Source organism: Oreochromis niloticus, linkage group LG3 (genome assembly GCF_001858045.2).
Source record: "Oreochromis niloticus isolate F11D_XX linkage group LG3, O_niloticus_UMD_NMBU, whole genome shotgun sequence".
NCBI lineage: Eukaryota > Metazoa > Chordata > Actinopteri > Cichliformes > Cichlidae > Oreochromis > Oreochromis niloticus.
Genome location: NC_031967.2, coordinates 28,231,559 through 28,292,506, shown reverse-complemented (window position 1 = coordinate 28,292,506; position 60,948 = coordinate 28,231,559). Strand labels below are relative to the sequence as shown.

Sequence of the window (60,948 nt, the reverse complement as noted above, 5' to 3'; positions counted from 1 at the left end):
CCATTCCAGGCATAGCGGACAGTCCGGGCAGTGGTTGAGGTCGAAGGTCGAGCTGGTTGGGGCCCATGAGATCAGATTCCACAGCCACAGCAAGGACCACGAAGCTGCGAAGGATGAGAGCTGTGCCAAGGGGGCTTTCCAGAGGCCAACAGAGGAGATTGTGGACGACAGATGGGCACCTGAAGGATGAGGGGAGCGTGCCAAGCTCCATCGACAACGCGGGCGGAGTCCAAGGATGGCATCATGATTCTGTGAAAAGCACAGGAACCAGAAGCTATGGTGGTGATGACAGCAGTTTCCTATGAACATCACCTAATGCTGTGTCACTGTACTGTGCACACGATGGCACTCTGAAGACTGCTGGGATCATAACAGCAGTAAGATAACTGGATCCAGCACCCTTTCCACAGAGGGTTTTCCTGCAGAGGATGGACAATGGAGGAGTCATATGTATCCCCCACAGGACAGGCCTGAAGTGAGGTGATGGGGGTTGGCAGAGGCCATAAAACTAGAGTGCTGAAGAGGTCTGCAGCTTTCAAGATAGCTGAGACCCATGTTGACAAACGGCAAACTCAACTGGTATGTCTGAATGTCTATTCTACATACATTTGGACTCTGGTCCTATGAACAGTGATGGAAACAACTGGAAGAGACATTTATGACATCCTGCAGAACTTAAACCACTCTGCAGAGAGACGTGTGATTTACATGTCTTGCGGAGGAGCACAACCAAGCTGGGGTGATCTTGAAAATGTTAATTTCTCTTTTGACCATTAACAATTCATTTGTTTGCTCGTAGGATGCAGTTTACCATTGGGTGAGAACTTGGATAACTTCTAATACATTTGTCAGACTGTGTACGTTGACATATGCTGAGTATAAAAATGGTTGCATTGACATTGTCAGACATGAGGTGATCATAACTGGGTACTTTTCTAGCATAATTGTCAAAAGGGGGGAAATGTTCGATTTGTATTGTTTATTGCCATTTATGCTTAGAAATAGTTACTCATATATGCTTAGAAGTATATAATTGATTGTGTAGTGATAGGAGGGTTGATCCTTAATAGTCTGTAACAACTCTGTGTAGCATGAAGAGGGGAGTGTGTTCACTCCTCTTCAGAGTGTTCTGGCATAGATCACACACCTCCTAGGAGAGGTCGTATGTTCTCTTGCTGATATATGGTATAGCAAACACACGTATATCTGTTTGAGTGTAAGAGCCTTTTGTTCAGATGTACTGCTAGACTCCTGGCACCAGCTTTGGGGAGTCTTCACGGGGTCACATTTTGACCCCACACATATACATACACACACACACACACACACACACACACACACACGGTATTCTTTGTTCACATGTATACCTATGTCATATGTTAATGAACCTATGCATATTCATGTAACCACAATAAAAGAGCAGTGTTACGGGGGAGCGGACGAGAGCAACTGGGGTCAAGCGAAGGAACGGCGCCTGTCCAGTTCTCTCCCGTGCACGTGAAACATAAAGAATGTTGCCTACTCGGGTCTTGCTTGTTGTGTAATTACATTGCCTTCAACATTCCAGCGAATAGGTTCAAGCTACAAACCTATCAAGGGCCTTTAAGTAGTGGTTGCTCAAGTATGTGTGTGTCTCTTGTGACTCCAAAAGCATTTCAGTCTTGCAGCTATGAGCTATCTTAAGAAAGGGCAGACAGTACACTATAAACCTATTTACATAAAACTGTGTTTCTAAAACATTTTTGTAATTCTCACAGCTGGGAGGCTGTGAATTAGGAGGTAGAGCAGGTCAATGAATTAGAAGGTCACTAGATTGGTCTCTGGCTCCTCAAACCTGTGTGTCAACGTATCTGTGGGCAAGATGCTGACCCCTGAGTTGACTCATGTGCTCTCCCTGGAGGGTGAATGTCAGGTTTAAAGAATTTAGACATGGGAAAAAAAGCACTTGTGTCAATGAATGAATGAGGCTTATAGTAAGAAAGTGTTTTGAGTGCTCAAAGCAAGTAGAACAGCACGTTATAAGTACAAAATGGTCAAATGCCCTTTTGCGTCAAAGGTGTTAATGTGAAATTACTGTACTGCTAAAATGTCACCTTCATCTATGCATGATGATAATGGTTGACATGTGACATGGCACTCAGAGGTTTTGGCTTCAAATCTACTCATGGCGATAACAAAAGGACATTCTTCAAATTTTATCAGGGACAGGTGAGTGGGTCTCTACTTAATCCTGGAGTGTAAACACATTTTTAATTCCAAGTTGGAGAATGACCACTTGGATGAAGTAAACACAGGGATAATGCCAAGAGTTCTCAGGTGAATGAAGCACTTTTGAGAAGGTGACATTTTGTCTCATTAGGGTTGAATGGGTGAGAATTTTAAAGGATTTCCTGTAGAAATATGTGCACCAAGAACTACTGTGAGGAGTATAGACTTCTACACTGGCAACACAGTATTTATTTATCCTGACAGACGCAGGTCATCGGTTTACAGCATGTCACTTTAAATAATACATCATTATGAAAAAAGTAGTTATGTGGTTTTTGTCAAAGTTTACAATATAAATACTCTGGTTTGTCACATTAGTTTTTAATATTTATTAACCATTAAAGACTGGAAATATTATCACAAAGACCAGTTTATAAATTCATAAAGACAAAAAGATTACAAAGATAAAAAATAAACTAAAAACATAAAAACTAAAGCTGACTTTTTTTCTGACATCTATCAACAAAAGTATAATAATGAAGTAATGCAGCAATAGTGAAGAAAGTAATTATGATATTGTGGCAGACCACTAGAGGGCTCCACTCACACCCAGTGTTGTGGAAATGTGTTGCTGTGTTTTGTTGGGGCGATTTGTTCGGCTGATGTGAGAAGAGGAATAAAGCAGGAGTGAGAACTAAGAGCTCCGTGTCGTCTGTTTACCTCCACAATATCACTGAAACAGAATGTCAAGCAGAACAGGAGGAAACCATAATTAACTTAGCGAAGATCAGATTTGACCAATATTGTGTCGTTTACAGCTATATATTTGTTTTTTACTCTTAGTTGAAATTTTGCCATCACTAAAACACCCCAGTGACACACAGCAGAAAACTACAAAATCACAATTCACTCCAGGATGAAATCTGTAATAAATGGAGATAAGATAAATCTTATTTTGCTTCATGTCTAAATTCTAAAATAGCTCTGAAGTCTTATTTTTAAAAAAAAAATGTATTTCTCATTTTCTCTCTGACTGAACCACTCATACTGTCCTCCACTCTGCATACCCGTAGCCCTGCCACACTCCTCAGTTGTTCCATTTTTGCTCCGCTTCTCATAGCAGACCAGCTCGTCATTGACCCAGAACCACAGATCCAGAGTGCAGTTATTTGTAAATACAAAACAAGCTATTTGTATCCGTGAACAGAGGGTAGCTTTGTAGATTGTGATCCTTCACTGCCAAGTAACTTCTGCTTTATTATTTATATATTTTTGTTTATGGAGGAACATTAAAGTGACCTTTGCTTACCTTTTGGGGTTTTTTGTTTTTTAAATTAATTCTGTTACACTTTTAGAGATGTGTTTTAAATCCAAAACCTCGAGCAAATTCTTCCTATATGGTACAACATTGTATCTTTATTACACTGAAACATAATCAGTGTTATTTTTATATAAACCTGTAAATAATCTGAAACTCTTAGAATTTAAAAACAAACTTTTTACTCTGTGCAGATTTTCATATATTTACAGTGGAATTATTTTAACCTGCACAGTGTTTCCCTTTAACTTTACAGTAGTCAGTGTGTGCACACAGGAAACACAGACCAACTGTGTGCACTGTAACTCATTAAACATGAGAGCCCTCAGCCAATCAAGTCATTTCTTCAGATCAACTTTAAGAATGTGCTTAGTTTAAAGATTACTTTTTCAGATAAATTAAAAAACAAACACATTGACCCTCACTAAGAGTTCTGCCTTGTGGTTTGTGTGAAAAACTTCATAATGCAGCAGAATAATGAACCCGATCACACCTTACACAGCTTTACATGTTTAAAACCAAACAGTGCTGACTGTGATGGACTCATTACTGACCTCTGTCACAGTTAACTGAACTCAACCAGTCTGATTATTCACAGGCGTGCAGAGAAAGGCAGCGCCATTCTTACATAACATGACTCACAGTATCAGGTCTGCACAAACTCGTGGGGTCCATGCAGTGAGAGTGTTGCTGTCACTAAGTGGGAGTGGGGTCAGGCTGGGTGTTCGGAGTGGATATTTAATCTGACTTTATGTAATGAAAGTAACATGAACATCCCATTCATTATCCAGAGCTCTCTTCCATAAAGCACAAAGTGACACAGGATGGAGAAAGTGTGCAGCAGGAAGAAAGTCAAACACACTGGCAACATCTAGTGGACAAATAAGGAAAAAAGGTCTGAAAAAACTACAACATCAAATAAATTGTACTCTTTTATTTGTACCCACATCTTGACAAGTTTTTTTTAACCCCTAAATTACGGTTTAATTTATTTACTTTCATCTAATCTGAGTTTGTGCACCACTTCCTGTTATCAGAATATCAAATATATAATGACCATAACTGTTGGAGATTTAAAATGAAACCGAGAAGAACTCATTCATCCTTTTGTATATAAATATAATGAATAGCATTTATAGTTAAAGCTGTGGGAAGAGCCTTTAAGTAAGAGTTACTCAAGTGTGTGTGTGTGTGTCACATTATATTGTGAGTCCGAAAACATATCAATCTTGCAGCTATGAGCTCTTTAAGACAGATCAGTCAGTACATACAGTACAATATAAAACTATTGACATAAAACTTATTTTCTAAAACATTTTTTGTCAATCTAACAGCAGGGTGGCTCTGACTAAGAGGTAGAGCGGGTCTATTAATTAGAAGGTTAGTAGATCGGTCAAATCTGTGTGTCAAAGTATCTTTGGGCAAGATGCTGACCCCTGAGTTGCCCCCAGTGCTCCCCCTGGAAGCTGAATGTCAGGTTAAAAGAGCTTAGGCAAAGAAAAAAAAAACCCTTTTGACAATGAATGAATGAGGCTTGTAATAAGAAAGTGCTTTTTGTCAGTAAGTCGCACGTGTAAGGATTTTAAAGGATTTTCTGTAGAAATAAATGTACCAAGAACTAATGTTGATTGTTACACTTGCAACTGAGTATTTATTTATCTTGACACACACAGATCACTAGTTTACAGCACATCACTTTAAATAGTCAAGGAAAAAATATTTACATTGTTTTGGTGAAAGTTTACAATATAAATGCTCTGGTTTTATATTAGTTTTTAATATTTACTAACCATTAAAGATTAGAAAAATTATTACTGAGACCATTTTATAGGTGCACAAAGACAAAAAGATTACAACGATCAAAAAGAAACAAACAAATATAAAAACCAAAACTTTGTTTATGACATCCAACAACAAAAGTGTAATAATCAAAAATGCATCAGTAATGACGAAAGTAAGTATTTATGGCATCACTGAATCAGATGGTCAAGAGGAAAATGAGAAAACTATATTTACTTCAGTGAAGATCAGATTTTATCAATATTCTGCAGGTTAAAACTATAGATTTTGTTTTTCTTTTAGTTTAAATTTTCCCATCACCAAAACCTCACACAGCAGAAAACTACAGAATCAAAGAAATTCACTCCAGAATGAAGCCTGTAATGCAGTCTAAATGAAGTCTTATTTTAAACAAAAAAAATTATATGTCTCATTTTTTCTCTGACTGAACCACTCATGCTGTCCTCCACTCTGCATGCCCACAGCCACGTCACACTCTTCAGTCGTACCATTTTTGCTCCACTTCTCATAGCAGACCAGCTGGTCATTGACCCAGAACCACAGATCCAGAGTGCTGGAGTAGCGCAGGCCGAGCCAGACAAAAGGACTCGAGGCATTCTTGGCTCTCTCCTCCACCCATCTCTGTTGGTAAGGGTTAGTGATGGAGACCAGGTCTCTGTGACGCCTTCTGCAGTAATCCAAGGCCTCCTCCCAGGTCTTGTTTTCTTTGATCAGGATCAATTTATCTGCCATAAAGAAAAAAAACAACACATTCAGTTGAATCTATGTGAGTTCTAATCATGACAAACTCTCTATGCTGTTGATTTTGTTCAGATAAACCAAAAACTACAAAAAGCTTGTGTGTTACTCTGCCCTCAGTAGAAAACATTAATAAACTTTGTGCAGACAGGTCAACAACATCCTCAAATGTTTGTGTTTTTAAACTATTAGGAATTCAAAACAACTTCTCTCCATATTTACAGACAACAGATACTTTAAAACGTTGGTTGAACCTACCAATAGCTCGAAATGTTCCCACAGATATTTAAAGTCATCTGACTGTCAACTAAGTGTATTCATGTTTATGAGATTAATTCAGCATACATGCATATGTAGGTGGAGGAAAAATATACAACATGTTCAGCCGGAGCTTGTCAGTGATTCCAGTGATCCTCCTTTTAGAGAAAACTAGTCAGACACATGTGGATAAAAACTCACCATCATAACAGAAGAAGGGTTTTTCTTTGTCACATTCATCAGAGCTCCATTTTCCTGATCTGTTTAACAGAGTCATAGCACATGTCTTGTTGCTTTGTTCATCATTGAATAACTCCATATCCCAGTATCTGAAAGAGAAATCACTCCCATCTGACCACCTCCAGCTGTCTCTGAACAGACCGATCCATGCGCTAAACTGAGAGCTCTTAGACTTGATCAGGTCCTTCATTTCTCCTCCATCTACCTGATCGAGTCCACTGGCCAAGTCAGTGTAATAGGATCTGCAGTAGGTCTGAGCCTCTGTCCAGTTTAGTTTTGGTTCTTGCTGAATCAAATACAATGTTATATTGTTTTTCTTCTTTTCTGTAAAACAAACAGAAAAACACACAAAGACATCCCTCAATTATTTGTCTTTTTTCTCAATTTGCAATTATGTGATTCCATTATATTTTTATATCCTTATTTTATAATATTATTTAATATTATTCAGATCTTCTCACCATCATAGCAAATGAACCACATATAAGTCTCACAAGAAACATTTGCTAGCTTGTCTCTTTTCCTCCCACAGTTCCCAGGATATTCCCAGGATGCTCTTCCATTCAGATTCCAGCTGCTGTCATTTTGAATGTATTCCACTCCTGGCAGAGACCAATGCCACGCCTTGTTTCCATCTGTGTTGTTGTTCAGTCCAATCCAGGCTTCTCCTTGATTCTGTGTGGAGTTACGGAGTCTGCTCATGTCTGTCATGTCAAACACTTTGGCCAGGTCTGTATAATTCTCTCTGCAGTATCTCTGTGCTTCATACCAGCTCTTGTTTTCTGCAATAAAGTGGTACTCATACAGGCGGCATGTAAAGAAGCAACACTGACCTGAAATACAGAAATATGATAAAAACTTGATTAAAGAAATTAAACATTACGGGTTAAAACTGTCACATAAATGGCAGGCTTGAGTAGACTGAGTGACTCCAAATGTTGATCTGTTTGCAATGATTTCATTAGCAGAATGATCATAAGTGTTTAACTAGTATACATACTCTAGATCTGGATACATAGGAAATCTTATGCAGAGCTGAGAGTTACAGCCAAATAAATACAAATACACCCATATATATATATATGATATAAAATAAAGTGCCTGCAGAGGTATCGGGAGATTATTTAATTTGCTTTTTTATTCTTTAAAGAAAAAAAGTAAAAAGAACAAACAAGAAAACTTGTGAGGTCTTAATCTACATCAATATTAATTTGAATTAAAAACAGTATATCTGGTGAAACAATCCACTTACCCATCAGAATAAGCAGATACAGACTCCACTGCATCTTTGATCTGACAGATGAAAGTGAGATTTTATTGCTCAAGGAAACAAAGATTTGAACAGAACTTCTTCGATGCAAACTTTATGTCAGGAAAGAAAAGAGGGATTAAACAGCAAGTTAGATAAAGAAAAATAGTGTGAACATTATGAACCAGAACAGACATTAATTCATTTTTAATAATTCACCAGTTCATGAACAAGCTGATAAAATCATTAATGTTACTCATCTTGGAAGCTCTCTTTATTTTAAGCTCACAAGTCTTTTCAGTAAAAGTTGTGCAAGATAAATGTTTATTTTTTGTAACACATGACAAAATATTTTAAATATTCTCTACACATCACCTCTGTACCACATACAAAAAATATATTACAAGTTTTAAACTTACATGTGAGAATTTCTTCTCTATTCGATGTGTTCATGAAGATAGCTCTCAGGTAGATATTGATATACAGTAAAGAGAGCTCTTCTTTTCCAGGTTAGGATTTGAATATCAAAATACAAGAGAGTGACTATTTCCCCTGAATGAATGATCCACTGATGAGAGCGATTTTTATATTCCAGTTATAAAAGGTGTCATTTACATTTTGAGTAAACAGGAAAAAGGGCAGAAAGCACTGCACTACTAACTGGCCACCAAGCAGGAACATATAAACATGTCTTCCTTATTTGTGTTAATAACTTCATCCATTATCTTAAACTGGCTGTGAGGCACAGTTAGAACTTGATCTGCTCTAGGAAGTACAGGGTATCACTGCTTCAGCTGCAGCTACTCAGACATCATAGCAGGTGACTGCAACCGACAAATAAAGGCATTTATCCAATCCAATCTACTCATTTTTTCTTTCTAGGTACAATAATTTTGTATTTACAGCTACTTATGTTTTCAGTTTATTCAATTTAAGTTATTACCCCCATAGATATGAGCCCAATAAGATATAAAGCAGGTGTATGTAACAATGACTCAAACTTTACAGTTGCTCAGGTACTTGGTACAGGTAATCATCTAATGAAGTGTATAACATAAAAACATAAAGTGCTTATAATATAAAATGTTAAAATCCATCCTCTTAACCACTTATCCAGCTATTCCAGCTGTCTGTGTGAGAGGCTGGTTATGTCTACATTATCATTCATGTCCAACATTTCAGTTCTCAAGAGTGATGACTTGTTTTTATTATTATTTTGATATGTTTAATTAAAAAAGCATTGTTTGGGTGATGAAATCCTTCAGCTTGTAAAAATTTTAAAAACAAATCACAAAATTTGTTGAGCCACTATTAAGCAGATTGACTCATAGACGCGAATAAAGTCTATGAGTCAAGTTTTCAGGCACACTAGACTGAGTATCTAATTCTACTTTTGCTTTTGCTTATAAGCAAATTGGAAGCAAATATCATGCTCAGTGAAATGATGACTCTGTTTGTGTGGCACGCAGACTTTAACACATGACCGTCATGGAGGCTGAGATCTCTCGGCTCGACTCCGGCCAGAAGTGAAGTGAAACATTCAGTCTTATATTTGATCTAAAGAGACTAAACCAGTCTGTTCTTTGTGTGCTGTTGCTGGTAGGAACTTTATTCTTAATTTTAAAAAAAAGAATCAAAATATAAGTTTTATTAATATGTTAACAGAGAAATGTAGTGTGAGGAGTGAAAATGTCTGTTCTAATGTCTACAGTTTGTGTGTGCAGACGTGATCCATCATTGACTTTTTATATTCATGCCTGGGACTGAGAAGATAAGAACTGTGTCACCAGCCTGTCATTATACTTTTGAAGAAGAAAAATAGTGTTAAATGTTGTTACGGTTAAACAAGGAATTTTGATTCATATGTGATTTTTGCTGATAGTTAATTTTGCTTAATACTGAACCAAACATAATCAGTTAAATTCAAGTATGTTTAACTTTTAACCACAATATGGAATAAGGAGATATAAAATATGATAATGATTCTAAAGACAGACCTCACTCAGCCTAACTGAGAGGCTGGGTAGAGAAAAGGTATGATGGCTGTGTGTCCTCATTTACTCTCACACACAGAGCACACAGATCTCTGAACGTTTGACTTTTAGGGTGTAAGATTCAGTATAATCAAGTGTTTTACTTGCATCTATATTCAAGAGTGAGTGTAAACACACAGCATTGTTTTATTTTATATGCTGGAATATGCAGAAAATAGGTTTAAATGTTACACAAATTTCTTCAAGTCAAAGAGAGCTGCATATAATTAAATTTTTGATTAATGCAGTGTGCATAAAATTAAAAGATTAAAACTGGTAAAACAATTTTTAACACAAATCTTTTCCATTTGATGCAATTTTATATGATGGATTACGCAGAAAAAATAGAATTGGGCTGAAAGGTCTATTGCTTTATAACATATTCAGGTTGCGTATCATGTTTTTAAAAAGTAACAAAGTGATAAGTAACTAATTACTTTTCAAAATAAGTAATCAGTAATGTAACAGGATTACTTATTGAGAAGTAATTAGTCATAAGTAACTAATGGGGCGATTATGGCTCAAGAGTTTTTGTTGGCAGTTCATCTTGTAATCGGAAGGTTGGAAGGTTGCCGGTTCGAGCCCCGACTCGAACAGTCTCAGTCGTTGTGTCCTTGGGCAAGACACTTCACCCGTTACCTATTGGTGGTGGTCAGAGGGCCCGGTGGCGCCAGTGTTCGGCAGCCTCACCTCTGTCAGTGCGCCCCAGGGCAGCTGTGGCTACAATGTAGCTTGCCATCACCAGTGTGTGAATGGGTGAATGACTGAATGTAGTGTAAAGCGCTTTGGGGTCCTTAGGGACTAAGTAAAGTACTATACAAATACAGAAAATTTGCTATTTAATTACTTTTTTCAAGTAACTTGAACAACACTGCATCAGAGTGAGATTTTTTACAGTATATGTCATTTTTGGAGATCCAGTTTTGGTCCACTGATGGGGGATGTTGTTTTGTAATGCCAGGTATGTGTCTCCAGTTATCCTCTGCAGCTGAGACAAACAAATGAAGTTACTGGAGAGTGATCTGGAACAGTATGCCACAGTATGAAATGGGACTGGATTATAACAGCTGTGTGAAGGAATGCAGAGAGATCAGCAGACATCTGAAAGACACTAAAACAAAAGTGAGCAGCTGCTCAGTGGATTTCATGCAGAAATGTCCCAATTTTTCAAAAGTAGTTTGCAAAATTTGCACATCAACAAAGACTGTCGAGCAGATAGTCCTGTTCATACATACTTGCAGAAACTTCTTGTACTTTTTGTAGGAGGCTACTGATCACAACCACAAACACTTCCTCTTACAATCATCAGCTCTTTTTGTGGACTTCCTGACCAACAGACCGTAGTCTGTGAGGATCCACAACGTCTCCTCATCTTCCACAGTCCACAGCACTGGCTCTCCTCAGGGCTGTGTGCTAAGTCCCCTCCTGTTCACGCTGCTTACATATGACTGCTCACCCAACCATCCAGGCTGTCATACTGTGAAGTTTGCGGACGACATAGCTGTGGTTGATTGCATCACAAACAACAATGAGACCGGCTACAGGAAGGAGGTGGAACACTTGGAGGACTGGTGCAGGAAAAACAATCTCTGCTTAAATGAGAAGCAGACAAAGGAGATTATTGTGGACTTCAGGAGGGGAAGATACACACAACTTGTCTGATTATGTCTCATCCTTCCTGTTTTAATTTGATAGTCCTTGTCCTACCTGAGTGTATCTAGTTTTGCTTCCCCTTGTCTCTTTGTGTCTGATTAGTCCCAGCTGTGTTTCCACCTGTTCCCCATCCTCTCGTTATCTTGCCTGTGTGTTTTAGGCCTCAGTCTTCCCCTGTTTGTTGTCGTCTCATACTATCAAACCCTCAGGATGCTGTGTGCTGTTGCCGTGCTCCCCTTTTCCTAGTCTATTTCTGTAACCTATTATGGTAATACCCCTAGCACTGGCCCTTTGAAAAGTATTGTTAGGGTTCAATGTTGAGAGAGGAATCCATAAATAACCACAGATCCAGGCGTGTGCAATTAGACAGTATTTTAATAAACACATGTGTGAGTTCAACAACCCAATCAGTGTTGAACTGTCTTTATCATACTCAGACAACTGTTTTATGGGGTTAAGAATTGTACAGCCCCCTTTTCTGTTACTAGGCAGATTTACGTCACACCAAAACCACAATGACTTTTAACATAGAACATCATCTTCGTGTCGACGGCTGATGCTTCCTGTTAGCCCGCCTTCGCTGTCGCTTATCTCCCTGGAACATCAGGTGCACTTCCTGTAGAAAATGTCACTCATACAGGCACAACTTTGCAGTCTAAAACTCATTTAGTAGGTAAGAGTTTATATCTGTGTGTGTGTGCACGTGCAGGGGCGCGTGCATGCTGTGTACTGCGTACGTGTCTGGATGTGTATGTCTCGCCCTTAAATGCTCTCACATCAGCCCGTTACACTTCTGACCTTTCACCAGAACAGAGGCTCATCCCTCCCTATAATAACCTTACTGGAACTATATATTTAATCTACTGAATAAACACCCTACTCTTTGGGTTGCGCTCGCTCTGCTTTCGGTTTCACTTCTGCAAAAGCACGCCGTTTCCTGTCAGCCTGCAACTCAGTTTTCTCACCCACTGAAGACTTCAGTATAAGAATATAAAAACATTCAAAAACCTTTAAATTATAGATTCAACTGATTATAACTGAACCTGTAATAAAGACTAATATAATACCAATATATTTGAACATCTGAATGCATCTGAATGCAACATCACATGAAATGGTAATGATGATTATAAAATAGCAGCAAATAATAGCAGTAAAATATTTCTCCCCTTCACACTCCCACTCTCGACCTCTGGCACACCAGAGGTCGCCATACATTATGTTGGGTCACTCCTTGGCCCATTCAACTGCTTCCCTGTCCACCCCTGACGTCATGGACATTAGGATCACTGTTCTTAGCTCTGACCCTCTCTTGGCATCCTATGACTTAACAAATCAGACAACCTCATGTCATCTAGGTGGTCTTAGTTGTAAAATGCCCGCTCCCACTTGAGAACACTTCATGCTTAAGTGGTCTCTGCTCCTCTTCTGGGTCCCACTCTAGTGGAAATCTTCTCCTGTAAAGGATAGAAAACACTTTCTCCCTAGTACGGCTTCCCTGCCTTATGTCCCTCAGTTGTCTTCTTTATTCAAACCTAATGTTACCCAAAACATGAACCTAATTACGTATTTGGTTTTTGACTTTTATTTTTATATCTCATTCAACATTACTCAGCATTTGTAAAACTCTTACAAGCACTGCCTTTAAGAGAATCGAAGGAAGCACGTCTCTGCATGTGCTTCCTCTTTGCTCCTTATCTGATCATCAACATCCTGTGCACAAAACTGTCACTGCTGCAAGGGCCTACCTCTCCTCTAAAGTCACCTCTCACAAGAAAAATCCTAAACACTTATTCTACTAAAGGATCAAAGAAAAAACAACCACTTTAATCACTCAGTGTAAGCACATAGTTAATTGCTCCTAGATAAACTTCATCATAGCTAAAAGCTGAACTCTAACTGTATTTTGAACTCCCATTTCCTGGGTGATAACCTGTTTGAATATATCATTTTATTTCATTTTGCTGCTTTTAATGTAATGACTCCTTCTAACTTAAACTTTATCAGACTCAACCAACATATATAAGCTTTCTCCCTTTGCTTCTGTTTTGCTTCAACAAGTATTTGTTATTCTGTAACTGCTTTTTATATAAGAGGACTAAGTTAGAGCTGCATGTGTTATCTCAATATTTTATATGTCACTCAGTTTAGTTACAAGCAAAACTCCTATTCAGTTCCTCTTTCTGTCACTTGTTACCGGGCCAACTCAAATTCAGTTAAAAGCTAAAGGAATTTCAGGCCCTAGGCCTCACCTATGTTTAAACCATATGTGTTTGTAAGCGTGAATGCTGTTTATCCTTCTGTTGCTCCAAGTCCCCTACAATATATCGACTGAGACATAACGCTCATCGAAGCTTATGACCTTTAAATGGACCGAACCTCAACTCTGTTAATGAGCACGATTGCAATGTGTAAGAAAAAATCATTTCTACATATATAATCTCCAATATTATTCATTTGAGTCCATAACACTTTTAACATCCTCATAAAAAGCTCTCCTCTACCCTAGAAATAAATCTATTTACTATCTGTTTCTAAAGCCTACATTATAACAACATTCTAGCATTATGTCACTGTGACATCTTATCCTAAAAATCAAAAAGAAATCCCACATTTTCTACTCATCAAATGTTCACTATTTTCCCCAAAGCATATCCTTTATTCCCACGGTTCCCCTTTAAGTTTTATATACCACTTCTTATTAACACCAGCAATTTATCTTCTAAACCTAATTCAGTTCATTTTAATCCTCTCTTTAAAGAATTTAAAGGATTTTACCATCTCTAAATTATCAAAAAACCCAATCGTTATAAAATCATACTAAAACCCATTCCAAATTAAACAAATTAAATCTTAAATCCCTCTCTTTTTTGACACATCTCATGTGGCAAAAAACTCAAAATGCTCCACCCAAGCTTAACAAATCAAAAGGAAAAAAGGTTAGTCATTTCATTTCTCAGAACAGCTCAGCAATTCTCCTCTCCGGTGTTTTGCTCCAGCCCTGAAAACCTGTGTTTAAGGAACAAAATCAATTTAATCATCATGTCAAATCTTCTCCAACTCGTTGCTCCATGCAAAGTCTGGATCCTTGGAACTTCCTGGAAACAAAACCTTTACTCAACTCTCCCCCTATATGATCCAATCTGTGTCATAACACAAAATAAACTTAAACAGAACAGTTATTAATCATGTGTTACCTCAGTTAATGGTAACTTGAGTTACATCAATGTTTCCCTTTTAGCATTTTATAATGTATTAATATGGTCTAACCCAAATCAATAAAACAGAAATTCACTCAAAGGAACATCAGCATCCCCAGATTTAAGTCTCCCACTTGTCCTGCTTATGGCAAAAGCAAAACAAAGCATCCCCTTTCTTTTCCTCACATGATAAATCTGTCCACATTTATTCATTCCCACCTTAGTCCAGTCACTCACATTCACTCACACTCATCCACACATGATATTTTTGCTGATCTGCAGCCTTCCACGCACGTCATCAGATGCTCCACATCAGCAAAATGAGCTCAGTCATTTGTTCTATTTCGTTTTCCTTTTTAGGAAAATAGTTCTCTATACTTTTGACTGGATTGAATCGATACGATCCATTTTTAGACAGAGACTTGCCGCCACTCAGTCCCTGATTGTAATCAATTATAATTCTGTAATGCCCACCTGATTTTCGTACTTGGTAATTTTGTCAATGCCGTCGGTTCATTCTCTTCCAGGCCTGCTTAGAACAAAAATGAAAAAAGAGAGCTGATTATTAGCTCATCAAAGTACCAAACAAAATCACCTGACAGGTTTTTTTCCTGAGTGCACTTACTACTACAAAAAATTTTTGGGGCCCCTCTCAGACATATCCATGTCTTAATCAAACACCCTCTCTGGAAATAAAACAACAGCCTCAAAAATCTGAAACAATCTTAAATTTCACCCATTCAACACACCGAAAACCTCGCCAAAAGCTACACCGTTTCGTACACAACAATAACCCCGGTTAAGCACTTTACCATACTCAGATTCAGCCTAACACCTTACAACAATGTGTCAACACTAATTTATAAACCTCCTAATCAAATTTGCACCTCTGAACAATCTACCCCTCCTTTAAGGCCTCAATCACACACACACAGCAAGCTCCTCTGTCCACATTCACACAAGTTCTCAAACTTTTTCCATCCTCAGCCATATCTCAACAATTTAACTTGGCAAAAGAAATACATGTTTAAACTTTATCACATTATTGAATTATTTTCATTTTCTTTCTATACTAATCACTTACTTTGATAAATCAGTGCAAGAGCACTCCTAAGTAATTACTCCTCTTTTGTTTTTGTTTTTTTCCATAACTCACTCCCTTGTCATACAGCTTCGTTTGAGTTATTCCACAACAACTCTATTTTATCCAAGTGTGTTTTAAGTGTATTTTCTTCAACATTCACACCATTTTAACCCTCATGAAATTACCAGGCTGATTTAATTACATATGTTTGTGTTCTATCTATGCATTACTCTTCATGAGCTTATCTCTGTAAGGTTAGTGCATTTCCTGTTTTTATGTGTGATTTTTATAAATGTTTCTTTATGATCTTTGTGATCTTGTAAATGTTTCTTTTGCAGTGTTTCAGACTCCTTTTGACAGGGTGTATTTTCTCTCTCTGGTTCATCACTGGTCATTGTTAATGACATTTCCCCTCCGCCTGTGCCCAGTGGCCTTACCTGTTAAATCCCGTCTCCTCCAGTGACTCCAAGGTCACTCCGGGACTTAGGTTCAAGCAATCGTGACTGCGCCTTGCCTTAGGTTGTCCCAGGGTTTCGAGGTGGGATCTTACCCGTCATGGGCTGTCCAGCCTTCCATGCCCGCCTACTACAGGGGCCAACTGGGCAAGGGTGTTATCAGGCCTAGGGGACACACTGGTTCTGGAAATTAAAGGAGTGTAAACTGCTTTCTTTATTAAACTTTCCAACAATAATTTCACATGTAACAGTTTGTGTACGTGCGTTTTCAATTCATTAATGTAATTGTTAGTTCATGTATTTATTTCTCTCGGTCTGTCTCTTTTCTAAAACCTGTAATTAATATAATTTTATTACTTTCTTACTTTTTCTTAAAACATGCATTCGCTTCATCTTCTTAGAATTCAACTCGGTCTATTTCTCTGGGTGCTCCCCTGACATCATCAGTCACACACACACCTTCCTCTCACACACCCTTTTAAATAGAGCTCTTCCAAACATCAGGACAACTAACACTTCTCCACGCACAGGACCATTCTTTAGGTCAGTTTTATAGCATCAGTCACCCAATAATCTCTTAACTGGGTTTCCCAAGTATATATACTTATGTATTTTCAATCGGAAAAAATAAACTCAACCTGTCATAACATCTCTCATGGATTTCTTGAATTAAAAGCACTTTCAAACTTTAAAACATCCTACTTTTCCTCACAAAAGAAATATATTTCCCACTCCTTTATTTCATACACACGTTTAAAAGTTCTAACCTCTTTAGTCATTCAGTAATCGTCTCACACACTGCCTTTTCTTTCAAACTCCCCCTTTTCACTTACTCAGACAAATCACACAGTCACTCAAAACAAATACTGACAGCATTCACACAGTTAAAATCACACAAAATACGCTTTCATACGAGTATTTTGGACATGGCTTCCATGATCAGAAAGAGCAAGTCAAAAGAAAAAAGAAAAAGAAAACTGAAACCTCTCATCGTCTCGCAGCTTCTCCACACACACATAACTGAAAAATAAAACACACCAACATTTATGGCTCACGAAATATACATCTATCAAAATTCAGTCATTTACTATACATCCACACTAATATATTCAAACTGTATTTACACTCTCATAATAAACAAAACCAACCTCTTATATACAGGCATTTAGCAAAAAGCTCTCAGTCCTCTCGAAATTGAAACCACCCTCTCTGCGCGTCACTGCTGCTCATTTGCATTTACACACACCATCAGTGCACATCCGGCTGTGCATCGCTGACACAGAGACTGATCTTACTCATAGATCTCATATTTTATATTACAGACGTCTTATTAATTACAACTGCACAGATTTTTTAGGCCTCTTAAATCCTATAAATTTCGACAAATTTACCCATAACGGTCCGACCGATAAAGTCCCTGACTTTTTTGCGACCAATTTTAGCCAGTATTCCGTCCCTGACGGTGGCCCGATTGCTAATACCCTAACCAAATTTATCGTAGCCAAAAAAGCGCAAATAGGGGATTCGATCGATCCCTAGCAATTTCGGAGTTTCCCAACCTCTCCCCCGTTGTCGACGGTACTATCCCTACTGTCCTAGTAGGTCTAAGGTCAGCGTCCTGCCTTAGCGCAAGCGTTACCAAGGAGAAAATGCGCTTCTTAAGGGTCCCAGACTCCTCGTCCTCAAGTAATTTTAGAATAATTTGAAACAACAATCTACACCCAAAACAGGATTAAGATTAAGGACAACCCTCAACAGTTTTGGAGATTCCCGAGTCCTCCTCGAATGTTGCCCGAAACTATCCCTAGTCATCGCTAGGTGAAGGATAGATTTCTCTATCCAGCAGGGAGCGTCACCTCCGAGAAAGTTCTTAAAGGTTGCATAACCAATGGGACTTGAACCCACAAAATGACCAAATTCCCTATCATTCTAAAAGTTCACTTAGCAATCCAACTGCTTTAATTCTCTTTTCATTCCTTTATTCTCATTACTCAGTACTGTCACTTATACTTCATTATCATTACTTCAACCGGTAAACTTCATGAAAACTTCACCAAAATTAAAAAACAGACATTCACCAGTAATTACAGTGACCAGGCTTTTAATTTGACATGCCCAATGTGACACCTTTTGGAAATATATTTCAACAGGCAGTGTCTTACCTTTAAATGCCCCGGGGAATGCCTGCTCACTTTCACCACTGATTACCGTCTGCCCGTCCAATTACCACGGACCCCGGATCTCACCAAAACCCCAACATTCCCTCTCTCTCACCGGAACGAGCCCCCAAATGTTAGGGTTCAATGTTGAGAGAGGAATCCATAAATAACCACAGATCCAGGCGTGTGCAATTAGACAGCATTTTAATAAACACATGTGTGAGTTCAACAACCCAATCAGTGTTGAACTGTCTTTATCATACTCAGACAACTGTTTTATGGGGTTAAGAATTGTACAGCCCCCTTTTCTGTTACTAGGCAGATTTACGTCACACCAAAACCACAATGACTTTTAACATAGAACATCATCTTCGTGTCGACGGCTGATGCTTCCTGTTAGCCCGCCTTCGCTGTCGCTTATCTCCCTGGAACATCAGGTGCACTTCCTGTAGAAAATGTCACTCATACAGGCACAACTTTGCAGTCTAAAACTCATTTAGTAGGTAAGAGTTTATATCTGTGTGTGTGTGCACGTGCAGGGGCGCGTGCATGCTGTGTACTGCGTACGTGTCTGGATGTGTATGTCTCGCCCTTAAATGCTCTCACATCAGCCCGTTACACTTCTGACCTTTCACCAGAACAGAGGCTCATCCCTCCCTATAATAACCTTACTGGAACTATATATTTAATCTACTGAATAAACACCCTACTCTTTGGGTTGCGCTCGCTCTGCTTTCGGTTTCACTTCTGCAAAAGCACGCCGTTTCCTGTCAGCCTGCAACTCAGTTTTCTCACCCACTGAAGACTTCAGTATAAGAATATAAAAACATTCAAAAACCTTTAAATTATAGATTCAACTGATTATAACTGAACCTGTAATAAAGACTAATATAATACCAATATATTTGAACATCTGAATGCATCTGAATGCAACATCACATGAAATGGTAATGATGATTATAAAATAGCAGCAAATAATAGCAGTAAAATATTTCTCCCCTTCACAGTATTTAACAAAAATCTGTGAAAATAACATTTTTTATGTAATTGTGCGATAGCCAGTGATAGGAAATAGCTAATAGTTCATTATGGAAATGGCAACATTTCTAGCTACTGGTGCTTAGTGTGACAATATGTATTAAATCAGGCATGTCGAACATAAGGCTTGGGGACCAGAATTGGACCACAAAACTGCAATCTGGATTGCTGGCCTGATTTAGAGGGCATCAATTTTGGGACTTTTAACTGTATTTTGTTGACATTTTAAAGCTTTTTGTTGAGATCTCTTTATCGTATTGAAAATCACAAAAATCAAACTTGATCTAAGAAAATAAAGACCACAAAGTGCATTAAAAAAGGTGAGTCCAAAAAATATTTTAAATGCATGAATTATTTGCACAAATTTTACACAACCGGTGTGTAAAAGGCTTTTCTTTTGCTGTGTTCTCGCTGCGCCATTTGTTAGGAATTCTGCCAAAAATGGTGGAATAATGAAGGCAGAAAAGTAATATCATATTTTAATCCATAATACGCCATGCACAATTCCAGATGCCCTACCATCTGGAAAGCATCTGCTTGCGATAGTGTGGTGGGTCAGAAATTTGATTTGTTTCTGGGCTGTGCATTTCTGTTTGTTATATTTTGTGGTATGTCTTCATTTTTTGTTTTGTTTGTTGTTTTGAATATTTTGCTTTATGAAATATTCAGCCACAACAAAAAAAAAATACTTAACAGTTTAGTCAATTAAATCTCACTTGTTTCACCTTTGCTTCACAGCCCCAAAATTTCTTTTTCAATTTGCTGTCTTTCAGCCTGGTTACTGTCTCCTTTAGGCGGATTTCAGTTTCCTTCAGTCTTGTTTCCATAGATTTCACTTTTTCTGTCATGGCCCTAAAATATTTCAGAAGGTTACACATGGCAGGATGATATGAGTTTCTTTCAGTAGCATTATCACCACTGTGGGCCATAAAATGTTAAAATTCATTTTATAAGCTGTTTCAGCACCACTGACTATCCAGACCTCTGATTAATATGATCAAACTGGGTGTTTGATGCTGTTTAAAGACTTCCTGTGTTGCTGTTTATTTGAATGGCAGAAATACCCTGCAGAGCACAAAAGCTATGACAAGACTTCGAGTGGTTTTTAGGAACTTTTGATGACTATAATAAATTAGTTTATTATGTCAATGGCAAGGTAAAGCTGCTTTTTGAAATGCTTTTTTTAGCGAAGTGTATCTCTTGCAAATAAGTTGTTCTTGTGGCTGCTTGGGTCTTAGGGAACTAAATCTCCTTTTCATTTTATGCCCTGACCCCTAGACGGGTCATAACATGAATATATAGATCCTCTATTTTTCTTGCATTTCTGTTCTATGTTCACTAATTCATTCAGTGCTTATAAGTCAAAGTTATATAATGTTGACAGGCTCAAAACAGAGGGACCTCCACATAGGTGCCAATACATTTGTTTGTTGATGAACGCAGCTTAAATGCCCCAGTTTGTTTATCCTCCTCACTCCTAAAAATGCTTATAAGTTACTCCTATTTATTTGCACCCCAACAATTATTTAGTATACATCATCAACACATAATTGTGATGTAGGAATGGAGGTGGTCCCTGTATGCTTCAAAAGTCATACATTATGGTACGTAAATTATTTACTTCAATTTTATTCATTGATCTCACGTTTTCATATTATCGATCAAGCAGGAAAAAAAGCAAAACAACGTTGTTTATAAAGCAATAAACTTTAATACAGAACTCATTCAAAGCGTCTTACTAAAGATGCATTTTAAAAAGCTATTAAAATGCAGTTAATAACAGGCAATGTAATGAAACTCAAATTAATAAAAGATAACATAAAGATACATCTTAAAATTATTTCAAATTCAAGAGTGATAATAAAATTAAATGCTACAACTTGCCAAAAACAAAACAAATGATTTCATTTTAAGCACATCTGAATGTTACAGAAATTGGTTTGATTTGTGTCAAGCATCGTATTAAAAGGAGCTCTGGCCTGTCATCCTAAACAGACATACATTTACTTTTTCTTACATTTGCGTGACCAAAAAACCACTAAAAGTTGTGTGGTCGGCTCCCCAAACATATGTGTTTGCAGCCATGCTCACATACACTTGGTCTCCTTGCTGCAGCTGCAGGAACACAGCGTTTCCTCCGTTATCAGCTCCATCTCCTTCTGTCTTATGATCAGCTGTTATGACCGTCATCTCATTATTCTTGAAAATACGCAGATAATGTGAATAGCTTCTTCCACCGTGATAGAAGATGCTAAAGTAATAAACACCTGCAACAGGTGCTGTAAAGACACCTGAAGAATAAAAGAGTGTTGGTCACATCAAAAAGAAAAGGAAAAAGTAAGTTAATGGAAATTCAGATTTGATCATTACTTCTCATCATTTAACTACATGTAAATGTCAGATTTGTAAATTGCTGTTGAAATTAAATTTTACAACAACAATAAATAAAATTTTCCAAAACTGAATTGAAAACATGTTTTATATCTTCATATTTTGTCAACATGTCTCAGCAGATAAATGTGACATTTAGCTTTTAATTTGCAAAATTACTCTGGTATTATTAATGAGCTTTTTGACAACATGGACATTATCTGGTCTTCAAAATGTCATAATTGTTTTAAGCTTTTTCATCTTAGTATACAGCACTTTAATCAGACAAACAGTGAAGTTAATTTTGCATTCTTATATGAAAATTTAAGGTGGTCCTACCAAATTTCCAGGTTGTTAAAGAGGCATAAACTCTGTTTTTTACTCAGTACACGATTTCCCGATACACAGTGTTTATTCATTTCAATAAATCGTTCCAGCTTTTTCCATTTTTTGTAAAAATAGAAACAAGGCGTGGCTCAAGACTTTTTTTTTTTTTACAGCACTGAATTTCAGGGAGTAGTTGCTCTATTGTCAGGTTTGAAAACATAAAATAAGAGCATCAACACCTTCCATCTTCCTTCCTATACTAATATTTTTGAAGATTGATAACTTTGAGTCAAATTAATTATGAGTATTCAGCCACAATGAAAAAAACGCTTAACAGTTTAATCAACGAAATCTGACTTGTTTTACCTTTGCTTTGCAGCTCCAAAATTTGGTTTTCGCTGTCTTTCAGCCTGGTTACTGTCTCCTTTAGGCGGATTTCAGTTTCCTTCAGTCTTGTTTCCATAGATTTCACTTTTTCTGTCATGGCCCCAAAATCTTTCAGGAGGTTACACATGTCAGGATGGTATGGATTCATTTCAGTGGTATTAATAACACTGTGGGCCAAAGTCAAGCCACAAAACAAGAAAATAGACCGTAAAATGTTAAAATTCATTTTCTAAGTTTTTTCCAGCACAACTGTTTGTTGTTTTGTTCTTGGTTTAAAGGGGACATGAAATGCTACACGTGTACAGGCTAATTTACATCATTGAGCCCTGCTCTCAAAAACTGGCATAGGTGTAACTCTGTCTGCGAAGCTGGATTTAAGAAATAACTGTTATAGGTCCCGTGTCTTATTAAACACCATTAATTCTGTTATCAACCCTTCACCCACCCCACACTTACCAGTCTCTCCAGCTACCTGTGAAAACTTTTTACAGAGTTACCCGGCTCAAAGGATGTGACAAGTGGGAGACCACACACAGTCTGTAAGATATTTTAATTAAATAAAGAAACTGTAAATGATGCAACAGCCATAACTGAACATAACCAAAGGAGCATAATGAGCCCCAGATGAAGAGAGAGAGAGAGGGGGGCAGAGGTTCAGTCAAGGTAGCTTTATAACTGGGACTGGCCTTCTCAGGTGTGCTGTATCTATAATTGGGTCAGCTCCACCTACCACATACCTGAAAGAGACAGGCAACAACAAAACAAGGCCAGCCCACTGGCTGTCACACATGCTATATGCAATAGAATAAAATGCTACATTGTTAGAAAAAAAATACACTGTGTTATTGCACAAGTGTGGATGTGTGTGTTTGGTCATCTGCAAAGTCTTTGTTGTAGAGTCTGACAGCAGTAGAAAGGAAATACCTGCAGGGTTTCTCTGTCCCACATTGTGGGTGCCGCAGCCTGCTACTGAAGGAGCTGCTCAGAGTCTCCTGCATGGGGTGGGAGATGACAGCTTAGCCATCATTCTCCTGTCACTCACCACCTCCACTGAGTCCAGAGGGCATCCTAGAACAGAGCTGGCCCTCTGGATCAGCCTGTTCAGTCTCTTCCTCTCCCCAGCCGAGTTGCTGCCACCCCAGCAGACCACACGTTAAAACATGGCTGAGGCCACCACAGAGTCATAGAAGGTCTTCAGGAGTGGACCCTTCACTCCAAAAGACCTGAGTCTCTGCAGCAGGTACAGCCTGCTCTGCCCTTTCCTGTAGAGAGCATCTGAATTGTGAGTCCAGTCCAGTTTATTGACCAGATAAACACCAAGGTACCTGTAGCTGTCCACAGCCTCAATGTCCATACCTTGGATGTTTAGTGCTTGCAGTGGAGGATGTTTGTGCCTGCGGAAGTCTACCACCAGCTCCTTTGTTTTTCCAGAGTTGATCTGGAGGTAGTTCTACTGGCACCAGTCCACAAAGTCTTGGGTCAGTTCTCTGTACTCCCTGTCGTCCACGTCAGTGATGAGGCCGACTATTGAGGAGTCATCAGAGAACTTCTGCAGGAAGCATCATCCACTCCAATGCCAGGTTGGTAGGCAAACTGAAGTGGGTCCAGTGATGAGCTCACCAGGGGACGAAGCTTATGTTCCTTCTGTTCCCTCGTATTCCTCAGCTGTGTTTGATCACTTTGAGCCTGTTTCTCTGTGCACTTTGGCTGAAGTAGGGCCCTCTGGAAAAGTCCAGAACTCCCATTGCAAAACATCTGGGAGTGTTCTTTGATGGCAGTTTTTCATTTGACAAACAAATAAATCCTGTTGTAAAAGCCAGCTTCTTCCAGCTCAGAGCCCTTGCAAAAATTAAGAACATGTTGTCATCTGCTGACTTCAAGAAAGTGATTTATCTATTTATTTCATCCAGGCTTGACTACTGTAATAGTCTTTATTTTGATATCAGCCAGGCTCTGCTCTCTCGTCTTCAGCTTGTTCAGAATGCTGCAGCACGACTCTTAACAGGCACATGTAAACACGACCATATTTCCCCAGTCTTGGCTCGTTCACACTGGCTTCCAGTACATTATAGAATTGATTTTAAGGTTGTATTGCTTGTTTTTAAGACTCTAAATGGATTAGCTCCCTCATACCTCTCTGACCTTTTGACTAAAAATACTTAAAATGGAACTCTTAGGTCAGCTGATAAGTTGCTTCTGATTGTTCCTAGGGTTAGGGTTAGCACAAAACAACAATGGATGGACAATGTGTACATCAAACTCACTAATGGTATCTAGTGGACAAATAAGAAATGACAGTCTGAAAGTTTATAAAAACTAGATTTAAAAAATATCTACTTATCAAACTTATTTGTGGTGACATCATGACAAAAATGCAAAGAAAAGTTCCTAAATGACAGTTTTATTCATTTCTGTCCATCTGATGTAATAAATTATATTACACACATCTATCAAATGGCATATAGTGACTCTTGAAGACCACAATTTAAGAAGCCTGATTAGCAAAAGTACAAAATGAAATAGTTACAAAAAGGATCTGTAAAACAGAGCTACAAAGAGAAGTAAATAGTTTGTTGATACAGTAAGTGATGGAGAATGAGCAAAACACAACCAACAAGAAGAACTCATAATCCATCCTTTGGTATACAATTATAACAAACAGCATTTATAGTCAGAGCCGAAGGAAGGGAGTGTTGAAGTGTGTGTGTGTGTGTGTGTGTGTGTCTGCACAGAGGTGGAGGGGACTACCACACTCCGCTGTACACAGCAGACAAGAATCAGCAGCCAAAAAATGTCACAGATACACAGAGAGTTCAAGTATTCCAGTCTTGCAACTCTTAGGACAGCAGTCAAGACACATAATTTAAGGCTATTCGCACAAAGTTAACTTACAACAAAGTCAAGGTTCTTGTTGCATCACAGGGATTAATGTCAAATTGCTTATTAATGTTACCTTTATCTAGGTGTATGATTTTAATGGTCCAAATAATTGGCTAATAGCTGATTTTGAAAAATGCACAACCTCCAGCCACTGGTGATCAGTACGCAACATCATTTGATCATAATGTGTCCTAATGTTTTTTCTTAAAGAAACAGGAATAGTATCTAAAGTGTTTTAACAACTTTATCTTTAGAAGAGTTTTTGTGATATCTGTCTTTTGCAAAAGAAGGTGTTTCACCACGCCCAGACCCAGTTCCCACAGCCTTGTTTTTTCCCTGTTACTAATTTATATTTAGTTATTTCATTGTTTATATTGTTTCTGTAAAATGTATACATTTCCACTGCTGTATGAATGACTTATATTTTACTTTTCAAATGTTAAAAGTTAGAAAATATAGTACATAAAAAATAAAACTCGGTGAGTTGGCTCAGTCAGAGAATCTTCATTAATGCATGTTATAATAAAAAGCAATAAAAAATGTTGAAATTTGACTGATGAAATGCCTGATAGGCAGGTAAGCAAACTGTTACTGCACACCCAATCATACATATTGCTTACCACATTCAGTGCATGTGATTACTGCTGCTTTTGCACAGCAGAGATAATCAAAGGATTGCTGTTTTTCTCATTTTGTTTCAGATGTGGACTGAAGTACGGGAGGATCTCCCCACCAAACGAACACTCAGTAAATGAGTAGATGTGAGACTGAGACGTCACATCGTAAAAGGACACAAGACCTTCCTCATAATCTACAAACACCCCGACTTTCTGTGGTTTCCCTTTAAGCGAAAGGCTCATGGGTGGTGTCGTTAGAGCTGCATATTTCTGGTCTTCATAATGTACAGTAGCCCAGTAACCATTGTCAGGATTGATTGAGAGTTTCCCCTTGCGGTTTGCATCACATCTCGCCACACCCAGATCCCACCCGGTCTTGTTCCTGACCTCCACCTCCCAGTATGCCCTGCCAGAGGACAGCCTGTTGAGCCCCAGGATACTTCCAGAAACATCAAACCTCTGCGAAGAATCAGGATCTTTCGACATCTTTCCACCATCTCTCACTTTTTTCCCATTACCATAAATTTCAAGGCTTTGGTGTGCGGTAGTCGGGTCCAGCTTCACATCCACTGCAGTCAAAAGAATACAAGTGATTTAAAAAACAGAACTGTGTGGTGGGTAGAAGTGTGTAAGCATCACAAGAGTAATGGATACACTACAATAGAAGGCTCCCCTTACTTTATTTACTTTTCTTATTAAACTTTTCAGCCAAAGCTTTGGATTAAACCCAAACATGGTGGCAAGTATTGCTATGGAAACATCAGTAAGAACAGGTTTGTCCCCAGTAAGAAATAATATTTGTATATGAAATCTTAAGAAGATGAGATATTAGCATGCAGGATACATTAACCGCAATAAAGACAGGTTTCACACTATCAACAAGCAGCTAGGCTAACAAAAGAGCATCAGGGCATTGTGTTCTCCATGCTGACCCCTTGAGGTCTTGGCAGAAATATCCATAACAAGTAAACACTCCTTACATATGTTAGCTAACTCACTATTTCAAAAAATAATATATTAATATTTTTGGGTAATAACTATGCTAATTTTCATATATTTAATTCACATAACTTCTGAAATCTTGCAGTACTGAATCACAGTGTGTTAATTTTGTTGAGTTAGCTGCTCTCCCAGAGGTGTCAAATCATTCACGTGACAAAATTTGAGAATAATAATAATAATAAACTGTGCCCAAGCTAAACGTGTTCATATCCTTAAAAATAATTATTCATATTTTTCCATAGACCCTTTTTTCGGGAAGAAAATGATTGCAGTTAAGTGAGCAGTTTTAGAAATATATAAGTAGACAAATTAACGTGAGGCAATTTGACACAATTACAACATTTTTTAACATTGGCCAGACAATTCCTCTAAGCTGAACACAGTGCAGGTGAGGAGGGGAAATTTTATCTGGTTGTGTTTAAAAAGGGAAAAAAAAAACCCTGAAATAACAAAAATATGACTTGTGCCATACAACTTTGTTTCACTGCCTAATGACCAATCATCAGCATCAGATAGATAATGAGTGAAAATCATTGTTACAGACAGTCTTAAATTTATCTCTGCCATTTGTTTTTCAAATAACTTTTAAAGAGTACATTATAAAATTATATTTTATTTTGGAAAACTACATATTAATTTTGATTGCATCTAACTAAACCTTAGCAAGACTAGTTCAATTCTGGAAAATAATGAGAGCTAATAAATACCTGGAGGCTTTTATTTTGGAATTTTAGTGTTTAAAGAATCCTGCTAATTTTCTATAAAGCTTGGGTTTTTATTTTGAAAATGTAACAACTTTTAAAGCCTTAATTTTCCATTACAAAACCTACTGCTGCTCATCAGTATGTATCTGTATTACACATCAAAATGCAGAACAATCACATTTTTTTCTATTTAAATAAGATTTTTATTTTGAAATACACACCTGCAAATTTAGTAATCCTCCTGAGTTCTGTGGAAACAAACATTTTAGTAAGTGGCAATAAATCAGAAAACACAGATTTTAATATAAGTATAACAAAATGATGGACTCACCGATGGATGAGAGTTTTTCCATTTCCTCGTGAATTTGCTTCATCATGGCTGAAGTCGTAGTTCTCAGTGTGCCAAAGGAGAGTGAAGTGTCAACTTGTACATTTTTCCAGTCAGTAGATTCATTCAGGCCTGTTAGTGGGGAAACCTGTGTGTGCACATGGTAAACATCAGCGTATGACAAGATTAAATTTAATGAGTTTAATGAAACAGAATTGGCAGAAATGCAATGTTTCCTCTTTTGAGCACTTTTTTGCTGAGATGTTAAAAAGACCAGAAGATGGACTTCAGGTCCTCAAAGCTCACCTCCAAGTCTGGGTTTTTGGGTGCTTCAGCAATGGCGTTTTTGAGCACATCAATTTCTCTTTGCAGCTTCTGAATGATATCCTGAGCATCTTCTTTCACTTTCTGTCTCCTAAACAGCATATGAGAGAATAAAATGTACAGATCTATAATAGCACTAAAGTGCCCTTTGGTGATGTTCAGCTGATCTCCACTGATAAACTAACAGTACCAACCTCTCCTCCAGAGGCTTAAGGGCTTTCTTTCGAGCATCCTCCACAACTCTAATCACCTCAGAGAAGAAATTATTGACTTCCAACCATTCAGCATCCAGAGTACCCTGAAAGAGAGTGGATGTGTTAAAGTAACATCAAAGCAAGAAACCAAACAAATGAAAAATAAATAAACATCCTCACCTTGCAGTCTATTTCCGATGATCTGACTTCAGCCATCTTGAGCTCTCTGATGTGAATTTTCTGCTGCAAGTCAGATTTCATCTTTTCCTGTTTCGCCTTGAAAGAGGACGAAGAGTTCAAAGTAAATTTGATAGCAGTCACATCAGCCACTTTTGAAGTCTAAACATTTTTTTATATAGCACCAAATCACAAATCACCAAATCACAGGCACAATAGTGCCTCAAGACACTATTTATTGTAAGGTAAAGACCTTTCAATAATACAAAGAAAACAGAGAAAAGCCCCATAAACAGATGGCCCCTTATGAGCAAGCGCTTTGGCAACAGTGGGAAGGACAAACTCCCTTTTAACAGGAAGAAACCTCCACCAGAAGCAGGCTTAAGGAGGGTCAGCCATCTGTCATGACCGGTTGGGGGTGAGTGGACAAAGACTAAGGCTACATTCACACTCCAGGCGAAAGTGCATCAAATCCGACTTTTTGACCCTATGTGACCCATATCCGATCATGGTATGACAGTTTGAACAGCACAAATCCGATATTTTCAAATCCGACCTAGGTCACTTTCGTATGTGGTACTGAATCCGATACATATCTGATGTTTTAGAAAGCGACTGCTGTTGGAATGTTCATGTCGCAATAAATCCGTCTTTTACGTCACTGACACAAGACAGACGCCAATTATCAGCGCCGGAGAAGACATCGTGAACGCTTCCTGGCCATCCAGTGTAGATGTTAGTGAAACTGTTGGGAAGACAACGTTGGAGAAACGTGAACATTTTATTTATACTGTATAATCTGCAGATTCTGACAGAAATCTGCAACTATCCTTTGAAGCACCGCTCCTCTCTAAAACAGCAATAAGGATAATTATTAGGCCATATGTAAATAACAAAATAACTTTATAACTTAAAGCAAAATTGGGAAACGTAAAGTCTGAAACAACTCTTTATATTAAGGGACATCAGTCAAACAATACTGTTTGGTCTGGGTCTAAACAGAGCGCGTTGTGTGTGATGTCTTCTTTTGTGCATGCGGGCCGCTTTGAGGGTTCACACTAGAGCGCGTTTGCTGTCACATTTTATTTGTAGTGTGAACAAGCAGACAAAAAAAATCGGATTTGATCAAAAAATCGGAATTGAGCATTAAGACCTGCAGTGTGAACGTAGGCAAAGACATGCTGTGAAAGAGAGCCAGCGAACAATAACAACAAATAATTAAATGCAGAGAGGTCTTTTAACACATGGTGAGTGAAAAAGCTGACTGAAGAAGAAACACTCAGTGCATCATGGGAATCCCCCAGCAATTCTGGATTTAACAGGAAGTCAATATAGGAGAAATATGCTCTCTCTTTCTAGTCCCTGTCAGGACTCTTGCTGCAGCATTTTCGATTAACTGAAGGCTTTTCAGGGAGTTTTTAGGACATCCTGATAATAATGAATTACAGTAGTCTAGCCTGGAAGTAACAAATGCAGGAACTAGTTTTTCAGCATCATTCTGAGACAGGATATTTCTAATTTTAGAGACCTTCCTGCAGTTTAATTAAATGGTGTGTGTTATCTGGCTTCATGGATTGATAAAGTTAGATGTCATCTACATAGCAGTGAAAATGTATGCTATGCATTCTAATGATACTGCCTAAAGATCTTAGCATGGAACCCTGAGGATATGATTCACACCACTGCAGCACAATACCTTTAATACCCGCAGCATACTCTAATCACGCTAATAAAATGTTATGTACAACAGTATCAAACACTGCAAGTCAGAACAAGCACGGAGATGAGTCCACTGTCAGAGACCATAAGAAGATCATTTGTTTGTAGGAAAACAAAAGTACTGAAACAAGTTCCACTTTGAGCTTGTATTAAAAGTACTAAAAGTTATGTTAAGTTGGCATTGCATTTAACTTCTGAGAAATGTCACTGGAAGTTAAAACTGCTAAACCCTCATGGGGAAGCTACAGTGCTGTGAAAAAGTATTTGCCCCTTTCAGATTTCTTCTTTTTTTTTTAAATTGGCACATATTATACACTTACATGTTTCAGATCATCAAACAAAATTTTAATACTAGACAACGATAACCCAAGTGAATATAAAATGATGTTTTTAAATGATGATTTTATTTATTTAGAGAAAAAAGTTATTAGGTCTTTGAAGCAACTGTTTTAAAGCTAGCCAAAATTTCTAGTATGCAAAGAAATTTGAAGCAGCAAATGCTTTTTCACAGCACTTGTAGATAAACAGTCAAGAGTTAATTAACATCCCAGGGCTGGAAAATGAATTGCTACAAGCAGCAATTCCTCGAGTGGCCACTTGAGCCTGCCTCCAATACTAAATCAATCCCCTAGACTCAAATGTAAAAATGCCCAGGAAACAGCATAAAAAATAAATTAATTTGTTTGAAAAAAAAAAAACATGTTTATAATCTGGTGCAAAAGAAAAAAACTGTTTAGGTCTCTAAGGTAAATTGTTATGAAGTTGTAAACTTCATAACAATGTACTGTCAGTGAATTTGTAATATAATCTGTCTATGAGGATACTAGTGAGGTTTAAAGTCGTGTGGTGGCTTTAACTGAAAGGTGTGCAAACACATGCAGCAGTTTCCTGTAACAGTCTGTGAGAGTTTACTTTCACTACTATGAGTATCTTAAATGGGCCTCAAAGCAGTGTTTTTGCTGTTGGCTGTTGGCACATTTTAGAGCATTTTGGTATTTCTTCAGTTTTAGTGAGTGAAAATTCTACTAATTATTAAACTGTTACTCAGAACCCCTTAAAACTATTTTAAAAAATATTAAAACTGCATTACCTTTTGTAGTTTTTTAGTCTTCTTCTCTTTCAGTTTGTCTATCTCCTTTTCTTTTTCTTTGGGGCAGATTGCTGCGTGCTGGGCTGCTTTCCCAGGAAACTCCAAGATTTGTACCACCTAAAATATGAAAGCATTAAGTAATGAAATTAATCTTTATACAGTTTAACTCTAAGCAAAAGTGTTTCAAATGTATACTAATATCGCTGTTTTATATGCATCTGAATGGCTTTACTTAAGAAATCTGCAGTACCTGCTGTTCACAGCATGATGTGTCTGTCTCCATCACTGTGATTGTGTTGTCTGTATGATCACTGTGGTTGCTGAAGGTCTGTGGCACAGACATGAACACAGACTGTAAAAGGAAAGTAGAAGTGGAGATTCAGTGGGTGTCACTTGACAAGTTATCCTAACACTTCTTTGATGTGTTTGAAAAAAAAATGTGTACCTGTGCACCAGAGGCAAAATCAAGCCCCTGATATGCGCCCATGTTTGATCCTGTTGGCACAGACTGTTGCTGAGTTTCAACCACTGTAATAAAAGAGGATTAATGGTTAAATTAAGTCACCTTAATTTTTTGGAGTGTCATTTCAATGCAGTGTCATAATGAACTAACTAAATTAAAATGCATACATGATTTAATTATCTCTTCTGTGGAGGCTTGTCTGGCTGGAGAATCAATTTGGGGGACGAAGCTTGATGGCAGAAGCCTATTCTGCTGGAGAGAATAGATGTGATTATACAGTTCGATGCTGATATAGTGTAATATCTCATATTTCGGTGAAAAAGCCATACCTCCTCCTTGACTGAAGGATTGAAAGTTGGTCTGCTGTACTTTTGATAAGATTCTTCTTGATGATTTCTCCAGAGTTGCTCTTTGTTCTCCTCCAGTTGAATTTGTGTAGATCTCATCCCTCCCTGGAAATCTCCGAGATCCTGATCAGCTGTGATTCTGGGCCAGCTGTAGTAGCTTGTGTTTGAAGAAGAATCTGTTGTGTTCGTGTGACATATTAAGGAATGATTAATTTCTCTTCCTGCATATTCTTTGTTTATTTTTAGCAAAGTATTCCTTAAAATGTGAGAATACAGTTTTTTTTAGTAAAAACTGTATTCTCACATTGTTACTCTGGTCAAACATTGATTAAGAAAGTTTCAAAATAGTAAAACATAGCCAGGGTATATGCAGTTCCACGTTTGTAAATATACTGCTAATTTTTTTTTTTTAAACAAAACATTATCATGCATTAACTGTCATTGTAACTGACTGTCAAAGTGACAAATTTATCCCCAGCCTCGGCAGCTGCACAAAGTGTAACTAGGGGCAGCAGTACAATTAGCACACTCACCAGACTTCACAGAACTCTTGAAAATATCCACAAACAGGTCTGTGAAGTTGACCGGAGGATTTAGGATGGTCACTGTAGGAATGTAACTGAATTGTGCACGTTCAGGGATCCTCATTCCCTTTGGTGTACATCCCATCTTTCCCTGGTGAAATTTGAGGCCATGGTAACTTGTTATATTGGACCAGCCACAGTGGCAAACCTGAAGGCTCATTTTGGAAGAGTTGAGTATCTGTTGGATACAGACAAGGGTGTAAACAACAGGGAAGCCAGTGGGAGTTTAACTGTTAAAAAGACATGCACTGTTTAGAAAATGTGCATGACTAACATGTGAGTTATCAGTGAGGGTGGTTTATCACTAGTTCGCTTTAATAACTGATATTAATGCTATTCTTTCCAAACAATTGGGTTATTGTTTGTTTTCTATTAACGAGTAACAGTGAGAATAAATTGAGTGATTTTAAAATGTTTCTTCTTCTTTCATGGTCACAGGGTTTTGAGTTTTGGGATACTCAGGGGATTTTTTAAGGGTGTTTTTGTGTATTTTAGTTTAGCAATTAACTAAACCGGGTGGGGTACTGGAGGGTGCTGCCATCTGCAGACTCTGTTGTCCTACTGGGAGACTTCAATGCTCATGTAGGCAATGACAGCAAGACCTCCAGGGGCGTGACTGGGAGGAACGGCCTAGCGGATCTGAACCTGAGGTATGTCTTGTTGTTGGACTTCTGTGCAAACTACAGTTTGGCCAGAATGAACACCATGTTCAAACATTACAGTGTCCATAAGTGCACGTGGCACCAGGACGCTCTAGCCTGCAGGTTGATGGTAGATTTTGTAATCTTATCACCAGACCTAAGACCATATTTTCTGGACACTCGGGTAAAGAGGGGGGCTGAGCTGTCAACTGATCCCCACCTGGTGGTGAGTTGGATCAGGTAGTGGGGGAGGATGCCGGACAGACCTGGCATGCCTAAACGTATAGTGAGGGTGTGCTGGGAACGCCTAGCAGAGGCCCCGGTCCGCGAGATCTTCAATGCAAACCTCCGGCTTCAACAGCATTCAGGGAGACTGAGGACATTGAGTCCGAATGGAGCATGTTCAACACCTCCATTGCCGAAGCCGCTGTACTGAGCTCCGGTCGCAAGGTGGTAACCCCCGAACCTAATGGTGGACACCAGAGGTGAGGGGGGCCACCAAGCTGAAGAAGGAGGGAAGGTCCAGGTGCCTGACCTGGACCTTCCCTCCAGGGCTTCCTCCAAAGGGTGGCTGGCCTCTCCCTTAGAGATAGGGTGAGACGTTCGGCCATCCGGGAGGGGCTCAGAGTAGAGCTGCTGCTCCTTCACATCGAAGCACTTATGTCTTCTATGTTGTGAGATGTGACTCATGTGGTATGTGCTGAAGTGTTTTTTTCTGTTCTCAAACTGATCTCCCTTCTAGAGGTCAGTCTGGTTGGAGGTCTTTTTTCTTTTCGTCTTTCTTCATGTTGTGGATTTTCCATTGTTCTACCTCTGTCTTCCCCATGTGATGCGTGTGTAATGTATGTATGGTTGGAAGGGTAAGATGGTGCTGGAATGCCGGCGGCCTTAACCCATAATTTCCTTCGGGGTCAACCTTTGGGATCAATAAAGTTTAATGGATGAATGAATGAATGAAAGCCTATTTGCAGCTCTGGAGACCAGGATCACTGAATTGGAGAGTCGGCTTTGCACCCTTGATACACTTGTAGCTAGCCATGCCCCGGTAGCCGGTAAACCCGAAGGTAGCTTAGGTGTTCCTAAATGGAAGCCCCAGGTACACCACCAACCTGTTTATGTGTCTAACCAGTTTTACCTACTTGGCGACACACCCGCCAGGGATCAAACTCTGGTAATTGACGATTTTGTTCTGAGACGTGAAGCTAGAGACACTGGCAACCATAGTCAATTGTCTTCCAGGGGCCAGAGCAGGCGACATTGAGGGACATTTAAAACTGCTGGCTAAGGGTAAACATAAATTCAGTAAAATTATAATTCACATTGGCAGTAATGACACCCGGTTACGCCAATCAGAGGTCATTTTATATAACCATCATCTTTGTCATTGCATTAATTATCATTTCATCCAAGCATTTATTGAAGTTGCTGGCATTATGTTATAATTTATATTATAGGGGTTATCCTAATCAAATATTAACATGTTTATTACAGGTGCAGTTATAACTACTTTAAAATGATTGAGTTAAATATATATGTATCATAACTCATATGCTGAGTATATTGTTACAGTAAAATAGTAGCTGAGCAAAGGCCTGAATGTATTCAGCTTCTTGTGGTATTTGAGTTTGCTTAGTTACAGGTGACGGAAGGATGTCCAGTCCAGGGTGACCTCAAAGGCCTTAGGTCATCACCATATTCGGAAGAGTATGCCACAAGGAGGAACCTCTATGTTGCATTTAATTCTTAAAATACATGAATGTTCTGTACATGCAAATTATGTGCTTGTAAACGCAAGAAGGGGTGTTACAATACCCTGATGTTATAAAAGCAATCTAGAGTGTATTTTGGGCAGAGATGTACAACTGTTCTGCAGTTTGCACCTCTCCACGCTGCGTGTATTCATTAAAATCAATTGTTTGATTGACCTCTTCTGGACCATCATTGTTTTACTCTCGTCCTCAATTTCGAACCCGTAACAGTCACTAAAACCAATATTGAATCGGCGTGTAACTTTGCCAAAACAATGTCAGACTCTGTAGTTTTCTCTGGTCCCCTCCCCAATCAGACCAGGAGTGACCTGTTCTTCTTAAATTGCTGGCTGTCTAAGCCAGAGGTCAATATTCTTGTTAATAATTTTGCCTCCTCGCTGCATATGACTCTGGATACTGTAGCTCCAGGGAAAAATAAGGCCTCAAATCAGAAGTACCTGACTCCGTGGTATAATTCTCAAACACGTAGTCTAAAGCAGACAACTCGTAAGCTGGAGAGGAAATGGCGTGTCACAAATTTAGAGGATCATCATTTAGCCTGGAGAAATAGTTTGTTTCTTTATAAGAAAGCCCTCCGCAAAGCCAGAACATCTTACTATTCATCACTGATTGAAGAAAATAAGAACAACCCTAGGTTTCTCTTAAGCACTGTAGCCAGGTTGACAAAAAGTCAGAGCACTGTTGAGACAACGATTCCTTTAACGTTAACTAGTAATGACTTCATGAACTTCTTCACAAATAAAACTTTAACCATTAGAGAAAAAAATTACCCATAATCATCTCACAGATGTAATATTATCTACAGCTACTTCCAGTACCATTGATGTTAAGTTAGACTTTTTTTCTCGAATTGATCTTTCTGAGTTAACTTCAATAATTAATTCCTCCAAACCATCAACGTGTCTTTTAGACCCCATTCCTACAAAACTGCTCAAAGAAGTCCTGCCATTAATTAATGCTTCAATCTTAAATATGATCAACTTATCTCTAATAATCGGCTATGTACCACAGGCCTTCAAGGTGGCTGTAGTTAAACCTTTACTCAAAAATCCATCTCTAGAGCCAGCAGTCTTAGCTAATTATAGGCCAATCTCCAACCTTCCTTTCATATCAAAAATCCTTGAAAGAGTAGTTGTCAAACAGCTAACAGATCATCTGCAGAGGAATGGCTTATTTGAAGAGTTTCAGTCAGGTTTCAGAGCTCAGCACAGCACAGAAACAGCTTTAGTGAAGGTCACAAATGATCTTCTTATGGCCTCTGACAGTGGACTCATCTCTGTGCTTGTCCTGCTAGACCTTAGTGCTGCGTTCGATACTGCTGACCATAATATTCTATTAGCGCGATTAGAGGACGCTGTAGGTATTACAGGTACTGCGCTGCAGTGGTTTATATCATATCTATCTAATAGACTCCAATTTGTGTATGTAAATGGAGAGTCTTCTTCACACACTAAGGTCAATTATGGAGTTCCACAGGGTTCAGTGCTAGGACCAGTTCTATTTACATTATACATGCTTCCCGTAGGCAGTATCATCAGAAGACATAGTATACATTTTCACTGCTATGCGGATGACACCCAACACTATCTATCCATGAAGCCAGGTAACACACACCAATTAGTTAAACTGCAGACAAACAGACTTTCACACTTACGAATGATTCAGAGACAATATTTTGTCTAAGGACTGTGAGGGGAACCCACGCAGGCACAAGGAGAACAGGGAAACTCCAAACATAAATTCCTGAAGACTGGATTGGAACCATGGACGTCTTTCTGTGAGGCAACAGTGATATACAGCGATGTGTGTCCAACAGCCACGTGGGGCTTTATTATGGTCCCCATCAACTTGGGGTAGTAGAAAACTATAGCCTATCATAATTGGATTTGGATTTGTACTTTAACATAATATTCTATTTTTTTTCATATATCACAACAACAGTTGCCCCAGTACACTTTATATTTTAAGGTAGATGCTAAAATAGCCTAAAATAGAAAAAAACAAAAAAACAACAATCATATGACCCCTTATGAGCAAGCACTTTGGCCAAAGTGGGAAGGAAAAACTTCCTTTTAACAGGAAGAAACCTCCAGCACAGCCAGGTGGAGGTCCTTATCTTCAAACCATGAGCATGAACTGTGGTTGTGTTGCATAAGTTTGTGTCTATATAACATTGTGTGCTTCAGTCTACAAACTATGAGTTAACTATGAACTTTTTAGATTGTAATTCACACACAAGATGACTTCACACAGCATCTTAACAAAATTAAATCGATATAAAATCCATATAATCCATATAAATAATACAAAGGGACAATATTTTAATATTATCTGATTCTTTAACAAACAACTCTTTCATTCAGGTACGAGAGTAAGTGGGTCAGTAAGACTGTCAGGTTATTTTGTTATGACGCATTTCACAAAGTTCAAAGTAACAACAGCAACAGCAAGGTCAAGGTTGACCCTTGCACTCTGTTGCTCTTATTGTAACTTATAGGTGGCACAGTTCTTGGAGATTCCTAGGACAACAGCTCAGCAAGCAGCAATCGGTCTTAAAAAGAAAGAAAGAAAAGGAGAAAGCCTGGGTAAAAGAAAAGAAGGCCAAAAAAACTACAAAAGGTACTGCAATTTTAATACAGTTATTGTAGTAACTGTACAGTGATCCAATTATTAATCAACCTGGAGAACTGATTAATATTGGGCTGGAAAATTCTCATAAACAGCAGTTCCTCTAGTGGCCACTTGAGTCTGGCTCCACTGCGCTGGTGTAAGAGGTCGCAACACCCCCTTAAACAGACATCCTGCCCCCTTAAAGTCAAAGTTTTAGAAGTTGACAAAGAAAATACTAGATTACCCACAAACTGAATATGGACAAGATTTACTACAGTCACTGAAAAATATGCTGGAAAAGGCACAAATGAGATGACAGGTGTCACATGTCCTTCGTTCTTTCCCTCCGTGCTCTGTTTATAGCGCGGGCTCACACAGCACTAGGCAGAGAAGCCCCCCTCACCCTACCCCCAGCTAAACATCCAATCACTGTTAATATGCAAATTACCCGGTGTCAGGTTTCTCAATGGGCAGGGCAGAGCAAAATTAAGCAGCTAATCTCTGTCGTCAAAATCATAGTGACTGTAACTGTGTCATGGTCGTGTTTCCCGTGAATTTGCATTTGGGTCCAATTCCTGCCTGCACACAGCGGGATTATGACAAACTGACAGTGAATTATTTTAATGTTCTTCATTATTGTTAGAAAATTTTTTGTAATTTTCTGTTAACTGTGGGACTTTTTTTAAACTTGGAGGAGCAGAAGCAATGCTCAGCACAGACTGTTTTTTTAGTGACACAAAGCAAGTAAAACACAGGTGCACTGCGAGTTTTGCTGCATCTTGTCACCGATTTCAAGCTGGACTGAAGTTTATAAAGGACCCATGTCAAAGTATTGTGAATGGTAAATGGAATGGTTCTTATATAGCGCTTTTCTACTCTGAGCACTCAAAGTTAAGTTAAATCCAATTTGTTAACCTACCTTTTTTAGATGAAGTGCAGCTGCGAAGAACATAAGCTGTGCCCCAGGTCAGGAACTACATCTTTCAGAGGCTGCATTTGAAGGCCAATTAAGCCACAGGCAGGCGATGAAGGCTGTCCCAATTCAAAGGCTGCTCCAAATGTGGGCGACAAATGTGTCCTTCAAATCCCCTGATTTGAAGGATGGGTCGGGTGTATCCTTCGTGGCCCAACCTATCCCAGAATTCATAGCGCGGCCCAGCCAATTCCAGTTTCCAACAATGGCGGCAGCTAGTTAGTTGTAATATTACTCTTAGTACTCTTACCGGGATCACAAAATATACTTTTAAGATATTTTCAGGCGAGAATGTAGCTGTGTAAACTTCAAATATCTGCTTGATTTATCAAGACATCACATATTTGCAAAAGTGCTCTGACATTTTCTGAGATGACTGTTACCCACCAGCTCGATATCTAACCGGGAGATCGAGGCTCACCAGAGTCAGCGAGAACACCAAACTCCCGGCACATTGATTTCAAACCCCTGCAGTCTTTCGCTACTCAGGTTAAACATGATCTATAAGTCACTTAGATAACTTAAAAATGTTATTGTTTGGCTTTTTTTCAGTGTTTTATTTGTTCCTGAGTAAATCAGTTTGGCTGAGATGAAGGTTATAGTTTTCAAACAGCTGAATAAATGTCAAACAGAAAACTGGTTAAACAGAAGTGTGAGATGGTAGAGAATTTACTCAAATGTCCTGTTATATTTTAGGGAGCGAGGAGCAGACGGAAGAGTTTATTTAACGCCACCGAGACAGCTGGTGATGCAAATCTGAAGGCTAGACCGTCCCATTTCACAGTTTCATACTTCCGGCCTCTCAGTCTTCGAAGGATGCATCCCCTGAATTGGGACAAAGCTGTACTTTCTCCTGTTTGGCTACAGGGGGCAGTGAGGTGTGTTTAAGGTGTCTCTCTATCAATTTGAGTTTCCATTACACCACGATAAATAGGTATTTTTGTTTCTACACTTTTATTTGCTGGGTTTATTTTGAGCAGGGCAGCACGGTGGCACGGTGGTTAGCACTGTTGCCGCACATCAAGAAGGTCCTGAGTTCAATTCCACCATCAGGCCGGGGTCTTTCTGTGTGGAGTTTGCATGTTCTCCCCGTGTTTGCGTGGGTTCTCTCCGGGCACTCCGGCTTCCTCCCACCGTCCAAAGACATGCAGTTTGAGGGGATAGGTTAATTGGATAATCGAAATTGTCACTAGGTGTGAATGTGCGAGTGAATGTGAGTGTGAATGATTGTCTGTCCCTGTGTGTTGGCCCTGCGACAGACTGGCGACCTGTCCAGGGTGTACCCCGCCTCTTGCCCTATGACAGCTGGGATAGGCTCCAGCGCCCCCCGCAACCCTGAAAAGGATAAGCGGAAGCGAATGGATGGATGGGTTTATTTTGACAACAGTGTTATTGCAAACCATGTCACATGATGGTTTAAGTTATTTAATTTCACTAAATATGTGAGACAAGCGAAAATAGCATTATCTTTTTATGTTCAAGATACGCTGATGTTTCTAAATATAATTGACTTTATTTTAATTCGTTTTCACGATGACCTGTTGGTGAACTTGGAATAAATGTGATTCATGAGATAATTAACAACTAAAAAATACATCTACAGTCAATGGGGGACTAGACCATTGTTCTTCTCACAGTTTCAATCTATGAGAGAAGTGTTTCTCTCTGTGAGCCTGTCTGCTGCACAGAGCCGACTGGAGGACCTGTGTCTGTCAGACGTGACACAAAGCCCCGTCCCAAACAGTTTCCTCGTACATATACTGATGTAATCACAGTGATTTTAGTAAACCTCATTCACTTTTGTTACATAAAAGAAAGTCCATAACAAATAACTTGGATACGGATGAATCTGTAAGAGTTTTTGCAAAGGGCAACAGGAGACTGTTGTTGTAGAGTGGATTGAGGAGAAAGGAGAGTGGAGCTGTTCAGTTGCAAACAGAGTTAAGTTCCTTGCAAAACAAATAAGCTTAAAACAAGACAAAATCTGTTGTGTTCTACATTACTATACCAGCCCTTTATAATTTTGTAAGTGTTGGCTATATTGAGAGGTCTTATTTTATTCTTACTTAATTTTGCAAATTTATTTGAGTTAGGCAATTCAATTAAGATAGATATTATGTTGATGGTTGTAAAGACCTTGATGGAAATTTTATTTTATTCTTTATTTCTGTTTTTCAGTTTTATTTTTCAAGACCTGGTGAATTGATTTTTATAACTTGGCCTACCCTTTTTAGTTTTGTTAAAATTGGCAGTAGTGAGAAGTACTATTGTTGGGTTCGAATATATTTATGTGGTAACAGGCATCTGTAACCGAACGTCGGAAAATGGTAGTGGAGGAGGTGCGACGACAGGAGGAAACAGCCAGACATGCCAGAGCCGTGGCACTGGCCAAGCAGGGTCACTGGATGAATTGGGAGAGTGTGGAAAAGAGGAAACTCTCATGGAGTGAAATCTGGGGCATGGAGTCTAATATACTAAGTTTCATCATCCGAGCGACATATGATGTGCTTCCTTCCCCAATAAATCTGCAGCTGTGGTTTGGAAAGGACCCATCCTGCCCCTGTGTACAGTCCCAGCTACACTTAAGCACATTTTGGTTGGTTGTAGGACTAGCCTTACTCAGGGCAGATACACATGGAGACACAACCAGGTTCTCAGGTGTCTAGCCGAGAAAGTTGAGTGCAAAAGAAAATCCATTAACGCTCAACCTTTCACAAACCAAGAGAAGCATCAGTTTTCATGAACGTTTGTCCGGGAAGGAGACAAGCTGAGGACAAACCCCTCAAACCCAGACCTGGGCCCACTGAAGGTTGCCAGGGATTGGCAGATGCAAGTGGACTTGGATCAGAGGCTAATTTTTCCCACAGAGATCATAACAACTACTCTGCGACCAGACCTCGTCCTTTGGTCTAACTCCCGAAAACTTGCGTACGTCATTGAGCTGATGGTACCATGGGAGGAAGCAATTGAGGAAGCATTTGAGCGTTACAAGCTGCGGTATGCCAACTTGGCAGCTGAGGCAGAGGACAGAGGCTGGAAGATCAAGGTGCGCCCAGTGGAAGTGGGGTGCAGGGGCTTTGTTGCCAGTAAAACAGCAAAACTGCTTAGAGAGACTGGGATCAGAGGACAGGCACAACGGCAGGCTATAAGAGAACTAGCTAACACTGCTGAGAGGACCAGTTACTGGCTGTGGTTAAAAACGGCTGACATTACTTGGGGAGCTAAGGCAGTCAGCTAACCATGAGAGAAAAGAAATATTCCACTCTTCTCCCCTCTGCTCTTCTTCCCTTTTCTGGGAGGCAGTGGGAAGGTACAGCGTACAGCCCGATCCGGTGGGGAGGTGTGGGAAGCCAGATCAGACGCCCCCCTCTCCTCTCTGCTCTCTCCTATCTTGTCCCTTTTGTCTTACTTCTCTCTATCACCTTTTCTTGTCCCTTTGAAGAAGTGAGGCTCCATAAATGCTAAAGAGGAAAGTATTATTTCTCAGTTGCAGTGAATAGATAGAAAACTGTAAGAAACTAAACAGAAGAAAGAAGAAGAGAAATAACAATTTAACATAAACCAGCGACACACTCCAGGGCCTGATCACCCCTGGCAGGGCCTCCTTCGATGAGGGTGTCTAGTGATAATGGCCGAAACACCTGATGAATCCAAGCTCCACTACTGATGATGTGTCCCAAATAAAAAATGATAATCTAGATCGATCTCTAATCCCTAAACCTAACCAAGGAAGGAAAATGTCAGATTAGCCTGGGTAAAAGACCGAAAGTTGAGGCATACAACGATGTGTGCTGCTGGCAAAGTTTCTGGGCTGCTTTTCCTCATAACAGCCATTCCTCAAGAGTCTCTCCATCTAAAGCAATGCATTATCAGGGACTGTAACATCTATCCCTTTTAACTGAATTATAGGCCATTCGATTAAGGTAAATGTCATATTTTTAATTGTCATAATCAGATGAGGAATATTTAATTTTATTTTTTGTTGTTTTATTTTTCAGTTAACATGGTCAGGGGGTTTGCGTGTCTCAGTGACCCTAAGAGCTAGACTGGAAGAAGCTTAGCCTTCAGGTAGGATACCCAAGTTGGTCAGGGCTTAGGTTAGAGGCCCAACAAAGTGCAATCCAGTTACATGACAAAAACAGTTATCCAGAACATCCAACCCCCACCCCTTTCCTGCTTCCATTGACATCATGTGGCCTCTTTACATTTCTGTCTGCCCCCTCATATTTGCCTGTCTAGAACCGGGCCAGTACAAAACTACAATAGTTCCCACTTTCATAACAGTTTTACTGTCAACAAATTGGCTATATAACACATCTATCTGGACATTAATAAAGGCCTAAAGTTAGGGGTGTGGTGGCTTTGATTGAGCCTTGTGCAAACACAGAGCTGTAGCCGGTAGGTATCCCCAAGGCTTTACTTCACAAGATACAGTGTGTCTGTTGTTGTTGCCTTTTGAAGCATTTTCAGCATTTCTTTGGGTGTAGTATGAGAAATTGCAGTTGTAATTACTCTGTTACTAGTCACTAGTAACAGTAGGTGTTACTAGTGACTAGTAACACTAACTGTTAGTGTAGTACCTGTATTGAAATTGCCGTACCTTTTGTAGTTTTTTGGCCTTCTTCTCTTTCTCCCAGGCTTTCTCCTTTTCTTTCTCTTTAAGACTGATTATTGATGGCTGAACTGTGGTCCTAGGAATCTCCAAGAACTGTGCCACCTATAAGATGCAACAAGATCAAATGAGCGCAAGGGTCAAACTTGACCTTAAGCTCAAACAAAGAAGGTCAAGGTAAAATGCTTAGTCAACCAAGGTGCTCATGTCCTCCATGGCCTAATATATTGTAGTGGAGTTCTTTTTACCAAAATTAAATCTGCTTGAGCTGTTATTGCTATCTACCATCCCATAAAATTTGAAAACGATATTTTGAAAGCTAACATGTTGCTAAGAAACAGACAGACAAACAAACAAACAAATGGAGCTGACTACATTCTCTTTACCTTCGGAGGAAGAAAGACAATAATGTTTATATAGTTTCAGTTTGATGTCACTTTGATGAATCTGTTGAACAATGCAGCCAAGAGGCCTGTTGAATTCTTACCAAATGAGCAAAATGATGCCTTTGGCTACCTAGTGCTCTTTGACAGGATCTTCATTTAGGCTTGATAATGTATACTTAAGTATAAGTCCATTTTACATGCATCTGAATGGTCATCCTTAAGAAATATGTAGTACCTGCTGTCCACCAATAGAAAAGTCCAGAACTTGACGAGCTCTGGAATCTTCAAACCAGGTCACAGTAGTTTGATAAGAGCGCTGTGGAGTCTCAAAGACTGTAGAGAAAGAAGACAGTCACGATTCACTGTTCCGTGCCTGTTATCAGTTATAAACATTTTAAGTGTTGGGGTCACTATACTACTAAATTACATAAAATGCTGAAATACATTAACTGTCATTGTAAGCTGGAATGACAACAGAAGCCAAGTTTGAGTGAGGATATTTTGTTCTCGTCCTACATCATCACAAACACTGTACAATCTGTGCACTCACCGGAACTCTCGAAGTCATCCACAAAAGGCTCTTTTATTTTGATTTGAGGTTCATTGTGGCTTGGTTTATGTGAAAACCTGGATTGTTCACTTTGAGGGATCCTCATTCCCTTTGGCGTGCAACCCATCTTTCCCTGGTGAACTCTCAAGCCGTGGTAAGTTGTATATTTGGTCCAACCGCAGTGGCAAACTTGAACGTTCATGTTGGATAAGTTGGGTGTCTGCAACAGAATATTGTCAACATATTTGTCAGTGAAGAAAAAATAAGCATTGTGTGACTTAATGATGTGGTTTATGTCGAATTTATTTTAACAACATCCTTAACTGTATGTCTATCTTTACCTAAATTTCCCCACACCTCTGCACTCCTCTGGTAACCAGTTTGTCTTTCATCTGTTTACTTATTACTGTTTCTTTTCTTTTTAATAGCCAGGAAGTCAATACAATTTAAATTGACAGCTTTATCATTTTGATTTATTTTTTGTGACCAAAAGTCATGGTATAGATCACATACTTGCAGTGTTTAAAACTTTCAGAAAAGTATGTGTTCTTCCAAAATAGTTGGAAGTATCGTGCTTTTCTTTACATTATGAACTAAACTCAGAAAGGAATACTACTGGTACAGTAGTTTCATGGTTTAAAAAGGGTTTCAGGTTACATACTCTTTACTTCGGAGGAAGAATGACACTAATGTTTATATAGTTTTACTTTGAAGTCAACAATGAATCTGTTGAACAATGGAGGCAAAAGACATGTTAAATTCTTAGCAAATGAGCAAAATGATGCCTTTGGCCACATTGTGCTCTTTGGCAGGAGCTTATTTTGGCTTGACAATGTATACTTCTGTACAAGTCCATTTTACATGCATCTGAATGGTCGTCCTTAAGAAATATGTAGTACCTGCTGTCCACCAACAGAAAAGTCCAGAACTCGACGAGCTCTGGAATCTTCAAGTTCAGTAGTTTGATGAGAGCGCTGTGGAGTCTCAAAGGCTATAGAGAAAGAAGACAGTCATTGCTCACTGTTCCGTGCCTGCTATCAGTTATAAATGTCATGGTCCCTGTGTCTGCCCGGCTAGCCCTGCAAGGCTACATGTGTACTTGTTTTTGTTTTGATCTCTTTTCCCCTCCCTCCTGCTCCTGCATCACTCGGCCAGGGGGGAGCTCACCTCGGGCTCCTGCCTTTTCATACACACCTGCCGCTAATTACTGACCTGTTGCTCATCACTGCTTCTGGACACTACTAAAGGCAGAGGCTCAGAGCCTCTCGTTGCTGGAATTTTGAATTACCACGTTAGTGAGAATCCCGGCTTATAGATTTGTATCTGATATCGTGTACCTTGTTAATTGCTTCCCTTCCTGTCTTCAGATCCCTGGACCTTTCCTGTTCCCCGCTGTTTGGAAGATTGAGCATGAGTGTGAGCTGAGAGCGAGAGCGTGAGGAGCGGCTGAGACCCTGCGAGTGTGGAGCACCTGTCCCTTTCCCCATCAACCCGTGGAGCCCATCCCAAAATCCCTCACTTTGTAAATAGCACTTGGTGTTCAATAAAGTTAAGAACTGTGAACGTGACCTGCTGCCTGCTCCTGAGTCCGACCCGCTAGCCCTGACAATAAACGTTTTAAGTGTGATGTTGGAGTCACTATACTACTAAAATACAGAAAATGCTGAAATACATCAATTGTCACTATAAACTGGGATGATAAGAGAAGTTTTGGTGAGGATATTTTTCCTGGTCCTACATCAGCACAAACACTGTACAATCGGTGCACTCACCAGAACTCTTGAAGTCATCCTCAAAAGGCTCTTTTATTTTGATTTGAGGTTCATTGTAGCTCGGTTTATGAGAGAACCTGAATTGTTCGCTTTGAGGGATCCTCATTCCCTTTGGCGTGCATCCCATCTTTCCCTGGTGAACTCTCAAGCCGTGGTAAGTTGTATATTTGGTCCAACCGCAGTGACAAACCTGAAAATTCATGTTGGATAAGTTGGGTGTCTGCAACAGAATATTGTCAACATATTTGTCACTTAAGCAAAAATGAGCAGTGTGTGACTTAAAGATGTCTAATTTACTTTAACATCCTTAACTGTATGTCTATCTTTCCCTAAATTTCACCACACCTCCACATCCTCTGGTAAGCTGTTTCTCTTTCATCTAATTTAAAAAAACAAAAATGTAGTGGCCATAGTAGTCGTGGTATAGACCGCATACTAGCAGTGTGTAAACCTTTCAGAAAAGTAAGTGCTGTTCCAAATTATTTGAAGTATCGTGCTTTTCTTAAAATTAGGAACCAAACTCAGAAAGGAATACTACTGGTACAGTAGTTTCGTGGTTTAATAAGGGTTTCAGGTTACATACTCTTTACCTTCAGAGGAAGAATGACACTAATGTTTATATAGTTTTACTTTGATGTCAGCAATGAATCTGTCGAACAGTGCAGACAGAAGGCCTGTTAAATTCTTAGCAAATGAGCAAAATGATGCCTTTGGCCACATTGTGCTTTTTGGCAGGAGCTTAATTTTGGCTTGACAATGTATACTTCTGTACAAGTCCATTTTACAGGCATCTGAATGGTCGTCCTTAAGAAATATGCAGTACCTGCTGTCCACCAATAGAAGATTGCAGAACTGGACGAGCTCTGGAATCTTCAATTTCAGTAGTTAGACGAGAGCGCTGTGGAGTCTCAAAGACTGTAGAGAAAGAAGACAGTCACGATTCACTATTCTGTGCCTGCTATCAGTTATAAATGGTTTAAGTGAGATGTTGGGGTCGCTATACTGCTAAAAAACATAAAATGCTGAAATACATCAACTGTCACTGTAAACTGGGATGACAACATATGTTTTAGTGAGGATATTTTTCCTGCCCCAACATCAGCACAAACACTGTACAATCAGTGCACTCACCAGAACTCTCTAAGTCATCCACAAAAGGCTCTTTTATTTTGATTTGAGGTTCATTGTAGCTCGGTTTATGAGAGAACCTGAATTGTTCACTTTGAGGGATCCTCATTCCCTTTGGCGTGCATCCCATCTTTCCCTGGTGAACTCTCAAGCCGTGGTAAGTTGTACGTTTTGTCCAACCGCAGTGGCAAACCTGAACGTTCATGTTGGATAAGTTGGGTGTCTGCAACAGAATATTGTCAACATATTTGTGAGTGAAGAAATAATAAGCAGATAACCACATCCTTTGGTAAGCAGTTTCTCTTTCATCTGCTTGCTTAATACTGTTTCTTTTCATTTCAATAGCCAGGTTATCAATAAAACTTAAATTGAGAGCTTCATTATTTTATTTATTTATTTTTTTTGTGACCATAGTAGTCATGGCATAGACCGGATACTACCAGTGTTTAGAACTTTCAGAAAAGTAAGTGTTGTTCCAAATTATTTGAAGTATTGTGCTTTTCTTAAAATTAGGAACCAAACGCAGAAGGTGATATTACTGGTACAGTAGTTGAATGGTTTAATAAGGGTTTCAGGTTATATACTGTTTACCTTCAGTGCAATGCTGTCATAGTTATTAACACTGATGTCCTTATATCAGAAATACATATCCACATGAGACAAACAAGATATTTATTTATTTCTCTAGCCAAATGACATCAGGAAGTTAAACGGAGAGTCCATCTCAGTAAGATTACATTTTGACAGGTCAGCATTTTAGTGAGATCAAAGTTACTTTTTTTAAGAGTGACCTGGGCTTAGAGGTGTCTTAAGACTGAATAATGTGCAACACACTTGACCTAACTTGTCTATGGACTATGGGAGGAAATACCCACGCAGGCACAGGTTGAACATGCAAACTCCACACTGTCCCTAGCCTGAATTCAAATCTAGGACCCTTATACAGTGCGACAACAGTAATATAGAGCACTTCGTGTGTAACAGTCAAGTGTGGTTTCTAATCCTGAATAACTTGATGTTGAAGAAAAAAAATGTATCTGTATATGTGGTTATACTGTACATAATGTTTAATAAAACAAAAAATGTAGAAAGAAATGGGTCGTGTACATAACACAGGGATCTACATAAATGTAATTAGTAATTAGTTTTATTGATGGTATAGGAATAAAACATTTGTTTTATGCAGGGCTCTAGAGTGCGACCGATGGTGCGACTAAAAAAAATCTTAGGTCGCACTGGTGCGACCAACTGTTCGAGTAACAAAAAACTTTTCATATTCATGTAGTCCGTGTGTACGTTTGAAAGTGCAGGCAGATAGAGAGATGTAAGTAGCTTGAATAAAGCGATATCGATTCATTAAATCCTGAATCGACTTTTAAATATCAATGTATTTTGCCAGAAACGCCATAATCTCAGGTTAAAGCTCACAAAACTATTTCAACAACCACCAAACAGCAAATGAGAGCAGGTAAACAGATTCCACACAAAGACGTAAACACAGAGCGGACCCAACACATCAGAATCAGCTTTCTCTATCTCGGCTTTCTCACCCGACGGCAAGTACACAGACACGCCGTCGGGACTGAAAGCTGACAGCTCACTGATTCTGATGATTCCGCGCAGTTTACGTCTTTTTTGCGCTGATTCTGAGCTGCAGGTTTTGTGTCTCTCCAACCAAAATTCACTGAACCAGCAGCAAAAGAAGCAGCAAACTACGCTTCACATTTGATAAATATCGTCATGAATTCTGTTTTGCTTCCACCACGATAAAAATCACACTTCATGCACAGCTCTCTCTCTGTGTACTTCAAGAACAGTTTCCCCATCTCAAATCTCTGTTTTCTGCATTATTCATTTGCTTATTACGCACAACTCATGTACAGCGCTGTCGGCCGCTGTATTTTTCTTTTCTTTTTCTTTTTTTCACTTAAATGACCTCAGGCAAGAAAGCCTAATTTCTGCTGTTCAATACTGAAGAGATTTAAACTTTTAAAATGATGCAAAATTGCAGAATATTGCAGAATATTTTTAAGGTTATCTGCTATAAAACGCCAGACCAGGAAAATCTCCTTCATGTTTTTCTGTGTTTTATTCTCAGTTACTTTCACACAAAGGCATCTGCTGTGATGTTCACAATTCTGATGAAGTCTCACAAATGTCAGTACTGATAAATGATCAGAATTATAATATTTCTGAATGTCTGAGGCTAAATTGAATCGGAATCGAATGGATTGTAGAAATCAGTGATGATACCCAGTGGAAGTGGATGTAGCTGTGGGTAATGAGAAAAGATGAAAAGAACTATTGATAACTTTTTCGTTAAGTTAAGGCCTGATCAGCCTGAAATTCATAGCCAGCTCTGACACGGTGCCATCAATCTTTGAACGCTGAAAAAGCACAGTTTATCCAGAAAACATGTTATATGTCGTGATAAAGGCACTGCTCAAGTGTCCTCTCTCCCCACTGCCTTCAGCGGCAGGCAGCAGCAAACAGGTCGTCAGAGGGGGCCGAGATGATGATTAAGTTTAACATTGTCTACAATATTGGCATAGAGTGCCAAAGCACTTAAAGCACAAGCACAAGATTGTTAGTTAATCATTTACAAATGAATATTGTCTGTAATTTTCCCCCCCAAAAAGTGCACATGTAAAACTGCGGTGTTAAGCGATGCGCCTAACTTTTGTGCTGGTACGCTTAAGAAAAAAAATTAGGCGCACCAGTGCAACCGTGGCAAAAAGTTAGTCTAGAGCCCTGGTTTTATGGTTCTGTTGTGTCTCTTTTATAAACCTTTATATAACTCTACCTTTCCGTGTTTGACCACCCGTGAATATAGGAAAAGTCACATTTTCTTTTCGACAGCACAAACACTCACACCCTGACATCTACTCTGGACTAGAAGGAGTTAAAATGACTCTCCAAGAGCAGTATTTGCTTTTCAGGTTGGGTTTGTTTATTCCTACCATGGAAAGAAAAGCAGCCTAGTGGAAAAAAAATTAGTTTCGTATGTAGCTGAGCACACACCCTGCAACCTGCGGTTTACTTTGATAACCACAACAACTTCCTTATCGTCCAACCATGAGCATGTAATTAACTGGAGTTGTGTTGCATAACTTTGTCTATATAACTTTATTTGCTGCACTCTAAAAACTACCAGTTAACTATGAACTTTTTAGATATGAATTCACAAAAAAGATAACTTCACAGCATTGACACAAAATGAAATACATATAAAAATATATAATATTATACAAAGGTGTAATATTTCAATATTATCTGATTCTCTTTCACTCATGCAGGCACGAGAGTGAATGGGTCAGTGAGACTGCCATGTAATTTTATCATAAAGCATTTCAAAAAGTTAAAAGCACCACCAGCAGCCTACCTGCGCTCCTCCGTATCTCGATGCTCCACTGTGCGACCTGCTGCTTTCTCCACACTCTGCTCTTCTCTGGTGCAGATTCACTGGTTTCAGTTTCATTTTTTTCAAATCAATCCTGAAACCAGCCCTTTAAATTCAGCTGTAAAGAGTTGTGACACGTCACTAAGAAATACTTGGTCACTGGAAAGGTCTTGGAAAAGAAGCAAAACAGACAAAACAAAACTTACTGTAACTTACTGTTGGGGGCTGCGAGGGAGATGGACACACCTGAGTGGCATCCGCAATCACGCCTCGCCAGCTTGAAAGTACGCACAAAGTCTCTCATTTGCTCAATCCACTCATCTAGAGTCAGTGAGCCCATATTATCCAACTTCCCTGAAAAAGTTGGCTACGTTCTATCCTGTTGTACATATACCACAGGATTGTGTCTCACAGTCTCTTCCTGTAGCTCGTGTTGAAGTTGAGGGCCTCTCTGTACCCACAGATGCCTTTTTCCAGTCTCTAAGTTCATTCTCCAACTCCTCTATACGTTGGGCCATTGATTGTTGCTCATTTTCCTCCATGATTGCAATCGAGACCTGGCTGCTCCCTCACTGCAATCTACAAACCTGTCCCTGCTGTCCTTACAAAACAACTCCAAAAAATAAATAAAGAACAAAATTGGCACTCACTTGAATCCTGTTCGGAACAACGCTAAAATGTAGCCGAGCACAAAGGTGTCGAAGAAAATAGCAAAGAAATAAACTGATAATTTTTTATTACATCAACTGAACATACGTTTTCTCATTTATTCCCAGACGGGACTTACAACACATCCTACTAATATTCCAGCTGCACAAGACCTACCAAACCAAAAGTGTCATGGTCCTGAGTCTGATGACTCAGTGGTTTGTATTTATTAATATTATCTTATGTTCTTGTTTGTTCTGGTTATGTATTCTGTTAAGTTGTTAGGTTTTGTTCTGTAGTCTCTCTGTTCCAGTTCAGTCAGGTCTCTGTGTAAAGCCCGTGTCTCTGAGTCTGTGTCTTTGCATGTGCGTTGAGTTTCCTGTTTTACTTTGAAGGTCTTTGCCTTATGTCAGTGTATTCAGTAATTCCCGCTCCCCCGTCTCGTCTGTGTCAGCCGTGTCTCCCAGCTGTTTCCCCTTGGTCCTGTTGACCTCTTGTATTTAGTGTCTGTCTTCCCCTGCTCGTCATCGCCTCGTCCCTCATTCTTACCTGTGTGTTCTGTTTTCATGCACCGTTTCTAGTCTTCCCAGTGTAGTTTCTGTTTTGTCTTTTGCAAACAATAAAGCTGAGGTTTTTGTGTTCAAGTTCAGCCTCCGTGAGCCTGCATTTTGGGTCTTTTTCCTGCCTGCACAGCAATGACAAAAGGTGCAAACAAATAACACGACACTGCAAACCGTCACACCTGGCTTAGAGACACTGCAATCAATTTACCTGTGGGCACACACTGCAAACAATTCAGGTCTCAGCACAGCTGGGAATCAGTGCTATGCATGGCATGCAATCTGGGTTATAAAGGTGAGGTTTCACAAACAAAAAACAAAAAAAGAGAGGTTAGTTCGCCCTTACAAGACTCATTCCCAATCATTAACAGCCTTTACGGCTGGATGGACTAACCAAAACAAAATCACAAATCAACCAAAAAGAACAAAAAAAAAAGGACAGCAGAGAAAGCACAACAACAGCTGCAAAACACAAACAAAATTATCGAAAATGTTACCCAATAGAATATCAGTTTTATTAAACCATTCAAAATCACAGATCTAAAACAAACACCCAATATACCTACAATATTGATCCATTTCCCTGTGTGCAGTCGATCTAGAGCTTGATCAATTCCTCCATTAAAACTCGTGGTCACACTAAAAAAGTCCAACAACACGCATTAAAAATGGGCACCTACAATAATGAATTATCCAAACAAAGTGTCAAAAGTCTCTTACTGAAATATTTAAATGTTGGGCATAAATATTTTCACACTTTTGTCTCTTGTTTAAACACTCTTAAAGTTCAAACCTTCGAAGAAAAGTAAGCCCAGTATTATAGAATGAAACCAAACATCAAACCCTGTTTTCAGGTCCAGAACATGAGAATAGAGCAGGTATGAGAGAATTCAACATTACTGAATCAATGGTACAGAAGTGGAGGAAGCAAGAAGAATGAGTTGAGTAATGTTTGACTTATCTGACTGTTCTGTTTCGCTTAATCCACCTTGTAATGTGATGCGCCGTATGTATGAAAAGAGACCCGTTCATAGACAGTACACCTTATAATCTGGTGTGCCTTGTGGTACGAAAAATACGGTAATGGCATCTCAGAAATATTTTAGTCTGGTTTCAAAGTGCAACATAGCACTGAAACTGTGCTGTGTTTTTTTAATGATCTTTTAATTATTGCTGGCTCCAGTAACTCTGCCATTTTAGTGCTTTTAGATCTGAGGGCGACAGCTAATACAGTGGATCATGGGTTTCTTGTGTCGAGACTGGAGAGCTGTGTGGATATTAAAAGAACTGCACTTAAATGACTTAGATCTTAATTAACTGACAGTAGTTTTTCTGTCAGGTCCGGTGGCTCTTCATCCACATCCACCCCCCTTACATGTAAGGATCTATCCTTGGGCCATTACTTTTTACCCTTATGCTCCCATCTATTTTCAGAAAATATGGAATCTCATTTCACTGGTATGCCAATGATTCTCAAATCTACTTTCCTCTTAAAAGAATTCTATAGATTCTTTAAAAGTTTTGCTAGACTGCCTTGATTACACTAAATCATGGTTGGTATTAATTTTTTAATGTAAATGATCAAAAAACTGAGACTGTACTATTTGGACCTTCTTACCCTAGTTCTTCTCTCAAGGTTTACGTTGTCCCTCTGGAAAAATCCCAGAGTGTTCTTTGATGGTGTTGTGGTCCTGAGTTGGTGACCCAGTGTTTTGAGTTTTGTACTTTTATTTTTGATCATGGCTCATTACTATTAGAGTTTTGGTTTCTGTTTTGTATTCCTAGATCTCTAGTTCTTCTGTGTTTATGATTTCTAGTTCTTAGGTTTAGTTCTGCCCTCGTGCTTCTTCTCTTGTTCCCCAGTCAGTCGTGTCTCATGTCACCCCTTTCCTTGTACTCCGTGTTCCCTCTGTTCAGTATCAAGTCAGAGTCTCTGTGCCAGTCCTGGTCCCACCTCTCCCGTCTAGTCATTCCTGTCCTTATTTTCCCTCTGTACCGCCTCAGTATTATCATAGTGCTAAGCTCGTGTCTCTGAGTCTGTGTCTGTGCGTATGTGACATATTTCAATTTCTATTTTGATAGTCTGTCTATGCCAATGTATCTGGTTTTGCCTTCCCTCGTCTGATTATGTCTGAATTGTCCCAACTGTGTTTCTTCCTGTTCCCTACTCCTCTCGTGATCCTGCATATTTTAGTCCTCAGTCTACCCTTACTTGTTGTCACATCGTTAACCTAACCTATACTCTCCTTGTGCTGTGTCTTCTCCCCTTTGTGTCCTGAGTTTTGTTAGTTCTAGAAGTTCGAGCTCCAGTTTTTTTTTGGTTGGTTTTGGTAAGTGTTATTTTTCATGAAGAGTTTTCCAGTAGTAAAGCTGTGCCTAAGTTAACTCAATGTGTCAGAGTCCTGCACTTGGGTCCTCCCGCTGTCTGTTACACAGCAATACCATGACAGATGGCAGTTTTTCATTTGACAAACAAATAAATCCTGTTGTAAAAGCCAACTCCTTCTAGCTAAGGGCCCTTGCAAAAATTAAGAACATTTTGTCATCTGTTGACTTCAAGAAAGTAATTTATGCATTTATATCATCCGGGCTTGATTAGTGTAATATTCTTCATTTTGGTATCAGCCAGGCTCTGCTCTCTTCTTCAGCTTGTTCAGAATGCTGCAGCCCAACTCTAGACAGGCACTCATGAACAAGACCATATTTCCCCAGTCTTGGCTCGTTCACACTGGCTTCCAGTACGTTATAAAATTGATTTTAAGATTGTATTGCTTGTTTTTAAGTCTCTAAATGGATTAGCTCCAAAATACCTCTCTGATCTTGTAACTAAAAATAGTCAAATAGAACTCTTAGGTCAGCTGATAAGTTGCTTCTGATTGTTCCTAGCAGCAAACTAAAACCCAGAGGAGACCGGGACTTTGCGATTGCTGCGCCTAAACTTGAATAGACTGCTTCTTCAAATTAGGACCTCTCCAAAACTCAACATTTTTAAATCTCATTGAGAAACACATCTTTACTCCCTCGCTTTTAATGTGACTGAGTCTTGTTTTGTTCTTTTTGTGTGTATTTGTTTTATTTTTACTTTGTACAGCACTTTGTTCAACCTGTGTTATTTTTAAATGTGCTTATAAATAAACTGATTGATTGAAAGTGACGATCATGAGAGTATTCCAAAGTGGAGTGGATATTTTCTCTGATTTGTGTGTGGACATGAAATATTTACTTTAATTTTCCATTCATTATCCAGAACTCTCTTCTAGATAGCAGAAAACAACAATGGATGGAGAATGTGTTCATCAGGATGGAGGTAAAACTCACTAATGGCATCTAGTGGACAAATAAGATATGACAGTCTGGAAGTAATTTCTATATCATCATTATTATGAATGATAACAATTGATATTATATTTTCTATTTATATTTTTAAAATCTACCTATAGATTTACTTATCAAACTTATTTGTGGTAACATCATGACAAAAAATGCACAAAAAACACGTTCCTAAATGACAGTTTTATTCATTTCTGTCCATTTGATGTCATAAATATATTACACACATTATTAAATGGCATATAGTGACTCCTGAAGAGCACAATTTAAGAAGCCTGAGTAGCAAAAGTACAAAGTGAAATAGTTACAAAAAGGATCTGTAAAACAGAGCTACAAAGAGAAGTAAACATTTTGTTGATACAGTAAGTGATGGAGAATGAGCAAAACACAAGACACAAGCAGAACTCGTAATCCATCCTTTGGTATACAATTATAACAAACAGCATTTATAGTCAGAGCCGAAGGAAGGGAGTGCTGAAGTGTGTGTGTGTGTGTGTGTGTGTGTGTGTGTGTGTGTGTGTGTGTGTGTGCACAGAGGTGCAGTGCACACTCCTCTGTGCAAAGCAGACAAGAATCAGCAGCCAAAAAATGTCACGGGCACACAGAGAGTTCAAGTATTCCAGTCTTGCAACTCTTAGGACAGCAGTCAAGACATATAATTTAAGCCTATTCGCACAAAGTTAACTTAATATTTTAAAGTCCTGTGTGGCTTAGTGGGTAGAGCAGACCATCTGCTAATGGCAAGGTTGGTGGTTTGATCCATGGCTCCACTTAAACCGTGTGTCATAGATCCTGAGTCCTAAATTACCTCCTTATCCCCCAAGCCTTGAAGTATAAGAAAGCAATCTGCTGAGAGTGAGTAGAAAAGCAAATACATACACTTATATTATTTTCTTAAGGATTAATAAAGTATTCTGATTCTGATCTATACATACACCAGTCCATGCATAACAAAGTCAAGTTTCTTGTTGCATCCGAGGGATTAATGTCAAATTACTTCTTAAAGTTACTTTCATCTAGGTGCAAGATTTTAATGCTCCCCAAAATTGGCTAATAGCTGATTTTGAATAATGCACAACCTCCAGCTGCTGGTGATCAGTACGTGACATCATTTGATCATAATATGTCCTAATATTTTTTTCTTAAAGGAATAACAGGAATAGTGTCTAAAGTGTTTTAACACGTTGATATTTAGAATATATTTTGTCATTTCTGTCTTTTGCAGGTGTTTCAACACGCCCAGACATCCTAGTTCCCAGCCATGTTTTTTTTTCCTGTTAGTAATTTTCTGTAATTTCATTGTTCATATTGTTTCTGTAAAATGTATACATTTCCACTGCTGTATGTATGACCTATTTTTTAGTTTTCAAATGTTAAAATCTAGAAAAATAGTATATAAAAATTTTTAAAATTGATGCCTCAGTCAGAGGATCTTCATTAAGGCATGTTATAGTAAAAAATGTTGAAATTTGACCGATGAAATACCCAATGAGCAGGTAAGCAAACTGTTACTGCACACCCAATCATACATATTGCCAACCACATTCAGTGCATGTGATTACTGCTGCTTTTGCACAGCAGAGATAATCAAAGGATTGCTGTTTTTCTCATTTTGTTTCAGATGTGGACTGAAGTACGGGAGGATCTCACCACCAAACAAACACTCAGTAAATGAGTAGATGTGAGACTGAGACGTCACATCGTAAAAGGACACAAGACCTTCCTCGTAATCTACAAACACCCCGACTTTTTGTGGTTTCCTTTTAAGCGAAAGGCTCACAGGTGGTGTCATTAGGGCTGCATATTTCTGGTCTTCATAATGTACAGTAGCCCAGTAACCATTGTCAGGATTGATTGAGAGTTTCCCCTTGCGGTTTGCATCACATCTCGCCACACCCAGATCCCACCCGGTCTTTTTGCTGACCTCCACCTCCCAGTATGCCCTGCCAGAGGACAGCCTGTTGAGCCCCAGGATACTTCCAAACATATTAAACCTCTGTGGAGAATCAGGATCTCTCGACATCTTTCCACCATCTCTCACTTTTTTCCCATTATCAGAAATTTCAAGGCTTTGGTGTGCGGTAGTCGGGTCCAGCTTCACGTCCACTGCAGTCAAAAGAATACAAGTGATTTAAGAAACAGAACCGTGTGGTGGGTAGAAGTGTAGAAGCATCACAAGAGTAATGGATACACTACAATAGAAGTCTCCCCTTACTTTATTTACTTTTCATATTAAATATTTCAGCCAAAGCTTTGGATTAAACCCAAACATGGTGGTAAGTATTGCTATGGAAACAATATTAACAACAGGTTTGTCCTCAGTAAGAAATAATATTTGTATATGAAATCTTAAGGAGATGAGATATGAGCATGCAGGATACATTAACCGTTCCCTGAACGACAAGAAGCTAGGCTAACAAAAGCATCAGGGCATTGTGTTCTCCATGCTGACCCCTTGAGGTCCATAACAAGTAAACACTCCTTACATACGTTAGCGATCTCACTATTTCATTTTTTCTTATTGTGAACTAAACAATATATTAACATTTTTAGCTAATAACTGTGCTAATTTGATAATTTTCAAATATTTAATTTGCATAACTCCTGAAATCTTACAGCACTGAATCACAGTGTATTAATCTTGTTGAGTTTGCTGCTCTCCCAGAGGTGTCAAATATCATTCACGTGACAACATTTGAGAATAATAAAATGTGCCCAAGCTAAACGTGTTCATATTCTTAAAAATAATTACTCATGTTTTTCCATAGACCCTTTTTTCGGGAAGAAAATTATTGCAGTTAAGTGAGCAGTTTTAGAAATATACAAGTTACAATGTTTTCTAAAACTGGCCAGACAATTCCTCTAAGCTGAACACAGTACAGGTGGGGGGGAGGGGGGTGTATCTGCTTGTGTTTAAAAAGGAAGAAAATAGAACTTTGCCTACGTTCACACTGCAGGTCTTAATGCTCAATTCCGATTTTTTGATCAAATCCGATTTTTTTGTCTGGTTGTTCACACTACAAATACAATGTGACATTGACTCGCTCCGTCTCCAGTTTCCAACCCCACGCTTTCCCGTTTGTCTTCTCCGGCGCTGATAATTGGCGTCTGTCTTGTTTCAGTGACGTAAAAGACGGATTTAATGCGACATGACCGTTCAAACAGCAGTCGCTTTCTAAAACATCAGATATGTATCGGATTCAGTACCACATACGAAAGTGATGGAAAGATCGGATTTGAAATTTTCGAATTTGTGCTGTTCACACTGTCATACCATGATTGGATGGGTCGCATAGGGTCAAAAAAGTCGGATTTGATGCGCTTTCGCCTGCAGTGTGAACGTAGCCTTTGTCTCACTGCCCGATGACCAAGCATCAACATCACCTAGCTAATGAGTGAAAATAATTGTTACAGACGATGTTAAACTTATCTCTGCCATTTGTTTTTCAAATCACTTTTAAAGAGTACATTAGAAAATTATATTTTATTTGGAAAACTACATATTAATTTTGATTGCATCTAACTAAACCTTAGCAAGACTAGTTCAATTCTGGAAAACAATAACAGCTAATAAATAACTGGAGGCTTTTATTTTGAAATTTGAGAGAATCCTGCTAATTTTCTATAAAGCTTGGGTTTTTATTTTGAAAATTTCACAACTTTTAAAGCCTATTAATTTTACATTACAAAATCTACTGCTGCTCATCAGTATGTATCTGTATTAAACATCAACATTTTTTTCCATTTAAATAAGGTTTTTATTTTGAAATACACACCTGCAAATTTAGTAATCCTCCTGAGTTCTGTGGAAACAAACATTTTGGTAAGTGGCAATAAATCAGAAAATACAGATTTTAATATAAGTATAACAAAATGATGGACTCACCGATGGATGAGAGTTTTTCCAGTTCCTCGTGAATTTGCTTCATCATGGCTGAAGTCGTAGTTCTCAGTGTGCCAAAGGACAGTGAAGTGTCAACTTGTACATTTTTCCAGTCAGTAGATTCATCCAGGCCTGTTAGTGGGGAAACCTGTGTGTGCACATGGTAAACATCAGCGTGTGACAAGATTAAATTTAATGAGTTTAATGAAACAGAATTGGCAGAAATCTAATGTTTCCTCTTTTGAGCACTTTTTTGCTGAGATGTTAAAAAGACCAGAAGATGGACTTCAGGTCCTCAAAGCTCACCTCCAAGTCTGGGTTTTTGGGTGCTTCAGCAATGGCCTTTTTGAGCACATCAATTTCTCTTTGCAGCTTCTGAATGATATCCTGAGCATCTCCTTTCACTTTCTGTCTCCTAAACAGTATATAGGAGAGTAAAATGTACAGCTCTATAACAGCACTAAAGTGCCCTTTGGCGATGTTCAGCTGATCTCCACTGATAAACTAACAGTACCAACCTCTCCTCCAGAGGCTTAAGGGCTTTCTTTCGAGCATCCTCCACAACTCTGATCACCTCTGAGAAGAAATTATTGACTTCCAACCATTCAGCATCCAGAGTACCCTGAAAGAGAGTGGATGTGTTAAAGTAGCATCAAAGCAAGAAACCAAACAAATGAAAAATAAATAAACGTCCTTACCTTGCAGTCTATTTCCAATGATCTGACTTCAGCCATCTTGAGCTCTCTGATGTGAATTTTCTGCTGCAAGTCAGATTTCATCTTTTCCTGTTTCGCCTTGAAAGAGGACAAATGGCTCAGAGTCAAAAGTCTCATGCTAGAAGGACATATCCTGGCCAAAAATGACTCCAAGGTTCCTCACAGTGTTACTGGAGGCCAAAGTAATGCCATCCAGAGTAAGAATCTGGTTAGATATCATTTTTCTAAGATTTTCAGGGCCAAATACAATAAACTCAGTTTTATGTGAATTTAGAAGCAGAAATTTAGAGACTATCCAGGTCTTTATGTCTTTAAGACATTTCAGCAGTTTAACTAAATGTGGATAGCTAGAGCTGTGGTGGCTTTGACTGAAAGGTGTGCAAACACATGCAGCAGTAGCCTCTAACACTCTGTGAGGCTTTACTTCCGCTACTTTAAGTGTTTGAACTTAATCTCCAAGCATTGTTTGTGCTGTCGGCACCTTTTGGAGCATTTTTAGTATTTCTTCAGTTTTAGTGAGTGAAAATTCTACTAATTATTAAACTGTTACTCAGAACCACTTAAAACTATTTTAACAACTATTAAAACTGCATTACCTTTTGTAGTTTTTTAGTCTTCTTCTCTTTCAGTCTGTCTATCTCCTTTTCTTTTTCTTCAGGGCAGATTGCTGCATGCTGGGCTGCTTTCCCAGGAAGCTCCAAGAGTTGTACCACCTAAAATATGAAAGCAGTAAGTAATGAAATTAATCTTTATACAGATTAACTCTTAGCAAAATTGTTTCACATTTATACTAAAAACCATATTTTACATGCATCTGAATGACTATACTTAAGAAATCTGCAGTACCTGCTGTTCACCAGTAGAGAAGTCCAGAGCTCGACGGGCTTTGTCTGAGCTCACGGTGCTTTGATGAGAGCGCTGAGGAGTCTCAAAGACTGCAGAGGAACAAGAGAGTTAGTGCCAAGCAAAGCTGGCTTGAACTGTCATCAACTGTGAAGATTGTAATGCGTACATGATGTGTCTG

The 60,948-nt window shown here is 38.9% G+C and overlaps 4 protein-coding genes and 1 long non-coding RNA gene across 6 annotated transcripts in view; all 5 read right to left on the bottom strand.

Annotated features, from left to right (window-relative positions):
- Positions 1-5,409: 5,409 nt before the first annotated feature.
- Positions 5,410-6,802, bottom strand: LOC102076072 (macrophage mannose receptor 1-like). Its single transcript, XM_013277298.3, has 2 exons — positions 6,524-6,802; positions 5,410-6,051 (listed from the first exon to the last, which is right to left on the bottom strand). Exons 1-2 carry the CDS (start codon positions 6,750-6,752, stop codon positions 5,708-5,710), a joined length of 573 nt encoding a protein of 190 aa, XP_013132752.2. The 5' UTR covers positions 6,753-6,802; the 3' UTR covers positions 5,410-5,707.
- Positions 6,803-7,132: 330 nt separating this feature from the next.
- Positions 7,133-8,284, bottom strand: LOC100704283 (uncharacterized). Its single transcript, XR_002059351.2, has 3 exons — positions 8,231-8,284; positions 7,815-7,855; positions 7,133-7,395 (listed from the first exon to the last, which is right to left on the bottom strand). It is a non-coding gene; the product is annotated as an uncharacterized LOC100704283 (long non-coding RNA).
- Positions 8,285-21,098: 12,814 nt separating this feature from the next.
- On the bottom strand, positions 21,099-22,749 carry LOC109198661 (collagen alpha-2(VIII) chain-like). Its single transcript, XM_019354044.2, has 2 exons — positions 22,497-22,749; positions 21,099-21,724 (listed from the first exon to the last, which is right to left on the bottom strand). Exons 1-2 carry the CDS (start codon positions 22,741-22,743, stop codon positions 21,447-21,449), a joined length of 525 nt encoding a protein of 174 aa, XP_019209589.2. The 5' UTR covers positions 22,744-22,749; the 3' UTR covers positions 21,099-21,446.
- A 1,336-nt stretch (positions 22,750-24,085) lies between these two features.
- LOC106098990 (uncharacterized) lies at positions 24,086-50,816 on the bottom strand. The gene is made up of 20 exons (XM_025906035.1): positions 50,770-50,816; positions 47,391-47,610; positions 47,083-47,174; positions 46,260-46,479; positions 45,387-45,478; positions 44,488-44,707; positions 44,173-44,270; positions 43,540-43,656; positions 32,896-33,124; positions 32,345-32,538; positions 32,183-32,267; positions 31,998-32,080; positions 31,803-31,880; positions 31,553-31,669; positions 28,747-28,842; positions 28,567-28,670; positions 28,355-28,463; positions 28,052-28,196; positions 27,942-27,968; positions 24,086-26,583 (listed from the first exon to the last, which is right to left on the bottom strand). Exons 2-20 carry the CDS (start codon positions 47,590-47,592, stop codon positions 26,036-26,038), a joined length of 2,856 nt encoding a protein of 951 aa, XP_025761820.1. The 5' UTR covers positions 47,593-47,610; positions 50,770-50,816; the 3' UTR covers positions 24,086-26,035.
- A 4,673-nt stretch (positions 50,817-55,489) lies between these two features.
- Positions 55,490-60,948, bottom strand: part of LOC106098993 (E3 ubiquitin-protein ligase TRIM39) — a 9,277-nt gene continuing 3,818 nt past the window's right edge. For both annotated transcript variants that reach the window (XM_019354065.2, XM_019354066.2), the window contains exons 6-14: positions 60,937-60,948; positions 60,771-60,859; positions 60,521-60,637; positions 59,907-60,002; positions 59,727-59,830; positions 59,515-59,623; positions 59,212-59,356; positions 59,102-59,128; positions 55,490-57,431 (exon numbers count right to left, since the gene is read on the bottom strand). The exon at positions 60,937-60,948 is cut by the window's right edge and continues 76 nt beyond it. In XM_019354065.2, the coding sequence (XP_019209610.1) occupies positions 56,884-57,431; positions 59,102-59,128; positions 59,212-59,356; positions 59,515-59,623; positions 59,727-59,830; positions 59,907-60,002; positions 60,521-60,637; positions 60,771-60,859; positions 60,937-60,948 (1,247 nt within the window). In that variant the 3' untranslated portion in view covers positions 55,490-56,883. The remainder of the gene's footprint in view (positions 57,432-59,101; positions 59,129-59,211; positions 59,357-59,514; positions 59,624-59,726; positions 59,831-59,906; positions 60,003-60,520; positions 60,638-60,770; positions 60,860-60,936) is intronic.

Coding starts and splice junctions, on each gene's coding strand:
- LOC102076072 (XM_013277298.3), bottom strand. CDS start 6,752: ATGAAGGACCTGATCAAGTCTAAGAGCTCTCAGTTTAGCGCATGGATC. Junction 6,052..6,523: donor ACCCTTCTTCTGTTATGATG/GTGAGTTTTTAT, acceptor TCTTTATGGCAG/ATAAATTGATCCTGATCAAA.
- LOC109198661 (XM_019354044.2), bottom strand. CDS start 22,743: ATGAATTTTAACATTTTACGGTCTATTTTCTTGTTTTGTGGCTTGACT. Junction 21,725..22,496: donor TTTGGAGCTGCAAAGCAAAG/GTAAAACAAGTC, acceptor TTTATTCTTCAG/GTGTCTTTACAGCACCTGTT.
- LOC106098990 (XM_025906035.1), bottom strand. CDS start 47,592: ATGAACGTTCAGGTTTGCCACTGCGGTTGGACAAAACGTACAACTTAC. Junction 44,708..45,386: donor TTTCTGTTGGTGGACAGCAG/GTACTACATATT, acceptor ATTCTGTTGCAG/ACACCCAACTTATCCAACAT. Junction 33,125..43,539: donor AGGCCAAAAAACTACAAAAG/GTACGGCAATTT, acceptor TGTATCCAACAG/ATACTCAACTCTTCCAAAAT.